This window comes from Paroedura picta, chromosome 9 (genome assembly GCF_049243985.1).
Source record: "Paroedura picta isolate Pp20150507F chromosome 9, Ppicta_v3.0, whole genome shotgun sequence".
NCBI lineage: Eukaryota > Metazoa > Chordata > Lepidosauria > Squamata > Gekkonidae > Paroedura > Paroedura picta.
This window is the reverse complement of record NC_135377.1, coordinates 81,788,316-81,860,404: the sequence shown is the minus strand read 5'-3', so window position 1 is coordinate 81,860,404 and position 72,089 is coordinate 81,788,316. Positions and strand designations below refer to the sequence as shown.

General features: G+C 46.1%; 1 protein-coding gene across 1 annotated transcript; it reads right to left on the bottom strand.

Moving 5' to 3' along the window:
* Positions 1 to 28,038: 28,038 nt before the first annotated feature.
* On the bottom strand, positions 28,039 to 70,214 carry VPS4B (vacuolar protein sorting 4 homolog B). Its single transcript, XM_077353412.1, has 11 exons — positions 69,913 to 70,214; positions 63,046 to 63,157; positions 61,609 to 61,759; positions 60,071 to 60,138; positions 55,504 to 55,623; positions 51,548 to 51,704; positions 46,709 to 46,857; positions 46,430 to 46,511; positions 44,726 to 44,945; positions 36,758 to 36,895; positions 28,039 to 29,666 (listed from the first exon to the last, which is right to left on the bottom strand). The coding sequence occupies exons 1-11, from the start codon at positions 69,934 to 69,936 to the stop codon at positions 29,565 to 29,567; spliced, it is 1,323 nt and encodes a 440-aa protein (XP_077209527.1). The 5' UTR covers positions 69,937 to 70,214; the 3' UTR covers positions 28,039 to 29,564.
* Between the last annotated feature and the right edge of the window lie 1,875 nt (positions 70,215 to 72,089).

The window sequence follows — 72,089 nt, the reverse complement described above, 5'->3', positions numbered from 1 at the left end:
CTTGTGGGTTCATTTACCATTTGATAAATTAAATTGTCAGCCAGGCAGGTCAGAAAGTTGCATGACTGAGGACGCTTTGCAGAGTTTGTTTCCCAGCACACATCTGGGAAATTGAAGTCACCCATGATAACAAGGTCCTGCCGCTTGGATATTTTCTCAAGCTGCTCACAAAGTGCAGCATCCACATCCTCTCGTTGGACAGGCGGTCGGTAGCAGACACCAACCACCACACTGTTTGTTTTCCCCTCGCTTATTTTCACCCAGATGCTTTCCACTGTAGATATACTCTCCTTCACTAGAATCTCCTGACTGGTAAGCCCTTTCCTCACATACAGTGCCACTCCTCCACCTCTTCGATCTATTCTGTTTTTTCTGAACAGTTCATATCCATCCACCATTACATTCCAGTCATGAGAATCATTCCACCAAGTTTCTGTGATGCCTACTAGATCATACCTTTCCATCAGCATGAGAAGTTCCAGCTCTTCCTTTTTATTGCCCATGCTTCGGGCGTTAGTATAAAGACCTCTGAATCCTTTTACTTTTGGTTCCCTGTGAGCTGGCCTTGCTGGTTGGGCTGCCCCCGATCGTTTTCCTTCCGTACACTCCCTATGTTGATCGTCTCCTTCCCCTTGTGGCTTTAGTTTAAAGCTCTCCTGATGAATCTCCCCAGGTTCCTGCCAAACACATTCTTCCCCAGTTTCGATAACTGCAGTCCATCAGGTGCTAGTAGGCCTTCCTCAAGAAAGCCTATCCCATGGTCCCAGAAACCAAATCTCTCCTGCCAGCACCACCTACACAGCCAGTGATTCACCTCCATTATCTTCCTCTCCCGACACATTCCTCTTCTCTTGACAGGCAATATTGAAGAGAATACCACTTGTGCCCCCATTTGCTTGAGCTTCCTCCCCAGATCTTGATAGTCTTTTTTAATAGGAGCGATGGCATTCAGGGACATGTCATTAGTTCCCACATGGACTATCACAAATGGGTACTGATCCGTAGATTTGTCGGGCAAGTACAATTGACTATATTGACTATATTGCTATATCGCCTAGTTTATTGAATTTAGTATCTTATTTTGAGGTCAGTAATTGCCCTTGGAGTGATCATTGTCCTCTGAGAGTATTGTTGTATACTAGTGAAACCAGTACAAGGTTTTGCAGAAGATACCATTCCAGGTTTCAGAAGTGCTAAATGGTCTGAACAACTAAACAACAAATTACTTCAAACCTTTAAAAATTTAGAATGGGAGTCCCTGCTATTAACTCTTTTACATCCTAGTAATGACGCTATTAAATGCTATGAGACTATAGTCAATCGCCTCAAACCACTGTTAATAAACAATAGACCAGTAAAAGCTATACCTTATACAAGCAATGGATGGTTTGATCAAGAATGCAAAGCATTCAAAAAAGCCTTGATCTCTTGCATGAGACAGGTCAGGCGTGGTAACTCTGGTGTTTTAATGTCCAATCTTCTTCAACTCAGATCTCAATATAAACGCCTACTTAAACAAAAGAAAATGGATCTTGCTAGACAGTTATGGAATCAGTTGGAACTGGCAGTCTATGAAAAGAATGATCCTCGGTTCTGGAAACTGGTCTCTAATGGTTTAAGTAGTTCACTGCGTCAATTTGAAGCACAAATCCCAGGGAAAGTTTGGTTTGAGTATTTTAGCAAGGTTTTTGGAGCTAATTCATCTACACTGAACATGTCACAGATGCAAAATACTTTCCTTGACATCTTAGACCTTCCAGTTTGGCCCCCAGTAACAGAGGTAGAAATGAGGGGGTTAATTTTCTCACTGACCTCTGGAAAAGCGCCTGGGGAAGATCTGATTCCCCCAGATTTGTTTAAAGCCTTTTCAGAATGGTGGGCACCTATGCTAGCCGAAGTTTTTACACAAATAAATGAATCGGGTCTAATGCCATCTAGATGGAAGTTGAGTATTATTGTCCCTATTTTTAAGAAAGGTGACAGAACGGATCCACAAAATTACAGACCAATAAGCCTGTTGGATATATCAGCAAAATTGTATAGCAAGTTTTTGCTACATAAACTGGAAGACTGGGTGAATGAAAATCAGGTTATACATCCTCAACAAGCAGGTTTTAGAAAAGGTCTTAGTACAGTTAATCACTGCCAAACCTTATATCATCTAGCCTTTTCTGGAATAAATGGCTCAACAAAATCATTATATGTAGCATTCGTTGACCTGGCGGCAGCTTTTGATTCCATTGATAAAAACCACTTATGTTCAAAGTTAGCAGGAACAAACATTGACAGACGGCTACTCTCTTTATTACATGAGTTACATACAGACACACATGCCCAAATCAGGGTAGGAACATCAGGATCTTTAACTAACAGAATAAAGGAGTCAAACAGGGTTGTGTATTGGCTCCCCTCCTATTCAATCTGTATATAAACAACATAGTTAAGAGGCTTTCCGGTCCCCATTTTTTTCCCACCATCTCTTGGCCAACAAAAAATCTCCATTTTATTGTATGCTGATGACATGGCCCTAATTTCTTTTACTAAAATAGGACTAAGAAGGCTGTTGCAAGAACTAGGTGCATACTGCAAGGAGGAGTCACTCAACATTAATTATGAGAAGACAAAAGTAATTGTATTTGGAAAAAGACCCAAAAAATCACACTGGAGTATACACGGGCACCCTATTGTACAATGTAGCTCTTTCAAATATCTGGGAGTCACATTTAAAGAGACCCTGAATTGGAATGCACACCTAGAAACCATCAAGTCCTCTGCACTGAGGTTAGTTGGGTCTATTCTGAGATTCTACTACACAAAGGGAGGACATCTTATAGACCCAGCCTTGAAACTATTTACTAGCAAGGTCGTCCCTCACCTCTTGTACGCTGCTGAAATCTGGGGTTGGAAGGAAGATATTATTACCAGCTTAGAAACTATTCAAAATCTTTTTTCTCAGGCACATCTTAGTCCTTCCAAAGGAAGAGCAGAAACTGGCCTGCCCTCAATTAGGGCTCGCATACATCTGGCCATTGTAAAAGTATGGAAGAAATGGAAGCATGGAACATCAAGTTCAAATTCACTTAGTGAACAATCTTTTAAGCTTTTGTTGGCCAAAGATCCTTCTCGCTCCAGACTTTTAAATAACATTTTGTCACGTTATTCCATCCCAGATGACCTGTTAAACTCTTCAGGAGATAATAACCAACTCAGAGACTGGGTATTTATCTCAGATGCCTTGATTGATAGATCATTAATCCTGCAATCTAAAAGTTCACCCTGGTAAAAATTATTCAAAACAAACCATTTGAGATCTTCCTATCTAGTCTATCTTTCAACTCATAGTCTCAGAGTAGCTTTTACCTCCATGCGATTTCAAACAATGCCAACAGCTGTACTGAGTCGGCGATACCATAAAACACCAAAAGATCAATGCTTCTGTATTTGTGGAGCTTTAGTCCTGGAGGATCTCCCACATTACATTCTCACTTGCCCATTGTATACAGATCCTAGGGCCAAATTTCTAGCTGGCCTACTAGATGGGCTAAATGATAAATCCGACCAGGAAAAACTTGTGTTTTTGTTAGCAGATACTAATACATTTGTTTCTAACAAAATGTCACTATTTGCCCTTGCAGCAAAGAAAATAAGGGCCAGAGTGGTGCTGCAGAGGAGCTTTAGGATAGGTGGACATATGTAGTCTGGAAATGTTTTTATGATTTTAAGTGATTGTTGTCTGAGATTGCACATTCTTTTTATTACTGATTTGAAATGTTTTAAATCCTTTTATATTTTTGTTTTGTATTGTAATGGCCTATGGCTACATGCAATAAAATCTGACTTGACTTGACTAGAAGGTGGCACTGTCCCCCATTATATGACGCTGACATTATACCCCATTCCTTTTGGATGCTGTGTCACCAGAACAAGTCATAGTTTCAAATGAACAAAACAAGGATGTAAATTTTCATGTGACACAAAAAATATCATGTCTCACCATTATACATAGGCAGAATAAGTTTCTGAAACGTTTGAATCTCCTATAGTCTCAAACATTTTCCTTAAGTAAATTTGTGTTTCCATTCATGGCCTTGTATGGAAGGTAGATATAAGAGTGGTGGGTTGTCAGTAGAAACACTTTCACCATAGTCAGCCAAAACCTGTGTTTTTTTCAATTCCATCATAGAATTTGGGGTGGGTGGGGAGAATATTATGCAAATTAGCAAGAAAAGTTAGCTGGATTCCTGTATGCAATCCTCACAATAATATACTAGGTTATTTTAATAAGGGATAAAACAAAGACATAGACATGCATGTTGGTTTAAATAAAAGGAAATTTGCCTGAAACCATGAAAAGGCTAACATTGAGGGCCATTCCGTACCAGGATCTATGTAGCAAATTGGATGCGAAACGAAAAAAACACCATTTTAAATAGTGGAATTCGTCGTTATACATACCTGCCTTTGTAGTGGAATCCGGTTGCGTTTCTATCGTTTCCCACAGGTTTCCGGTCTCGGCAAAAATCACTAGCCAGGAAGCGATATTGCTGAGCTTTGTCCTGCCCCTGGCTGTCAAGCAGCCAATGGGCGGCCGTTATCATGCTCCCCAAAAGCCCCTTTCCCTTTAAGGAAGGTTTAAAAAAACACACACACACACGTTGCAACGAATCTGCGTTGATTCATTGCAACGGAGAGACCCATCTAGCTAGCAGGTGGTGTTTGAGCTGCCGTTTCATCGCTGCCACGCTCCCCCCGAGTGAAAAAAAATACCCCCCCCGCACGAGCACGATTTTCGGCTGAAAATAGAGTGAAAAATAAAAAATAAAATAAACCAGCAAACGGGGCTGTGTGTTGCTTGGTGCTTGGTGACTTAAAACAGCTCTGGGGAGGGACTGCGACCGGGGAAGCCTCGCTGGGTAAACAAAGGCTTGCCGGTGCGTTGATCTCCGCTCGCTCTGAGAAAAAAAAAATGGCGATCGCTTCGCCGGAAGATCAGAGGAGACAGCTAGGGGGAGGAACTTTGCAGAAACCGCAACAATGGTAAGGCACAGAATTTTCCCACTAGTGTTGTAGATTGGTTGCAAGAGCGTAGCGCTTTCCGGAGGATGAATCCACTTTTTGGGATTTCCCTGAAAGCGCTACAACGAAGCGCTTTTTGCGGATCGGTTTCAGGAGTGTTGCAGGTTGTCAATGACGCTGTGCATAACAGCAAAACAGTAGCGATTTCAATTTGCAACCATTGTGCAATTTTGAACGAGTGTGGAATGGCCCCGAGCTTAATAAATGTGTCCCAGGCATATAAACCATTTTTATACTGTAGTATTTTTAACCTGTGATTTCTTTTTACACCTGTAATTTCTCTTTGGCTTGAAGCAGAATGAATTAAAAAAAATGGCTTCTTTGAAATCCCAAAGCACCGAGAATTACCCTGAATTTAAACTACACATCTAACATCTTCCCACTTACATTTAATCAAAACAAATCTACAAAGTTCTCAATGTATTATTGAAATCCAGTCCCACAATAGTTTGTCTCAGTTTTCATACATGAGATATTTTCAATCTTATATAAGAACTAGGGGCAAAGCCCACTGTATCCAAGAATACAACAGGCACTAGAGCTTGGCAGTGGGAAGAAGAAGGGGAGGAGTTGTCCAGTCTGTAAGGGCATGGGGTTGAATGTGTGTGTTGTGTGGAAGGTTGTAGTGGCGTGGTGGCAAATGAGGGCATGGGTGTGGAGATATGGGTGTCAAGAACCTGTGGTTTGGAATGTTCATTGAGTGTGGGAGAGGAATTCCTTTGGGAATTGTGGCATAGTGGTTACAGATGAGCCTTCCAGAGCCATGTCTTCAGATATGTGAAGGGAAAATCAGACTGGAGACTCTACTTAGGGGAAGATTACATGCCAACCAATTCCCCCCCAGTTCTGCATAATTTCCTTTCTTGTGTGAATTATGCCATAGACACCGAAATGCCCCTCTGCCCTAATACACACGTGGTAGTCACAGTACACAGGTATCCACCCTGTTTCTTCTTTTCCATTTTTTCACTGTTGATAAAATGTTATGTGCCCACATGCTTCTTTCATGGTTGCTCCTTAAAAGAATGGATTTTTGTACCCTGTTGTTTACTACCCAAAGGAGTCTCAAAGCAGTTTACAAATACCTTTTCCGTTCGTCTCCCCACAATAGTCAACCTGTGAGGGATGTGGGACTGTGAGAGGTCTGAGAGAACTGGGAATGGGCCGCGGTGACCCAGCAGACCTCAGGTGTATCAAAGAATTTTCCAATCATCTTCCCTTCCTCTCCCCATAGCAAACACCCCTTGAGGGGGGTGGGGTAGAGAGCCTCACATGGAAGCTAGCAACCCTAAGAGGAAGACTCTCTGTGCACAGCACTCTTGACCTTAGTAAGGTTTTTTATACTGTTTTTTTATTTGCCAGGCCAAGGTTGGAAAAATCAAGTCAGTTCCCACGTGTCTCCAGCCATTTACTTGTTCACTATTTACAGTTTCAGGCTGTAAATATTTATTTAGATCTTCCTGCACTTTCCAGACTCACAGGACTGATGCTGGTCTGCCTGTCTGCACCCCAGAATACAAACAGTTGCTGGTAAGGGCTGACCATAGCCCAGGAGGGACACACCTGCACCACTCCCTCCCAATTGCAGGCAAAAATGGCCCCTTTGAAGACTGGACTCTGGGGCATTGTACGATTTTGAAGTCCCACCTCCAAACTTCCAGGAATATTTCCAATCCAGGAGTAACCAACCTCCAGGTGGGACCTGGAGAGCTCCTGGAATTACAGCTCACCTGCAGAGTATAAAGATCAGTTCCCCAGGCAGAAAGGGCTACTTTGGACAGGGTTGTGGTAGAGAAGAAACATTTAAGGCTTCCCACACAGGTTGTTGTTGAATTGAGAGACTTGAGGTCTACTGCACAGGGTTGTTGTGCAGATGAAACAAGACAAAAGAACCAGTTTTGTGTGCAGAATAATGCTGTGCAGTGGCCTCAAATCTGCAGAGAGTTGCAAAGAAGAAAGACACATGGCTTGGCTGTGTCTAGCCCCTGGCCAGAGCAGTATTTTAAGTGAGAAGGGGCTTTTCTGTGGCCTCCCTGTCAGCCAACTGTTTGGCAGAAGGGGAAAGTTCCCCCCCACTTCAAAAGGAATGCCCTCAGGCTCTCCTTCTTTGCTCTTGGAAACGCCTCCCTCCCCTTAGTCAGGGCCTGTCAGAGGCTCCTTCGCAGCAGGCCTGAAGGGAGGGGGAGGGAGCGCATTCACCAGCCTCCTGCCAGCTCTGTCAGGGTTCTGAGGCCATTTACAGTTGGACATGACAGTTAGGACAGCCTTGGGGCAAAAAGGGCTGGCGCAGTCTCTGTTCTCATCCTCCTTGGCAGCCCTGCTGATCTCCTCTCCCTGCGGTGGTCAGAAGCAGACTGGCAGCCATGTCTACAGATTGCCCCTGGCTGGGCTGACTGGATGGAATTTTGGTCTGTCTTGGTGAGGGGCTAATCGGAAGGCGCTTTGCGCCTTCCGATTGGCCCCTCCGCTTCTCAGTCCAGGGCCAAGGGGCCAATGTTGCCCCCCCCATCCTGGACTGAGCCCACCCCAACACCCCTTACTGTTTTATTATGAGGGACTAGATCTAAAGCCCATTTCACTTTGAAATGAAATGGGCCCTAGATGGCCTGAGAGCAGGCCCACCCCCCAGCCGAGGCTCTCTCGAGCCTTCTCCCGGCCGGCGGAGCGGCCTCGCCGCATCTGCGACGTGGTGAGGCCGCTCCGCCGGCCAGGAGAAGGCGGCAAGGCCCACCCCCCAGCCGAGGCTCTCTCGAGCTTCGCGGCTCCTGATTGGCCCCTCCGAGTTTTTATCCCGGACAGGGCCCACCCTAACCCCTCCCACACTGCCCTTACTGCTTTATTCAGTCCGTGGCACGGAGGCTGTTTAAAGATGATGACATTTTATTAGCACACTGCATATCCATTATTCTACCAAACATAGTTGCTTATGTGGAAATCATTGTAATATATATGTTTAGGAACCCGAGAACAACCTGTGTAGGCATATCTAAGTAATGCATTGATAAACATTTTGTGTCACTCATATTGTAATGCAGCCTTTCTCAACTTTTTTACTGTTGAGAAATTCCTGAAACATTCTTCAGGCTTTGAGAAACCCCAGAAGTGGTGCAATCAGGCAGAATATGGATGGGAAGCATAGCTGTGTGCATGCCCATCCAGGGATCCTTCCCTTCCCACCCTCTCCAGGCCCATCACTGGCCATTTGGGGAGGGGGTCGACATGACCATATATGGTCATATCACCTTATAGTTTAACAAATTAAAAATATATTCGTTTCACAAAACCCTGATTGAAATCTTGCTGTACTGGCTCACTCCCCCCCACCCCAAATTCTGTGAACTGAAGTTGCATGTTCTACTGCAATCCAACAAGTCTGAAGGACAAACAGTATGATAAGATAACATTTTAAAATGTTCTTCAATCAAACCAGCCGCTGTCTCTCCAGTCAGACACGTCCCGATCCAAAGTCCACAGCGAGGTCTCAAGCAACAGGAGTCAGGGTATCAGTGAATGACAGGAATGGACCACAGCAGGGCCCTAGGGGCAAGGCTAAAGAGAAACCAAGAGGGGTGGGGGAGGAGGTAGCACCTTTCCCACAGCTGTCTTCCACCACTTTCCTCCTCTGGCTGTAGTGGTGCAATGAAGAGGCCACACACGTTGAGGCTGCCGCTGGGGCATCCCCTGCAATGGGGCCTACAGGTTACCATTAGGCATGGGACCGCTGCTCAGGCAGCCTTTCCGCCAGCTGTTGTTGCTGAAGCTCAGCAGCAGCAGAAGAAGGAGTTGCCTGAGCTGTCTTTTGAGGCAAGTTTTTGGGATGAGAGTATTTTGGCTCTGGATCTCACCCCATGAACCCAGAGGCTTTTGGAAGAGCCAGAGGCGAAGAACAGGAGGGGAGACTAGAGGTGGTGCAAGAGGAAAGATAGAGATGTACCCCAAGGTGCTGCTATCAACCCCTTTTCCCTCAGGCATCTCTACCTATCCCCTCAAGACATAGTATGTTTGCTTCAAGCTGTTCACAGGAGGTGGCTCCAGGGATGCCTGTAGCTGCTGGTCAGCATGGATGCCCCTACATCTCTGAAGCTTGTTGATGGGGAATCCCTGCTTTGTGAGAAACAGGCATGCCAGTACACTGTCTGATCAGTGATGTGAGAACTCCACCTACATTTTAGTGCTTACTGGAGCAGAAGAGGGCCCTAACTGTTCTGAGACCAGGGTCATTCAAGAAGAGAGCTGGCTCACACTTTGACTGAAGTGAGCACATAACCTGTGCTTGCATCCTCTCTCAGTCTGTGCTGGGAAGCCGGTGTAAAACACTTCCCAAAATTAAAATGAGACTAGAAATAAGTAGCAGGGCCAGTTTGGTGTAGTGGTTAGGAGTGCGGACTTCTAATCTGGCATGCCAGGTTCGATTCTGCCTTCCCCCACATGCAGCCAGCTGGGTGACCTTGGGCTCGCGACGGCACTGATAAAACTGTTCCGACCGAGCAGTGATATCAGGGCTCTCTCAGCCTCACCCACCTCACAGGGTGTCTGTTGTGGGGAGAGGAATGGGAAGGCGAATGTAAGCCGCTTTGAGCCTCCTTCGGGTCGGGAAAAGCGTCATATAAGAACCAACTCTTCTTCTTCTTCTTCTAACCTATTGGATTGGAACAGAAATGTCCCACCAATCTCCCCACTGCCATCCTGAATTTACCTGCACAAAAATGCCTCTAGGAATACAGCACAGGGTGATGTTGAAGGTGTTTTGCTCACAAGCTCACTCACCAAATTCTCATCCACCTCAAACCAAAATTGTACGCTGAACTTAAAAGAGCACCACAAAACCTGTTCTTCATCTTGAGGGAAATGAAAGGGTAGAGTAGGCCTGTGCTGCCTATTTATTTATTTGTTTGTTTGTTTGTTTGTTTATTTATTTATATTTCAATACCACCCATATCTTTGCAGCTCTGGGCGGTTTGCACTGAATATTATATAACTTACATGGAACATTATACAGACTGTAACATCAAAACAACTTTCATAAAGCATCAAAAAGATTACAAAACCACATTTATAATATAAATAACAATTAACAGTAACATTGGGAGGTTAATTCTTTCAGTCATGGGGGGCATCTGGGGGGACCAGCAGGTGTTCTGAGTCGGTCGGCCTCAAGCGAATGGCTGGTGGAAGAGCTCCCTCTTGCAGGCCCTGCGGAACTGTGGAAGTTCAGGCAGGGCTCTGATTTCCTCAGGGAGCTCGTTCCACCAGGTGGGGGCCAGGACCGAGAAGGCTCTGGCCTTTGTTGAGGTCCCACACGGTTCTCTGGGGCCAGGGATCCGGAGCCAATTGGAGGGGGTGGAGCATAAGGCTCTTTTGGGGGTATAGGCAGGGAGGCGGTCTCTCAGATACACTGGGCCCAAACCACGTATGGCCTAAAAGATGATTACCAGAACCTTAAGCTTAATCCGGAATTCAACTGGGAGCCAGCCAAGTTGTTGGAGTGCCGGCCGGATGTGGGATCTCCATGATGTTTTAGTGAGAATCCTGGCCACAGCATTCTGCACCAGTTGTAGTTTCCGGATCAAGGATAAGGGTAGGCCTGCGTAGAGCGAGTTGCAGAAGTCCAGCCTAGAGGTGACCGTCGCATGGATCACTGTGGCTAGGTGCTCTAGGTCCAGGTAGGGTGCTAGTAGCTTGGCTTGGCGGAGGTGGTAGAATGCCAGCCGCGCTACCTTTGTGACCTGGGCTTCCATTGTAAGGGAAGCATCCAGGATCACACCCAGGTTCCTGGCAGAGTGTGTTGGTGAGAGCTGCACACCATCCAGGGTGGGCAGACGTGCTTCCTCCCATGGTTCCTTCCTACCCAACCATAGGACCTCCATCTTTGTAGGGTTGAGTTTCAGGCTACTCTGCTTGATCCATTTTGTCACTGCTTCCAGACATCTGACTAAGGGTTCTAGGGGGATGTCAGGGCGGTCATCCATCAGGAGGAAGAGCTGGGTGTCATCCACATATTGGTGACAGCCCAGCCCAAACATCTGCACCAGCTGAGCCAGAGGGCACATAAAGATGTTAAATAAGATAGGAGAGAGGACTGCTCCTTTGTGGGACTCCACATGTGAGCTGGTGTTGGTTAGATATTCTGTCTCCTATCACTTCCCTCTGTCCACGGCCCCGGAGGAAGAAATGTAGCCATTTGAGGGCCGTTCCCTGTATTCTGGTGTCAGCGAGGTGGTGAGCTAGGAGCTCATGGTGTACTGTGTCAAACACTGCCGATAGGTCTAATAGTATGAGCAGTGCTGACCCGCCCTGGTCTAGCTGGCGTCAGAGGTCATCCATCAGGGCGACTAGTGCTGTCTCCACCCCATGGCCAGGTCAGAAGCCCGACTGACATGGGCCAAGGGCTGAAGTTTCCTCCAGGAATGCTGATCTTTGGTCCGCAGCAGCCCTTTCATATATATATGCCACTGCTAAACAGAAACCAAGAGGAGCATCATAAATAATAAAGCTAATTTGAAATTCATCTTTGCAGGGATCAGAGATGGGAAAAGGAGAGCCTGTGATGAAGAAGGGCAGCTGCGGCACCTAGGTTAGGTTCCTTCCTCCACTGAGGCAGTAATGGTTGGTGTGCTCCTGTCAAGAGAGCAGGATCAGGATGGACACCATCCCCTTCCTCTCATTTTCTGAGGCTTTCCCTGGGGAAATTGTGCATAAGGTTTCTCTGGGTTTGCTCTTGGCTTTGGAAGAAAACAAAACATTGCTGGGTTTCTGTGTATTGGTCTGCCCTTGGTTCAGGTGGGCTAGTAAAAGTGCCTGCCCACCCTGCTCTTTCAAGCATTTAGCTAGATTTCTTTTGCCTTTGCTTCTTAAAAAAAAAAAAACCTTGCTGGGATTCTCTTGGGTGACCTTTTATTAGTTCTGTTGGGTTTGTACTGCTGTCACACTGGCACTAGGTTGTGCTGCTGGGTACTATGGTACTGATTCTGCTGTCTTTGCAACCCTTTAACCCTTTGGACCTGGCATTTGCCACAAGGTTCTGCTGCTGGGTACTAATACGTTGGCACTGGGGGCTTTTCTGCATGCGATAAATATAGTGAAATGCTTACCTCATGTGGGTAAGAAACTTCAAGAACAGACTAGAAAGGGAAATTGCAGAAATGCAAGTTATTACAACACTCAAAACAATGGCATACCCTGGACTCAACAAGGATATAGGTTTTTTATCTCACTATGTATGCTAACCTTGTTAAATTCTTATATCCACATTCCTTACAATCATCTCTTATTTTTAATTTATTTTATTTGGGACAATGTGAATGTAACATGATGTCAGTAATATGGAATGTAATTTTGAATTTAACGCTCTGGTCTCAGGACAAGATAGTTACCAGAACAGCTTGTTCCTCGCAGGGATGTTTCGACACTTGGGTGGAGATGGATGGGGCCAGCAACAACATAGAAAGTGTCAGCTATTAATTACTAATGTTGACAGCTTTATTTCTCCAATGTTTTTGTGAACCACATCTGAACTCAAGGCGACTGATTGGCTGTTTTAGCAAAGAATTATCCTATGGCATCATGTGGCTTAATTTGGATGTTGTGACACAGTTTACTAATTTACCATAATTAGCCTTTGGCTTATATCTCCACTGTTATGATGGTTGTTCATTAGTCTGAGGAAAAGTGCCTGCACTCGAAAGCACATGCCTTGAATAAATATTTGTTGGTCTTAAAGGTGCTATGGGACTCTATTTTTGTTGTGCTACATCAGACCAACATGGCGACCCACTTGCATCTATACAGAAGAGATGAAAGGATGAGAGATTCCTTCTGTAGTGAAATAGTAGCTTAAAATCTTGTTCCTGAAACTTTAGTTCAGGCTTTGGAAGAATCTTTAGTGGTCATCCTGAGAAAGTCTTTGCTCTCATAGTGTAAGAATGTAGTGCCAATTAGTTGCACCTGTGCCCTTGAGAAGCCTCACATTATTCGCACCTACTGATATGACAACTGGCTTCAGTTGTTCCCAATTAACTTATTGTGAGGAATGGGCCTTGAGTGAGATGGGTCGACATTACATCATCTGCTTCAGGATTGGCTCATCTAACTTGACATTAATAACCCTATTGGTTAATTAATGAATTGTTAATTTGGATATGATTGGTTTTTGTGCCCAAGACCCCACGTGGGAATAAGCCATAAAGGTTTTCTATTGTAACATCCCATTGTTCAGATTTTGGGGAAACCCTTGTCTGTGCCTTGTGAACCTGCAACTTTGAAATTCTGTCTTGTCATCCTGCCATTCTTGTGAGTATCATGTATTAACGAGATATATTGAATAACGTTTTTGTTTTCTTACTTCCAGTGTATGAGTTAATTTGGAGTTAATATGTGTGCACCTTAATAAATATCAATTTAGAAGAAGAAGAAGAGTTGGTTCTTATATGCCGCTTTTCCCTACCCGAAGGAGGCTCAAAGCGGCTTACAGTCGCCTTCCTATTCCTCTCCCCACAACAGACACCCTGTGGGGTGGGTGAGGCTGAGAGAGCACTGATATCACTGCTTGGTCAGAACAGTTTTATCAGTGCTGTGGCGAGCCCAAGGTCACCCAGCTGGTTGCATGTGGGCGAGGGCAGAATCGAACCCGGCATGCCAGATTAGAAGTCCGCACTCCTAACCACTACACCAAACTGGCTAAAAAAAAAAAAATCATTTTTTAGAACTTTGTCATGTGATTCTGAGACAAGCTAAGACGAAGCTTAGCCTGCCTAACTTGTGCCATACTACCAACTAAGCCTTTTGATCGTGGGACTTGTCCCTGGGCAGGGTCAAGCTCCCTGGTAAACTCCCTGATAGGCTTCAAGACTGCCTCTGGGTCTTGGACGCCTAGGGACGCATTCAGAGGTGGTGGCAGACTACCAACCAAGGAGGATAGACTATCTTCCTTCTTGAGTTTTTTTAACTGTTTGACTTCTCATGGGCCACCCTGTTCTCTAAAGTCTGCGGACTTGGCTTTGGGAAACTGGGCTGTGACCACACCTTCCAAGAAGACTCTTGAAGAGGAACCTACAATTTTAGAAAATGAAGTGACAGCTGCACAGCAGCGGGGACAAAAAAAATCACATGAGTAGATGGGCTAGCAATAGAACCATTTCAAATCACAGTAATCAAAACCTTACCAAGAAAATGCCAACAAATATGGAAAACGAGAATACAAAAGCATACGAGAATTTCTGAAGAAAAGAAGGCTGGATTGGATTGAGATTAAGGTAGAGTGAACATTGGTGGAAGGAACATTTAACAATTTGATATTACAATATTGCATTACTGGCAGAATATAGGGCAGACTTGAAACCTGAATAAGTTTAAAGTGGAAAGTGCCAAAGCAAGATTAGAGTTGAACGTCAAGATGTAGTGTCTACTGGGGCATTACACAACTTTAGGTTTGACAGTGAAGATATTAAAATTGCTTAATATTTGGTATTCCTTGGATCAGTCATCAATCAAATTGGAGATTTGAGTCAAGAGATCAGGAGGAGATTGAGATTGGGAAGGGCAGCAATAAAGGAGCCATAAAAGTTTCTTATGTGCAAGCATATGTTGCTGGCACCCAAGATGAAGATGATTCATACTATAGTATTCCCCATTACTATGTATGGGTGTGAAAGTTGGACAATGAAGAAAGTTGACAGAAAAATTAAATCAAGTTGGATTCAAGTAATTTGATTTGACAGGGAAGAATGGACTGAGTTGAAGTATGGCATTTGAAGAGAGCTTTACAGATACCATACACTTACAGGACCGCGAACTGAGACTATGGGGAATCAGTGGGTTCTAGATCAAATCAAGCCTGAACCCACCTTTCAAGCTGAAATGACTGGACTGAAGCTGTTTTAAATTGGTCACATTGTAAGAAGACAAGAGTCACTGGTAAACACAATGATGCTAGGAAAAACTGGAGGCAGCAGGAAAATGAGAAGACCCAACAGGAGGAGACTTGACTCAAAGAAGCCTTAGCTCTCACTTTATAAGGAGTGTATTGGGAGAATTGCCACTAGTCACATTGTACCACACAAGCTTGGGGTAGAAGATAATTGTCCTGCTCAGCCATTATGACAGCGTGAAGATTACTGGAAAACTTTAAATTTTTAACTGAAAGACTTGCACTGGCTGCCCATCTGCTTCCAGACACAATTCAAAGGGCTTGTTCTCACATTTAAAGCCCTTTAAAGCTTGGGGTCAGGGTGCTTGAAGGACGGCCTCCTGTTGTATTGTACAACCCATCAGCTTCCTTGCAAAACCAGCTTTCCAAGTCCCACCTTCAGGGGTGATGTGAGCAATGACCAGAGATGGGGCTTCTTCAGTGGAGGCTCTTGAGACTTCTCTGTCTTAAGTAGGCTTCCTTGGGAGGTGGTGGGTTCTCCATCTTTGAAAATTTTTAAACAGAGGCAAGATAGCCATCTGGCGGAGAGGCTGATTCTGTGAAGGCAAAGGGGTGGCAGGTTACAGTAGATGAGCGATTGGGATGTGAGTGTCCCGCATAGTGCAGGAGGGTGGACTAGATGACCCATGAGGTCCCTTCCAACTCTATGATTCTATGATTCTAAGTACTAAAGTTGAAAGTTCCTGTTTATTCAGGCTAACATTTTTGCTATCTGCTTTTAGTCTGAGTATTGTGTGAGACTCTTCTTAAGATGCTGTGTTATCTGTTTTGCCTGAGCTTAATTAGTGGTGTAAGGTGATTTAGGTTATATTTTGAGTCATCTCAGGCAGGTTCTGTGGAGAAGCGTATGCAGATTGTCTAAATGGCTTTGTGTCTGTGTGCGTATCGGCAAGAAGCATGTAAAGAAACTTTGTTCAAAAGTCCACATTTGTTTAATTAAAAGGCCATATGGTTTTGACCAGGAGACAATGGATTTTAGTTAAAGTATTTTGGATAACCTTGGAAGCAAACATTACAGAGTTTAAAACTCTAAATCAGGGGTAGTCAAACTGCGGCCCTCCAGAAGTCCATGGACCACAATTCCCAGAAGCCCCTGCCAGCATTTGCTGGCAGGGGCTTCTGGGAATGGTAGTCCATGGACATCTGGAGGGCCGCAGTTTGACTACCCCTGCTCTAAATCTAGGCCTTAAGTAGGTCTCTTGAGTAATTTTTAGAATAACTGGATCCCAAACTGACTTACCAGAAACTTGCAGTTTTTGCTCCCTACAGTAGCGGTCCCCAACCTTTCTCAGGTCAGGGACCGCCTCCGGAGTGAGGGAAGAGCCGACGGCCCGGGTGCTGCGAAAACGCGCACGCACAATTGCCGTACATGTGTGTTTTCGCCACCAGGCGGCGCTAACGCACATGCGCAGCAACTGTGCGTGTGCGTTTTCGCCACTAGGGGCGCTAACACGCATGCGCGGCAACAGTGCGCATACGCGTTTGCTTCACCGCCATGCCGGCGGCTGCGCCTGCTTCTTCCCTTCCTTCTTGCTGCCGGCGGGGGAAGGCAGGTGTGGCTGGCGGCGGCCCGGTACTGTGGACTTTGCGGCCTGCCACCAGGCCGCGGACCGGGGGTTGATAATCCCTGCCCTACAGATTCCAAAAGTAAAGGCTATTATTAGTCGAAATGTGAAAAGCCAAGTTCCTTCTAAATTAGATACCCAATAGAGGTATTATTATTATTATTACATTTATTACCCGCCACTCTCGGCAAGCCGGCTCGTGGCTGATTACAAGATGAAAAAAACCCCAGAACAATAAAACCCCATTAAAACAATAACCAATAGAAAAAGCCCAACATGGCAGAAAAACTATCCTTTCCCATAACGGGAACACTTGCCTCCAGGCAGCAGAGGACTATGTCAACAACATCCTCAAGATGGTGGAAGGATTATGTGCTTCCTGCGGGGAAGAGCAATCAGATCTTCCTGCAGCACAGGCCTCAACCATATACCTGGCAGAAGATCTCCGTCTTGCAGGCCCTGCAGAAAGCTGTCAACTCCCGCAGGGTCCACAGCTCTCCTGGGAGCTCATTCCATCAGGTAGGGGCCAGGACCGAAAAGGCTCTGGCCCTGGTCAGGTGTACTTCCCTGGGGCCAGGAACGACCAACAATTTGGTACCTGCAGAGCGCAAAGCCCTGCGGGAGGCATAGGGCAACACAGTCCAAAAGATATGTGTGTCCCAGATCACTAAGGGCCTTAAAGGTCAAAATCAAAACCTTGAACTGGATCTGGGCTTAAACTGGCAGCCAATGCAGCTGCCTCAGCAAAGGCTAGATATGGGCCCTCCAAGGTGTTCCTGTGTGGACCCTAGCAACTGCATTCCGCACCAGCTGCAATTTCTAGGTCACAGATAAGGGGAGGCCTGCACAGAGCAAGTTACAGAAGTCTATTCTCAAGGTTAGTGCTCCCTAACCACTGGGCCCTGGCACCGGGCCGCGGCTCCCTCTCCCCGCCCCCCCCCCGCAGTAAAAAACTTCCCAGGCCTCAAGCTTGTGGCCCGAAAAGCTTCTTACTGTGGGAGGGGGGGGAGAGGGAAGCAGGGCCGCACACGCACATTGCGCATGCGCGGCATGCGTGGCCGGGCAATCTCCCTCCCTGCTGCTGCTGGTCCCCAGCCTCAAAAGGGTTGGGGACCACTGCTCAAGGTGACTGTCACGTGGATCACCATGGTCAGCTGCTTGGAGGACAGATAGGGGCTAGTAGCCCCACCTGGCGAAGGTTGAAAAATGCCTGGTTGGCTACCTTCTTGACCATAGCTACCATGGTAAGTAAGGCATCCAGAGTCCCTCCCAGATTCCTGGCCTGGGGCATGGTGATCAGTTGCGTCTTAGCCAGTACTTCCTGTATCACCCCTTTCCTACCTAGCCATAGGACCTCTGTCTTGGAAGGGTTGAGTTTCAGATGACTCTGCTCAAGCCATCCAGTCACACATCAGGCAAATGGTTCAGGGACAGGCTGGTTGGCTCTCCATGAGGAGATAGGGCTGGGTGTCATCAGCATAATGATGACAGCCTAGCCCAAAACTCCGGACTAGCTGGGCCAGAGAGCGCATAAAGATGTTGAAAAGAGTGGGGGAGAGTACCGACCCCTGAGGAACAAGGGAGACTGCAGGAGCATGACCAATCAAGGTCCGTGCCCCATAACCCTGGCACAGCAAAGCAGTGAACCAATAACCCGTGGTCGACCACATCAAATGTGGCTGACAGATCTAATATAACGAGTATAGCCGCCCCGCCCAGATCCAGCTGGCGCCATCTCCACCCCATGGTCAGGATGGAAGCCAGAGTGGTATGGATCAAGAGCCAAAGTTTCTTCCAAGAATGCCAGGAGCTAGCAAGCTTACCACCCGATGAGATTGTCTCTTGTATACTTCTTCAAAATTTGCTTGATAAGGCAAACACATTGAATCAGTGTAATAGCAGCACATTTGATACGGCAATTTGATTTTTGTGAATGAAAACAGAAATCCTTACCCATAAACATAAGGGCTAAGGATTTTCCAGATATACAGAAAATATGACATGGCAATTACTCCCCCTCAGAAAAAGAATCAAAATGGTCTTACAAGGATAGTATACATTTCTCAGGGTTGACAGTGCAGCTGATAATCAGTTAAGAGAGATAATAGGAGGCAGACAAGAAAAGTAGCTCATACACCCAGAATCCTGGTTTTCTAAAGTTCATCTCCATCCCCTCCCTGTTTCCTTGCAGGCCCTCTCCTTGCATAATGAAGGATAAAAGGACGTCGATAAAATTGAAAGGGTACAGAGGAGAGCGACGAAGATGGTCTGGGGCCAAGGGACCAAGCCCTATGAAGATAGGTTGAGGGACTTGGGAATGTTCAGCCTGGAGAAGGACGTTGATAAAATTGGACGTCGAAGGACGTCGATAAAATTGAAAGGGTACAGAGGAGAGCGATGAAGATGATCTGGGGCCAAGGGACCAAGCCCTATGAAGATAGGTTGAGGGACTTGGGAATGTTCAGCCTGGAGAAAAGGAGGTTGAGAGGGGACATGATAGCCCTCTTTAAGTATTTGAAAGGTTGTCACTTGGAGGAGGGCAGGATGCTGTTTCTGCTGGCTGCAGAGGAGAGGACACGCAGTAATGGGTTTAAACTTCAAGTACAACGATATAGGCTAGATATCAGGAAAAAGTTTAGTTCAGCAGTGGAATAGGCTGCCTAAGGAGGTGGTGAGCTCCCCCTCACTGGAAGTCTTCAAGCAAAGGTTGGATACACACTTTTCTTGGATGCTTTAGGATGCTTAGGGCTAATCCTGCGTTAGCAGGGGGTTGGACTAGATGGCCTGTATGGCCCCTTCCAACTCTATGATTCTATGATACAGTAGGCATAAAAACCTGGAGTAGGTACTTTTCCTTCCTGAACTTTATAGAATCATAGGATCATAGAGTTGGAAGGGGCCATACAGGCCATCTAGTCCAACGCCCTGCTCAACACAGGATCAGCCTAAAGCATCCAAGAAAACTGTGTATCCAACCTTTGCTTGAAGACTGCCAGTGAGGGGGAGCTCACCACCTCCTTAGGCAGCCTATTCCATTGCTGAACTACTCTGACTATGAAATTTTTTTCCTGATATCTAGCCTATATCATTGTACTTGTAGTTTAAACCCATTACTGTGTGTCCTTTCCTCTGCAGCCAGCAGAAACAGCATCCTGCCCTCCTTCAAGTGACAACCTTTCAAATACTTAAAGAGGGCTATCATGTTCCCTCTCAACCTCCTTTTCTCCAGGCTGAACATTCCCAAGTTCCTCAACCTATCTTCATAGGGCTTGGTCCCTTGGCCCCAGATCATCCTTGTCGCTCTCCTCTGTACCCTTTCAATTTTATCCACATTCTTCTTGAAGTGAGGCCTCCAGAACTGCACACAGTACTCCAGGTATGGTCTGACCAGTGCCGTATACAATGGGACTATGACATCTTGTGATTTTGATGTGATGCCCCAGTTGATAAAGCCCAAAATGGCATTCACCTTTTTTACCTCTTCATCACACTGCCTGCTCATGTTTAGCTTACAATCCACAAGTACCCCAAGGTCTCGTTCACACACAGTGTTACCTAGAAGCGTATCCCCCATCCAGTAGTCATGCTTTTAATTTTTCTGACCCAGATGCAGAACTTTATACTTATCTTTATTAAATTGCATCTTGTTCTCATTTGCCCATTTTTCCATTGTGTTCCATCTTGTTGAACTCTGTCTCTTTCTTCTCTGTCTCTGTCTTCTGTCTCTATCTTCTGTCTCTATCTATCTTTACATCCATACCTGCCAAATGCTTGACTGAGGAGACTGGTTACCACCAGGCATATAAACCTTTAAGGTGATTGAGACACAGTGTTCCAGTTGGAGGCAGACAAATCACTAACAACTCACATTCACAGAGACTTGATGTTCTCTCTTGAAATCTAGCAGGGTGGATGGAAAAACAACTGATACAGATCTAAGTCTCTACAGAACTTTAAAATTATAGCCTTACCCACTTGGACTCTCTGCTTTATTTCCATTCAAAAGAAGTCCAAGTGCCTACCAAAGAAGGAAGGAGGTGATCAACACTTGGTCCCTTCCTACCCAGCCATAGGGCCTCAGTCTTTGAAGGATTGAGCTTCAGATGACTCTGTTTGAGGCACCTTGTGACTGCTTCTGGGCACTTGGCTAAGGATTCTGGGGGAGAATCAGGGTGGTCATCCATCAGGAGGAAGAGCTTAGTGTCATCTGTGTATTGGTGGCAACCCAGCCCAAACCTCTCCACCAGCTCAGTTAGGAGAGAGGACTGCTCACTGTGGGATTCCACATGTGAGCCGATAACGGCTAAATACTCTCTCTCCTATTGCTATCCTCTGTCTGCGACCCTGGAGGAAAAAACTGCATGCATACAGCCAGGAAAAACATCTACCCTGGGAATGTGTATTCATGAGTAAGTCATAGCTCTTGTCCTGGGAATGTTTATTCATGAGTAAATAATGGCCTTTAGTCAGGACAGTTTAGCTCCAATCTGAAGTGTCCTCAGCCCTGGTAGTTGATCCCCAATCAGGAGGGAGCTCTCAGCCAGGAAAGGCTAATAAGGCATCAGCTCTCCAATTCCAACTTCTTATCAATATCAGAAGTTTGTAGGGTGGAAGAGGAGCTGGCCATGCTGCCAGTAAGTTGCCCTGTCCTCTTTCAATTTGGAGAACATTGGGGTGGGGGGAGCAAGCCATATCTTGCTGTAATCTCCGCATACCTTCTGGAGGGAGGGCTGTGGAAAGCCCAGAAATAGCCCCCTGCGAGACCTCTGGGACACAGGGCAGCTAGGAAAAGCCTGGGAATGTATACTCATGAGTAAAAGCCAATAAGTTCAAATTGCATTCTGCCAATCGGGTCAAATTGCATGCAGACAGCCAGGAAAAGCCTATACTCTGAGAATGTTTACTCATGAGTAAGTCATAGCCCCTGCCCTGGGAAAGTTTACTCATGAGGAAGTCATGGGCCTCAGACAGGAAAACCTAATAAGGGGTTCTGCCTCCAACTTCCTGCCAGTGTCAGAGGTTTGCTGGGTGAAAAAGGAGCTGATGCCAGTAAGTTGCCCTGGCCTCCTGGCCAATTTCAACTTGGGGGAAATAGTGGGGAGAGAGCCACCTCCTGATGCAGCCTCTGTGTGCCATCAGGAGGGAGAGCTGTAGGAAGCCAAGAACTACCTCCCTACCAGCCCTCTGCCACCCAAGACAACCAGGAAAAGCCTCTGCCCTGGGAATATTTACTCATGAGTAAGCCACATGAGGTTTGCAGCTTGCTATCAGAAAAGGGAGGAATGCTTTGAGGGTAGCCATCACAGGCAATTGCAGCAGGGACAGTAATGCTGATGTGGGTGGGACTGGGAAGATGTAGACATTCCCTTTCCATGTGGATACCACCTTGGTCTTGCTCCAATCTTCCCAAGACCATCACAACACAGCAAATTTGAGACCAATGGCATGGAAGATAGGGAACTTGTAGAGGGGGCATAAAAACACCATGGGGCCATGGGGATATGTGGGGGTGGGGAGACACTGTTTCCCAGTAGCACCTTCCCAGTAGAAGAAGAGTTGGTTTTTATACCCTGCTTTTCACTGCCCAAAGGAGTCTCACCCCACAACAGACACCCTGTGACATAGGTGAGGATGAGAGAGCTCTGAGAGAAACTGCTCTGTGAGAAGTTTCTAACAAGACTGTGACTAGACTGAGGTCACTGAGCATGTGGAGGAGCAGGGAATCAAATCCAGCTCACACATTAGAAGCTGCTGCTCTTAACCACTACACCAAGCTGTACAAATTACCATTGCCTGAAAGAAATGTAGCTAGAGCCGGGCAGAATAAACTGTTGCAAGACATTGGTGTAAGTCTTTTTTGCCTTGCTCATTGACTGTTATGGGATTCTGGCCAATGGCTTCTCAGAGCAATACAAGGAGGGAGACTGTCAGGTATTTCCTACATGGAGAGGTGAATGTGTGGTTAATAAGGTTTGCAATTTCTGTGTGTTCTCTCTCTCTCTGTGTGTGTGTGTGTGTGTGTGTAGAGGGGAGTGTGACACAGCCCCATCCCCAGCGGTGCTTTCTTCCAGGAGAACTAATCTCAGCAATCTGGAGAGGGGCTTTCATTCTGGGAGTTCTTCAGGTTCTACCTGGGGGCTGGCATTCTTGAACAGTGTCAGGGATGCCAACCTCCAACTGGGACCTGGAGATCCCACTTCTGGGTTTTCTTGAAGTCTGAATGTTTTAGGGGTTTCTCAATAGTAAAACAATTGAGAAAAGCTGACATAGGCAATAATTGAGAAACTCACGGTAGGTTCTTTGCCAACCAATGTTTTCATGTTTGATTGTAACATACAACTGTTTTTGATTTACTCTGATATTGAACTGAAGAATGTACTGACTGAAAGGTGTTCAGTTCTTTAAGCAAATTTTGCTATCAATTAAATATTTTGATTAAAGGAAGAACCCATGACAAGATTATGAATTATTTGATGTTTATTACAATTACTTTCACCCAGCATTTCTTTTTGTTTCCCACCTGGAGCCTGGTATCCCTGCACGTCCGTGGGATCCAAAGCCATGGCTTTTCTCCAGGGGGAATGACCTGCAATTCCAGAAAATCCCCAGGTCCCAACCTCTCCCATCCTGCAACCTCTCTGCCACAGAGTTCCCCCCTCCCAAGTAGCCCTTTCATCTCCAGGAGCCTGGAGATGAGTTGTCCTTGTAGAGTCCCCCCTCCCAAACAGCCATTTCCCCCTTTGGAGCTGATTTCTATAGTCCAATTCCAGAAGATTCCCAGGCCTTAGCTGGAGGTAATAGAATCATAGAATCGTAGAGTTGGAAGGGGCCGTACAGGCCATCTAGTCCAACCCCCTGCTCAACGCAGGATCAGCCCTAAGCATCCTAAAGCATCCAAGAAAAGTGTGTATCCAACCTTTGCTTGAAGACTGCCAGTGAGGGGGAGTTCACCACCTCCTTAGGCAGCCTATTCCACTGCTGAATTACTCTCACTGTGAAAAATTTTTTCCTGATATCTAGCCTATATCGTTGTACTTGGTGACCCCTGGGCCAGGAATGTTCCTTGAGGTTTGGAGGCAGGGCCTCAAGTCCAAGCAAGGGCAGGAGCTTTTGCCATATAAACAAGCCCCAGGAGGGCCCCTAGGGCAGGTGATCATCCTAGCACCCGTTGTATTTCTGGGAACAACGGGCTTTACTTCTAGTTGGTTTTATAAGTTTAACTTAATTAGATACTAATAAGAGGTCAGTAAGTTCAAGCATGGGAAGCCACAGCTTTTATGTCATACTACTAGTAAAGCATTCTGTAATACAACAGGCGCTGGCTCATGGTTTGGTGTGGGTTTAGTGACTCGGTTGGAAGCTGGCAACCCTAAGAAGAGGTCTCTATGTGCACAGCAGTCTTGACCCAAGTCAGGTTTATGCACACCTCCTAGGTAATGTGGAATTCCAGAACATGAACCTACACCGGTCTGGCAACCTTACCTCCTCTCTGCAATGTTTTCTTGGCCTGAAATAGGTCAGGGAGTGCTATGTGGCTGGTTAGGTGGCTGCGGAGGCATTACACACTTCCAAAACTCAAGGAATATATTCAGACTAGAGACAGCCAACCTCCAGGTGGGGCCTGGAGATCTCCTGGAATTGCTGCTCATCTCCAGACTATAAAGGTCAGCTCCCCAGGCAAAAATGGCTGAATTGGAGGGGTGACTCTGTAGCATCGTATCCCACTGAGGTTTAGGGATGCCAGCCTCCTGAGAATCCCCTGGAAGTACAACTCATCTATAGGCAGTTAGGCTGAAGGGAAAGCCCTCTTCCCTCACATGCACCCCTTCAAAAGGAATGCACATGGCCCCAGACACGTGTTGGCTAGCAAAGTCTGTTGCTTGGCTGGTGATTTTGCCCTTCTGAAGCCTGAGGCCTACTGCTGGCAACTGCAGTCCTGTAGTTGTCTGCAAGACCAAGTCATTTTCTAATAAAAGTGGATCCCCTAGTTCCCTTCAAAGTCTCACTGTCTACTTTCCTGTAAAGCTAACTCCACATGAAATTCTGGGCCACTTACGCCTTTGATTTCATAGGACCTTTCTGGCAAATACTGATTTTTATTTACCAGGTCAGGCTTGAGAAAAGTCACTGTGTCTCTCCAGCCATTTACTTGTTCACCATTGATAGTTTCAGGCAGTAAATATTCTTTATTTAGATATTCCTGCACTTTCCAGTCTCGCAGGACCCATGTTGGTCTGTCTGCCTCCTGAAATACAAACAGTTGCTGGCAAGGGCTGGCCAAAGCCCATAGCCCAGGAGGGACACACCTGCACCACTCCACGCTAACCTCAGTGTAAAAGACTCTATAATCATCTCTAGATTATTATTATTAGATTATTAGATAATTATTAGATAAATATAATCAGCTCTGCAGGCAAAAATGGCTACTTTGGAGGGTAGACTCTGAGGCATTGTACCATTTTAAGTTCCTCCTCCAACCTCCAGGAATATTTCCAACCCAGGGGTAGCCAACCTCCAGGTGCAGCCTGGAAAGCTCCTGGAATTACAGCTCACCTGCAGAGTATAAAGATCAGTTCCCCAGGCAGAAAGGGCTACTTTGGACAGGGTTGTGGTAGAGAAGAAACATTTAAGGCCTCCCACAAAGGTTGTTGTTGAATTGAGAGACTTGAGGTCTACTGCACAGGGTTGTTGTGCAGATGAAACAAGACAAAAGAACCAGTTTTGTGTGCAGAATAATGCTGTGCATTGGCCTCAAATCTGCAGAGAGTTGCAAAGAAGAAAGACACATGGCTTGGCTGTGTCTAGCCCCTGGCCAGAGCAGTATTTTAAGTGAGAAGGGGCTTTTCTGTGGCCTCCCTGTCAGCCAACTGTTTGGCAGAAGGGGAAAGTTCCCCCCCCCACTTCAAAAGGAATGCCCTCAGGCTCTTCTTCTTTGCTCTTGGAAACGCCTCCCTCCCCTTAGTCAGGGCCTGTCAGAGGCTCCTTCGCAGTAGGCCTGAAGGGAGGGGGAGGGAGCGCATTCACCAGCTTCCTGCCAGCTCTGTCAGGGTTCTGAGGCCATTTACATGTTGGCCAGGGTTGTTGTGCAGAAGAAAAATTTAAGGCCTCCCATACAGATTGTTGTGGAGTTGAAACACTTGAGGCTTACTGCGCAGGGTTGTTGTGCAGATGAAAAGGAGACAAAATAACCTCTGCAACAACATCCAGTTTCATCTGCACAACAACCCTATGTGGCAGGCCTCAAATCTACAGAGGGTCATGGAGAAGAAATATACATAGCTTGGCTGCAACTTTCTTCCAGCAGTTAGGTCAGCCACATCAGTATGAGAAGGGCCTTTTCTGTGGCTTCCCTGTCAGCCAAGCTTTCCCCCTCTCAAAAGGGATGCCCATGCATGCCCTCAGACTCCCCTGCATTGTTCTCAGAAACGCTTCCCTTGCCTCAGTCACGGGCTGTTAGAGGCTTCATTCACAGCAGGCCTGAAGGGAGGGGGGGAGTTAGCTGCCAGGGGTGGCTAACTCACCAGGCCATGGACTACAATGAACTGAAAGAACTGTGAGGAGATGGTCAAGGGTGGGACACATGCTGATTGGGCAGCTGCCACTAGGTTGTTTGGGGGTGGGTGCGAGTGGGGCCCGCATTGGATGGACAGGCTCCGCCCAGGAGGCCTCTGCTCAAACATTTTAAACAGAAGAAAAGTGTTAAAGATGTCTCCCCTTTGTGGATGACTGACCAGGCATTAACTTGTATATCCAGCTTGTGCTGTGGCAGCTGCATTGGTTGCCAGTGGTGTTCCAGATCAAGTTTAAGGTTTGGGTTTTGACTTTTAGTGCCCTCTGCGGTCTGGGTCCAGCATAACTGAGGGTATCCTAATGTTCCTAGGACATTACGCTCTGCAAATCAAAACAGGCTAGGTTCACCTGGCCTCAACCAGAGTCAGGGCCTGGTGGAATGAGCTCTCGGTAGAGCTGAGGCCCCTGACAGAGCTCTTCCACCAGGCATTTGGCTCAGGCTGGGTGGTGGAACATTGATTGGTCTCCCCCCTCAAACCAACCCACTTCTTTAGTGGGAGGTGGCGTTCCCAGCCGTTGTGTAGCAGGGATGAAATTGGTGAGGTTGGTTTTTAAAACTGTATTTTTATTTGTTGTGAACTGCTCTGAGCTGGCTAGCTAGGAGGGGCACTTTATAAGCCTAATAATAAAGAAATAAAAATAAATAGAGGCCAGGTGGAAAACTATCTATATCCAGAGATTGTAAACATTGGGAGAAATACACTATGCAGCACAACAGATGTTATAACCTTGATTTGTTAGTTTTCTCATTAGATGTTTACTTAGCATTTTTCTCTGTACCCTGTTAAAATGACAGTATTGAATCTGAAAATCCTGCATTGTTTTGGAAGTGCTACGAAAGAACAGTCAAACTACCTTGAAATACTGATGACTCTGAACATGTTGTTAGCATTAATTTGGGTGAGATCACTTTTGTTAGAATGATGGGGGAAAGTTTAGGATATAGCTCCCACTATACACCCTTGGGTTACCATGCTGAACGTACTGGTAATTTATTACAAAATTTTCACAAGTAGTTATTAAAGCAAATGGAATTATAAATTTATTTTAATTTGGAATCTAAGCAGTTACAGAAGAGCTCTGATTGTGATCTACAGCCTACATGATCCAAGTGCCAAATGCCAGTGATAGTACAAGATGAAACTCAACTTGTATTGCAACCAAGTATTAATCCTTAGCTCTTTCAAGTGTGTACATTTTGAAAACAGGTACAAAACAGCAGGCACCAGAAACAACTGTATGGAATTAGGTGGGCGGAGCGCTGTGCTAGGCACACACAAAGACAGAAGACTGTTCTGAAGTGTTTTAATGGTTTAAATCAGGGGTAGTCAAACTGCGGCCCTCCAGATGTCCATGGACTACAATTCCCAGGAGCCCCTGCCAGTGAATGCTGGCAGGGGCTCATGGGAACTGTAGTCCATGGACATCTGGAGGGCCGCAGTATGACTACCCCTGGTTTAAATACTGAAATACTATGAAAATGGCAGTGCAGTGGAGAACTGAGTAAAGTGCACTTCAAGGAGAGGTTCAAAATTCTTTCACCAAATCTTAGAATTATTATTGGTTGCATCCGTCCTAGAACACCTGCACAGTGAGGAGGCAATCTCTGCCAATGCATTCTTCCTGTAGGAGCTCAAAATCCACTTCCCCATGGTGCTCCTTGGGGGACACCCAGGAATAGGTAGAAGAATCAGAGAAGCCATGGGATGGGGAATCAGCAGGATCCCTCCTTCCCTGGCACTCATGAAAATTCTAGGTAGGATTCAAGCCCATAACAACGTGTCACTTTGTGCAGAATATTCTACGTGCCTCAAATGACAACAAGAAACAATAGATTTTGACAATCTGATTGACAATGTAGAAAATGCAATACCTAAAGGAAAATGACGCTAGGAACAAAAGTTTGTGTTGTATTGTAACTTTTTACTTCATTCCAAAACAAATTTTCATCTGTCCTATTTTAGAAAGTACACAAAATATGTACAAAAAAAGGGAAACCAAAGCCCATGAGAAAGTGGCCATAGAGTTCTTCTTAAACATGAACATTTGTAATGCGCATAAGCATCTGCAGGATACAGCTCTAAGCAATAATGCCGTGTGTTGCATTATTGATGCTACAGTGGCTTATCTACAAGCAGGGCAGGTTTGCAAGGCACAACCCCAGTGCCAACACTGTAGCATTGTAAGTTACATTCAGACACTTTCCTAAGATGCGAAACTCTTTTGCAAAGGCCTCTTGAAAACAGTCTGCACTACTATTACATTGTGTTTAGAAAAATGCCAACCCACCTCCAAAACAGCAAGGTCAAATATTTATAAAGCCATCTTGAGTAAGAGCAACTTCCCTTGGTCAATCAGTGAAACCGACGAGGCTCTTTTGCAGGGGTAGTCAAACTGCGGCCCTCTAGATGTCCATGGACTACAATTCCCAGGAGCCCCTGCCAGCGAATGCTGGCAGGGGCTCCTGGGAATTGTAGTCCATGGACATCTGGAGGGCTGCAGTTTGACTACCCCTGCTCTTCTGTATTTGATCCCAAAGTTCCTTTGCAAGTAAATGTAGGATTACGTTCCTTTCTACCAATGCCAGGCTACAACGTCGCCATATGTTTGTATGTTTGGTTTAAACTCCTACAGAGAGGAAAGCTAGGTGAAAACCAGAGTGAAAGAGGAAGAACTTTAATCTGTAATATTTCCATGTCAAGTATCTTCACGGGTAGACTGCACAGTGACAGGTGTCTCTTTGTGAGTTATTAAAAACGATGTTTGCAGCTGCTTAAGGCAATCTCCAACCACAACACAGCAGAGGTGGGGGGTGGGGGGACTGCAGCTCCGGATCAATGTTCCGATGCAAGAACTGGCCATTATTAAGTTTCTTTCTTTCCTGACCCCCGTCTCACTTTTTCTTAACTTTATTGTAAATTATTTGCTTTAGCTACAAATGTACACTATCATCAAATTCTGCTGCATGATTAAAAATCAATTATTTTCCAGGCAAACAGATGTAAACTGAAAACGTTTGGCAATCAAACAGATCTTATATCACCTTTCCAAGTTGTGTTCTTTTACACCTGAAGAAGTTATAATATTTATTATATTATATAATATAATATTTATTATATTATAACTAGGGAAAGTACATTACCTAAAACCTGACATAATAAAAACTCAAATTAAACCTGGAAGGGCTGCCAATTTTTTAAAAATATATTTATAACATGTGTTACCTTCTTTGCCATAAGATCCTAGTATCATGCTTTCAGGAGACAATATTTAAGAGAGATTTCTGGAAAGTGATATACAAAAAGCTCAAGGGTCCTTGCAAACAGCTCTTCGTTTCCATGTAGAAAGAAAAGAAGTGATTCGTTTATTGGCAATAGAGAGGCAAGACACCCAAAGAAAGAAATTTTAGGGTCAAATGGGTCTTTGGATTAGCCTTCCTGGCCAAAGTCTTCTGTGAACTTCTTTAGCTTTTGGAGGTCTTGTTCATTCACAGTGGGCTTGGTGTTGGCTGTTGATCTCAACATATCAGCCTGTTATGTAGAGAAGGAAAAATAGACAGCTCTTTACAATTCTTTAAGAACACAGACATAAACCTAGATTCAGATGAGTAGTTGTGTTGAACTGAAGCAACAGAACCAAGTTTGAGCCCAGTGGCACTTTTTAGGACCAATGAAGTTTAATTATGGGTTTAAAGCTTTCATGTGCTTGAACACTTCATCAGCTACAAACTTCCTCAACCACTACACATAAATGGAGAGGGGCTGGTTGCCAAGAAGGCCTAATCAGAATCTCTCTCTCTCTCTCTTAAATTCTTTAGGCCACAGGAAGCAGAAAACAAAACACACATTAATATCTCCTCACGTGTTCTAGAAGACTGAGAAGAAACACCAAATGGAAACAAAACCGTATTCAGTGTTAAAAGAGTTTCACATCACACTATTATTTATTTACTGAGAACATTTTTAGGCCACCTCTCTAAGAACCTGCCCAAGATGGCTTACAAAAGAAAACCACAAACATTTAAGAGACTAGGGGCAAAAAGCCCGTTGTATCCAAGAATACGATGAGTGCTAGAGCCTGGCAGTGGGAAGAGGAAGGGGAGGAGTTGTCCAGTCTGTAAGATCATGGGGCTGAATGTGTGTGTGTGTGTTGTGTGGGAGGTTGTGGTGGCATGGTGGCAAATGATAGCATGGGTGTGAAGATATGGGTATCAATAACCTGTGGTTTGTTAAGTGTGGGAGATGAATGTTCGTTGAGTGTGGGAGAGGACTGACCTTTGGAATTGTGGCATAGTGGTTACAGATGAGCTTTCCAGAGCCATGTCTTCAGATATGTGAAGGGAAAATCAGACTGGAGACTCTTCTTAGGGGAAGATTACATGGCAACCAATTTCCCCCAGTTCTGCATAATTTCCCTTCTTGTGTGAATTAGACACCGAAATGCCCCTCTGCCCTAATACACATGGGGTAGTCACAGTACACAGGTGTCCACCCTGTTCCTTCTTTTCCATTTTTTCATTGTTGATAAAATGTTATGTGCCCACATGCTTCTTTCATGGTTGCTCCTTAGAAGAAGAATGGATTTTTGTACCCTGTTGTTTACTACCCAAAGGAGTCTCAAAGCAGTTTACAAACACCTTTTCCATTCGTCTCCCAATAATAGTCAACCTGTGAGGGATGTGGGGCTGTGAGAGGTCTGAGGGAACTGGGAATGGGCCGCGGTGGCCCAGCAGGCCTCAGGTGTCTCAAAGCATTTTGAAGTCCCACCTCCAAACCTCCAGGACTATTTCCAACCCAGGAGTAGCCAACCTCCAGGTGGGGCCTGGAGAGCTCCTGGTATTACAGCTCACCTGCAGAGTATAAAGATCAGCTCCCCAGGCAGAAAGGGCTACTTTGGAGAGGTTTGTGGTAGAGAAGAAACATTTAAGGCCTCTCACACAGGTTGTTGTTGAATTGAAAGACTTGAGGCCTACTGCACAGGGTTGTTGTGCAGATGAAACAGAAGACAAAAGAACCAGTTTCGTATGCAGAATAATGCTGTGCTGTGGCCTCAGATCTGCATAGAGTTGCAAGGAAGAAAGACACATGGCTTGGCTGTGTCTAACCCCTGGCCAGAGCAGTATTTTAAGTGAAAAGGGGCTTTTCTGTGGCCTCCATGTCAGGCAACTTGGCAGAAGGGGAAAGTCTCCCCCTCAAAAGGAAGGCCCTTTGTCTTCCCTGCGTTGCTCTTGGAAAGGCCTCCCTTCCCTCAGTCAGGGGCTGTCAGAGGCTCCTTCGCAGCAGGCCTGAAGGGAGGAGGGGGGAGCACTCACCAGCCTCCTACCAGCTCTGTCAGGGTTCTGAAGCCATTTGCAGTTGGACATGACAGTTAGGACAGCCTTGGGGCAAAAAGGGCTGGCGCAGCCTGTCCAAGCCTCTGTTCTCATCCCCCTTTGTAGCCCTACTGATCTCCTCTCCATGCGGTGGTCAAGGGCAGACTGGCAGCCATGTCTACAGATTGCCCCTGGCTGGGCTGACTGGATGGAATTTTGGTCTGTCCTGGTGGGGGGCCAATCGGAAGGTGCTTTGCGCCTTCTCATTGGCTCCTCCGCTTGTCAGTCCGGGGCCAAGGGGCCAATTGTTGCCCCCCCCATCCCGGACTGAGCCCACCCCAACACCCCTTACTGTTTTATTAAGAGGGACAGAGACTAAAACAAAGCATTAAAAAAGCCTCAGCCCAGCATCAAAACACAGAGAGTTTAAAATCAGAGTTTAAAGCAACAGTTTCTAGGCTAAAATAGTGGGTTTAAAAAAAAACCAAAACATTCAAATCAACCTGTAATCTTCTAATTAAAGGTTGATCTGAATGTTTGGGTGGACAGAAACGTTTTGCGCTGGAATGTAGGAGGAAACAACATGGGAGCCAACCGAGCCTCCAGTGGAGCAGCATGCCACAAGCCAAGCACCACTCCTGGAAAAAAGCCTTGTTCCTGGTTGCGTCCCCCCCCCCCCACCTTTGACGGCAGCAACAGGATGAGAAAGAGAGATCTTCTTAATGGGGCAAAAAGGGAGGTTGGCCTTTCACCTATCCCAGCCTTTAAAGGCAAGAACCATCATGGTTCTCTCTGCTGAAAACGATCTGCAGATGGCACCTGGCTCAGGTCTTAACACGGAATTGAGCAAATGCTGGTTCTGGAGGGAAAATGAGGCAGGCTTCTTTTGTGTGTGGTGGGCAGGTGTGCTACTGGGAAGCAAACTGTGAAACTCTTATTAGCTGCTCTGAGAAAACAGGTACCTGTGAGCTGGAGACACTATGGCTAAGTTACCTGCCTGATATCCCTAGTGACCTATCAGCAGCGGCCGATCACATGCCAAGGCAAGGGAAACAAACACCCCCGGCCCCCAATGACAGGACTGGTGGCTGAAAATAAAGATCAACCTTTTGTCTGTGGAGCAACCCCTGAAATATTCTTCATGCTTCAAGTAATCCTGGAAGAGATGCCACCTGGCCATGCCTCCAGAGAGCATGGTAAGTTTTTTTAAAACGCATATTTTTTAGAAATGAAATCCCCTCAACTGGAGTAACTTTGGTTGAGAATGATTGGTCTAATATATGGCCAGTTCTATTCCCTGTATAGCCCTTGACCATAATATACTTGGCATAGTTGGATGAAGCTTCAGTGCTTGATCACAGGGGGTGGAGATGGTGCTGGGAGCCTTGGGGGATGTTCTCCGGGGCCCACTGCATGGAGGCAGTTTGGCCATACTCATGTTGTTAGTTTTGTTGGCCATGTTTGACGTGGCTGACCACGAGTTACTGGCCCACCACCTTGTCGGGGCCGGGATTCAGGGTACAGCCCTTCAGTGGCTGTATTCCTTCCTACGGAACCAGACACAGAGGGTGGCAGTGGGGGAGACTTTATCGCACCCTTACCAACTCCCCTGCGGGATTCCACAGGGGGCGGTATTCTCCCCTACGCTATGTGCCCTCTGGGACAGCTGGTTTGGAGTTATGGCTGGGCTGTCATCAAGGTGCAGGTCGCAGTGATAGCACACAAGGCATTTTACCATCTGCGCCAGGCGAGGCTACTAGTACCCTACCTGCCTCTGGACTGCCTGGTCACAGTGATCCATGCAACAGTCACCTCTAGACTGGACTTCTGTAACTCACTCTATGCTGGCCTACCATTGTCCTTGACCTGGAAACTGCAGCAGGTGCAAAATGCAGCTGCTAGGGTCCTTACTGGTACTCCTTGGAGGACCCATTTCCAGTCATGGCCCAGATCAGGTTCAAGGTTTTGACCTTTAAGGCAATCCATGGCTTGGGCCCTGCCTGAGGGACCGCTTGTCTCCTTATGCTCCCCACCGGGCTCTTGGCTCAACCAGTACTAATCTGTTAGAAATCCCTGACCCCAGAGAAATATGCCTGGCCTCAACCTGGGCCAGGGCCTTTTCGGTCCTGACCCCGACCTGGTGGAATGAGCTCCAAGGAGAGCTAAGGGCCCTGACAGGGCTATCACAGTTCAGCAGTGCCTGTAAAATGAAGCTCTATTGCAAGGTCTTTGGTTGAGGCAGGGTAAAGATCAATGGGCCCCCCTCAGGCTCTTCTATACAATCAGGCAAACTCCTTGATGGATGCTGTGGGAGGTAGGTGGTTTTTTTGCCATCTTGATATGTTGGGGATGCTGTTGTTGTTAGTTGCGAAGTTGTGTCCGACCCATCGCACCCCCATGGACAATGATCCTCCAGGCCTTCCTGTCCTCTACCATTCCCCAGAGTCCATTTAAGTTTGCACCGACTGCTTCAGTGATTCCATCCAGGCACCTCATTCTCTGTCGTCGCCTTCTTCTTTTGCCCTCAATTGCTCCCAGCATTAGGCTCTTCTCCAGGGAGTCCTTCCTTATCATGAGGTGGCCAAAGTATTTTGAGTTTCATCTTCAGGATCTGGCCTTCTAACGAGCAGTCAGTGCTGATCTCCTCTAGGACTGACCGGTTTGTTCACCTTGCAGTCCAAGGGACTCGCAAGAGTCTTCTCCAGCACCAGAGTTGGATAGAGTTGGGGATAGAGTTGGTTTTAGGGGATTGGGGTTTTTATGGGGATGATTTTATGTGAGTCCTTGGAGGAAGGCAGCTTATGCATCTAATCTAATTAATAATAATGTCTAATCTGAGTTTAAGAGCCTCTTGTGGCGTAGGGTGGTAAGGCAGCTGACATGCTGTCTGAAGCTCTGACCATGAGGCTGGGAGTTCAATCCCACAAGCCGGCTCAAGGTTGATTCAGCCTTCCATGCATCTGAGGATGGTAAAATGAGTACCCAGCTTGCTGGGGGGTAAACGGTAATGACTGGGGAAGGGAATGGCAAACCACCCCGTATTGAGTCTGCCATGAAAACGCTAGAGGGCGTCAACCCAAGGGTCAGACATGACTCGGTGCTTGCACATGGGATACCTTTACCTTTTAATCTGAGCTTGTTTCTACTTTTCTTGTGAAATCAAAAGCATACCAGAAATGTAGAAACATGCTCCTTTTGTCATTTGCTTATAAAGATTTATTTTAAAAATGAAGCCAAAGCCTAAATTGTGCCTGGAAACAAATGGTCAGCCAAGGAAGATTTTCCAGAACTGGGATGACATGATCCCTGCATCACCCCCTAGCAACAGCACAGAAATTGCTTTTGACAGCCCCATGTAAAGCGCATCACAGTAATCTAACCTAGCTGAAATCAGAGCACGGATCACTGCAGCCCGGAGAGACCTTCGAGAAATGACCAGAGCCAAAGCTGATAAAAGGTAATGAACATGCTACACAGGAGATCTTGGCCTCCAAGTAAAGGTCAGGATCAAGCAGTACCCTCCCACATAGCTAAAAGCCAGCTCTTTCATGGGGACAACAACTCCTCCAGGACAGGCTGATGCCTCAGTCCTTGAGCAGCCTTGTCAATGAGAGGCAACAACTCACTTGTCTGGTGTGAGCTTCAGTGTATCCCTCTGCCCCATTCAATTTATCTTCATCCATCTTGCTACCACCCCAAGCTTCTACTTGGGACTTCCACAGATGCATCCGCCCCCACCCCAACTCTGCTGTTAAAGAGAAGCACAGCTAAGTGTCATGTATATATTCGTGGCACCATAATCCAAATTCCGTGGCGGTCTCTTTCAGGAGTTGTATGTAGATGTGAAAGGACATGGAGGATAAGGGGGAGCTATACAGCAGAGGTAGTCAACCTGTGGCAAATGCTGGCAGGGGCTCAAGGGAATTGTAGTCCATGGACTTCTGGAGGACCACAGGTTGACTACCCCTGCTATACAGGATCCTATTGCAAGACTACCACTATAAAGAGATCCTGGTTCCAGCTTGTCAAGCTCTACATTAACTCTCCTCCTTGGTAGAATCATTCTCAATTATCATGCTATGCTACATACATTGGCATAGATGAATTACACTATATGTGTTTGCTTGTTCCCAACTTCCCACTACTAGGAAACGTATACTAACATTCAAGGCAGGCAAACTATTTTGAATACCCTCGTGATTTGGGGTTATAATCTGCCCCATCAAGGAGTAACAAAAGCAAAACCAAACTTATATATACTTTGTTTGGAATAAGTACAAACAAGCACAGCTTTCTAAACCGTAATAGGGATTTCTTTTCCAGTTACAAATACTACATTCCAACCATGTAATTAAAAAAAACAGTGCTTTCAAATAGCCATTCTTTAGGCTCATTATAACTCTAAATATAGAACCAGACAGAATTGTAAGACTGCTCCCTTGCAGATTTGTATGCAAAAGCCGCCTCTACCGTGCCCTTTCCAATTCAGCAAGGCAAGCACGAAGGTTTCAGAAATTATTGTAAGTGGGAGTAGAAGCCTGTAACTAGTTTCAAGATACTCACCTGCGCGATTTAAGCAATGAAACTATTTAACTTCCATAGAACTAGCCTGACCAGTGGAGCAAGTATCAAGAGCAATTAAAAAAAAAATCCCTGGGCACCATCACTTTCCATCGGTAATCCCTCTGGTTTCTATGGTTTTATCTCAGAGCTAAAAGCACCTTGCTATCTGCAAGTTGTTTGGAAATACAGAAGATCACCTTAAGTCTTACTAAGCAGGAAAGCAGAAACCCAAACCGTCGCAGTGCTGGTAGGCATTTAGGTATTCCGCCGCTGTTGTCATGAGGCAACGGCCGTATTTGCAAGCCTGGTTAATATGAAAACTGGGTGGCTTTGATTTAAAACTCACTACTTAGGAAGAACTGACTGACTCTGGCGATTTCTAGAAGTCTAAAAGGGGGGAAATGGTGTGTGTGTAAGTAAGTCAAGTAAGTAATAATTTTGCATGTCCATAAAATTACTAAGAATTTTGGTTTGGAGGCTACAAACTGGGCCAAGTTCATGCCAAATGTTGAGTCATTAACTAGTTCGTGTCCATCCCGAGCTAATAACAACAGGGAGGAGTGCCATTTAAGTGTGGAAAATTGGTGTTGTACAACAGAAGTAATCCAAATGTCCTGAATAACCTGGCAAGGCAGCACGTGATTCAGCCACGTTTCCTGGGTGCTGAAGATGGAAATTAAAGGTGCCATTTAATTAGCAACTTAAATACCTTTGCTGACAGTTCAACCAAGCAAAACAAAGACTGACCATGGAAACAACAGGCTCCAATAGTTTATCCCCTGGTACGTCCATCCATGTCATCTCAATGGCATTGGAATCTCCTGGAGAGCACGGCGTGAACAGATCTACTAACACATTTGGATCAGACAATGATGGGCCTTTCACCTTCAAAAAGAAACACAATTTGAATCACAAGACTGAAAATATTTAAACAAAAGTTCCTGCTTCTCTGAATTTCTATCTCAACATTAAAGAGGAAACAAACAAGTCAGCATTGTGTGCATGGGGCTAGATGTGGATTGCTATTGCACCAGGAAAGGGGAAGCCTTCTGTTCGTGGAAGAAGACGTGGTTCTGCTGGACAGAGGAAGGCATTCTCAGATTCAGATCACTTTATTGGCACAACATTTGATATGCATAAAACAAAATTTAAACCAGAAACAAATTCCAGGCATAGACATATGGGCAACAGTAATAAAGCCTTATGTTGTACAGCCGATCTGCAGCAGAGATAGATTGGTTCTTGAGATAATTGAATTTGCTTATTCCTTCCCTGAGACTTATCCATAGATGCGGTTTCATCTGCGTGTGCTTTTATGTTTTTATTGCTACTGTACATGCAATTTTACTGAAGTATAGTGAAAACTCATCTTAGAAATGTTCTTATCTTACCCAAATTCAAGGAAGGCATTCTTATTGCTTGGTTCTAGACCCCAGGAAACCTGCTGGGCTGCAGGCAGTACACGGCACAGTCAAAAGCCAGTACAGTATAGTGGATGGAGTGTTGAACTAGCACAGCCTTTCTCAACTTCCTTTTCCCCTTGATAACCCCCTGGAACATTCTTTAGGCTTCAAGGAACTCCAGAAGTGGAACAATCATGCAGAATAAGGTTGGGAAGCAGAGCTGTGTACATGTCCACCCAAGTCTCTCCTCTTCCCACCCCCTCCAGGCCCATCATTGGCCATTTAGTGAGGGGGGGGGGAGGCAGTTGACATGACCATATATGGTTTAACAAATTGTAAAAACATATACAAATTATGTAACTCCCACCCATCCAGGAAACCCTTCCAGGGCTATCAAGAAACCCCAGGGTTTCACAAAACCTTGTATGAGAAAGCCTGATCTAGCATCCTGGAGACCCAGGTTTGAATCCTTATCTGCCATGGAAGCATCTTGGGTGACCTTGGGCCAGAAACACACTCTCAACTTAAGTTGTCTCTCAGGATTGATAAACCGGAGAAGAGGAGCCACTTTTGGTCTCAACTGGAGAGAAAAGAGGAGCGTAAATTACATTTCGTGGTAAAATTGATGCTAAGGCAGCCCATGGACCTTCTTATGCCATAGTCAAACTTACACAGCTGCCTGGTCCAAAGCTCAGGATGCTCCAGGCAGAGCCACAAAGTAAAAAGTGAATGCCACTTGTCATTATTTGATTTGATTCATTTCTACCCTGCCTTTCTCCACTATCAGGTCCTAAAACACATCGTTCTTCTCTCTTTCTTCTGACCCTCACAAGTAGGGTTGTGTGCTTTGGCCGCCGAAGTGGCCATTCCAGCCTGAAGCAGCCAGTGCCGCGGCGCAGAGGGGGGGAGGGCCAGCACCAGCTGCTTCAGGCTGGAACAGCCACTTCGGCTGCCGAAGCACACAACCCTACTCACAACCATCCTGTAAGATAGATTACTCTAAGGGACCCCACTGAGCTTCCATGGCAGTTTTACCTTGGGCCCCCAGATCTGAATCTTAAACCCATGTGTAAGGATTTCCCGAATCCACTGAACATTTCACTGCGGTAAAGAGCCCAACCAAGCTACTGCCATTATAAGGAAATGGAATCAGCACATAGTGTGTTAGTATTCTGTACCAGAAGATTTATTCTGTGCCTGGATTTAGGTGGGTGGCTGTGCTGGTCTGAAGCAGCACAGCAAAGTTTGAGTCCAGGCACACTTTTAAGGCCAAGAAAGTTTAATTCTGGGCATAAGCTTGAATATTGAAACTTTGTTGGTCTTAAACATAACCATTGACTCATATTTTGCTCTGGAATCAGGTGAGACTCAGTAAAACTCATTTTGCCTAAAATATTCCAAGGTGCAACTCCTTCTTTTGTTTTCTATTTGCCTAGAGATGACACTGGGAGCAGGGCAAACAAGACTGTGGCCACAGAGGGGTAGATGGGGAAAAGCATTTCCCCTAACCAAATAACAACTTGTACTTAGGAAAGAAATCTCTATGCTCGCTTTTGTTGCAGAAGCAGAAGGGAAATGTGCACACTGAGCCAGTTAAGCTCTTAATGATCACATTCATTCTAATTTGGTCTGCCCCACAATTCCACCTCCCACCCCTCTGGGACTTCTGTTTCTTCTCTTTCTCTCCTCTAACATCCACAGTGTTAAGTGAGAATTCTGGACAGAAAACTGGCATGAAATTATTATTTACCAATATTAAATTACTATACTGTGTTTTGGACAAAAGTTGCATCCAGGGGCACTTTTAAGGCCAGCAACAAGTAACCAAATTTAAATATTTAGGTGTATATATTCAAGCCTCTGGAGCAAAGAGCATCCATTATTCATATACATCAGAACTAGGGCAAAGATCAGCAAACAACATATTGAAATTCTATCAAAGAAAGGGCAGATTCTTTATATCAGCAGCCCTGAAACTATACTCTGCTAAATCTCTAGCACAACTCACTTATGGTGCATTTTTGGGTGCTGTGATATCAGATACTATCAAGCTTGAAAGGGTCCAGTCTAAATTCCTTCGGGCACTCCTCCAACTTCCATGCTGTGTAACCAACTCCATGGTGCGTCTGAAAACAGGAATGTTAATGGTCCAAGACAAAATCTGCCTGTCAGCAATAGGAATGTGGCTGAAATAAATACACAACCCCCAGGGTATAGTTTCTTTAACCCTGAATGACAACTTCCAGTCATCTTGGACTAAGGCTGATCACAGAGGAATCCAAAGTCTGGGCTTCTCCATACACTTATTATCCAAATTAGCTCATGATCAAGCTGCATCATCAGTTAAGCAGCGGATACGAGACAATCGATGTTAACTGGACCTGAGTAAATCTCCAACATTTTTGGCCCCAGTTAAAACAAGATATATTCTGGCCCCTGCCACTTATCTGTCTCAGCTGGTAATAAGTAACCAAAGAAGAGCATTTACCCTTGCAAGATGCTCCGTCTTGCCTTCAGCTCTTGTAGAGCAGTGGCCCCCAACCTTTCTCAGGCTGCGGACCACTCTGCCGGGGGGGGGGGGGGGGGATGGAAGGCCGATTGCTCCTGGGTCCCAAACTCCTCTGGCGCCTGTTTTCCACCTGCACCTCACTGGCGAAGCTGTGCAGCTGTGCTTTCAACACCCTCCATCCCCCTGCCCCGGAGCCAGCCACAGTGAAGTCTTCCTGGCCAAGAGACCTCCGCTAGCAAACTTCGCTTGGTGTGCAAGGAGTCCGCTATGAGGAAAGCGCGCACGTGCTTAGGAGGCGCTGCCAGGGTTCTCAATCCTCGCACTTCTCAGCGGAGCAGAGCAAAAGTTTAACGCGGAACGGGAGGGGTCATGCAAAATGCTACCGGCTGGGAAGTCGGCCCAAGGCCAATGGCACGTGGGAGGAAGGCGAACCCATCTCCTCTCCCCTTCCTCCCTGGTGCACGTTGATTTTCCCTATAAGCCGCTCTCGGCCAGCAGGTCTGCCCAGCTGTGGCCAAAAGTGAAGGCCTGGCATTCCGATCCCGGGATGAGGGGAGAGCTGTGTTGGGCCGAAGGAGCAAGACGACGCTCGAACCCAGGGGCACTGGCAAAGTTTCGTCCTGTGTCTGAGTTCTCTCGGGCGGGCACCTCTCCGGACCAGTCAGCCTGGAATCTAGCGGAACTCCGGCCCCATGCGGGAAGTGGAGCAGAGGAGGCCCTGGCTCATCTTGGGATGGGAGACCCCCCCACAGGAAGCCCAGGGAAGGGGCGCAGACGCAGGCAATGGGGAAGCACCCCTGAGCGTCCGTGTCCCTGAAAACCCAGCTGCAATTGATCCTCCACATACCCCGTCCGTCCCAGGACCCGCGATGCTCCGGGGTTGTCGCCCCCCCACTGATGTTCACTGGCTGGCGTGTGGTCAAGCAACCCGCGCCTGTGGCTAGCCCAGCTACCATGGCAGACCTGCAGGAGCCTCAGAGCAGGTGCCGCACGTGCTGGCTCCTCCGGTTTGCAAGAAGCTACCGGCATCATCACTCTGGCAGCTCCAGGCGGCCGGGGGGATATGGACGCACCCAACAGAGTGGCCCAGATTGGGGGGGGGGGGTTCGCCCCTTCGTCTTCTTGGTGCAGAGTATTTAGTGCACCTATTCCGGATATGGAAACTCCCAGCTCAATTAATATTGCAACATCTATGCTTCGGCAAGTGGTGTGCATGTGCGCAGGGCAAAATGTGCCTTTGTGCGCATACGCATGCATCCATGCCTGCCTGTCCCTGACATCTCACTTTGCAAGTGATCCTGTCCAACAACCCCTTCTTGCTATTATGATCTGGGGATGGAGGGGAGGGTGGAGGAGGCACCCCCCACCTTTTGAACGTCACTCTAAAAACCCATCTTTGCACACAGTCCAGCCCCAAGCATATGGCCCTTGTTTGTATGCAGCTCAAAGGCGAAGGTTTGTGGTGGAAAGCTGCAGCTTTTGAAAGCCGGGCGGGGGGTGGGTAGGGGGAAAGGGAAAACAAGCTTGCGAGAGGGGGGAGGGGGGAAATGTGGCCCTTGCAAGAGACGATCGGCTGGGGGAGGGGGAAAACCCCCAATGCTTTTATTTATTTATTTATTTTGCAAAAAGCCCACCCTATTTTCTCGAAGGCCCCCACCCCACTTTCCCAGGCAAGCTGAATCCTGCTCGCCATCTTGACATCCTGGCTCTCGAAAGGCTCCGGATGCCTCAGCAGCCGCGGCAGCAGGCAAGGCGAGCCAGGCGTGGGCAGCGAAGCCATCGAGAGGACAGTGGAGGCAGTGTGGGGAGCCAAGTGAGGTGGCTGCCTTAAACTTTCCGCTGAAGTCTGCTGGCTGCGAAAGGCGCGGGGAGGGACATGCTGCCGCTAGAACATCTGGAAGCATTCAGGGTGTCTGTCTGTCTAAGGGAGGGGAGGGCAATGAGGGGCTAGGGCTAGTGCACATCTTCCCTCGCTTGCTCACACTCTGCAGAAACAGCTCCCTGCCAGCACGACACGTGGAATTGCCTTGCAAGAGGATAAGCGCCGACAGCTTGGAAGCCGCTCACCTGGGTCGTTTTCTCTCCCCCAGCCCGCCCACCGGCGTGCCGGAAGCCCACGCCTCCCTCCCCATGGCCCGGCACCGAGGGACTCACGGCCTACTAGCGGGCCGTGGCCCACTGGTTGGGGAGGGCTGTTGTAGACGGTTGCTATAAGGACATTCCCCTTAGACTGAGACAATGTTTTTGTGGGAGTGGCAAAATTGATACAAGAGAGCATATTCTTTTGGTCTTTTATGTATTAACTTCATATAACTTGGTCTGAACGACTGTAATAAAGTTTGGATCTGCTTTCATGTGTATGCACACTTCATCAGATGCCTGATATATGATGAAACGGGCATGCACAAAGAAGCTTATGCCCAGAATTAAACTTGGTTGGTCTTAAAGGTGCCCCTGGACTTGGTTCTATTGCTTCAGAACAACATGGCGACCCACTTGAATCTATACTGTTTAGGATTTGCCAGTTAACCCACCAGGAGGCAGAAAAATAAATGTTTAATTCCACTCTGCCTGGAGTCTCTTTGTAATCAGCTACAAGCCACTTGGCTGTAGCCTGTTGGAGTCAAGGAGTGTTTGTGTGTCTGAGCACGTACAGGAGGCTAATGAATAATCACGGTCATCACTCTGCCCTTATCTCTCCCAAAATGTGGAATCAGAGTGAAAACACTGAAGAATGCCCAGGATAGACTCAAACTCCACAAGGGCTTCTTTATTGTGCAAGGGTTGAAGGAGTGTAGCATTCAGGCGGTCTCACCCCCCGCCTCTCACTACAGAACTACCTCATCCCCCGCCTCTCACTATAGAACTACAAGGGTCAGTAAAAGGTAAAGGTATCCCCTGTGCAAGCACCGAGTCATGTCTGACCCTTGGGGTGACGCCCTCCAGCGTTTTCATGGCAGACTCAATACGGGGTGGTTTGCCAGTGCCTTCCCCAGTCATTACAGTTTACCCCCCAGCAAGCTGGGTACTCATTTTACCGACCTCGGAAGGATGGAAGGCTGAGTCAACCTTGAGCCGGCTGCTGGGATTGAACTCCCAGCCTCATGGGCAGAGCTCTCAGACTGCATGTCTGCTGCCACTCTGCGCCACAAGAGGCTCAACATACAAATAAACAACAATTCAATCTAAACATTAGATCTAAACATTAAAATCATCCTCATTCAAGGTGGGTGAAACACACATCTTCTAAGCCAGTGGCTCTCAACCTTCTTAATGCTGCAATCCCCTTTCGGTTGCCGAGCCTGCTGCCGTGGTGGCAGCCTTGGCAACCCCTGGGAAAAGGGTCGATTGACCCCTAAAGGGGTTGTGACCTCCAGGTTGAGAACTGCTCTTCTAAGCCGTCTTCTCACTTTCTAATGAGAGGGGTGATATACCCATAAGAGGGGTGAAAAGAGGGATGATGGTTTAAACCAGGGTTCTGAGTGGAGTGATATTTCGGGCAGGGAGGCCACATTTCCACTATTGTGTCCCACCTCAAACATAGGCCTGGAGGAACAGCCCTGCCTTGCACAATGCGCAGAACTGTCGTAGGTCCCACAGAGCTCTGATCTCACCAGGGAGAGCATTCTACCTGGCCCTGTTTGACATCTTTGGGGCCTGGGACCTGGAGCAAATTTTGCTCACTAGATCTTATCTTGCTTTGTGGGACTTAATGTCCATTAAGCCTCTACTGAAAGGACAGGGCATTTTTCTCCAGGCCGAACTGGCCAATTCTAACTGTGTTTCAGAAAAGCAGGCAAGGATCGGTAGGTCAGCGGTTCACACCTTGAAACAGCCACTGTGAAGAGGCCCTGGAGGATGGCTAAGCTGTGGAGCTCAAACAGTTCTGTAGGCTTTTGGATAAGACCAATGATGAGGACTCTCACAACAGACCCAATTGTCAGGAAACTGTAACACTGACGCCTAATACATCTCACCCATCTGTTATGCTATTTCTTGTTATTTCTTTATACTGTATATTAGTTATCGGACTGTTATATTTTTTGTTTCAAATGGTTGCAAATGTTTAATGTATTTTGTTGTTTGTCTGTTCTACATACACCGCACCTAGATGTCACAGTGAGTGAATGAATGAATGAATGAATGAATGAATGAATGAATGAATGAACGAACGAACGAACGAATGAGACTTCTGGCTGCAGCCCTGATGGTCGGGCTGCTTTCAGACCTTTCTCAGCAGAGGCAGCTGAAGTCCAGTTAGCATGAGACTGGTCCTTGATCATAAATCTGAGCATTTACAATTAAACAGTTGGCAGTCATTAACCCCTTACTGCCAATTGTGCCATTTAAAATGGAAGGATGTATTTACTTATTTATTTATTGGACTTGCATACTGCCGCTCCCAGCAAGCTGGCTCGTGGTGGTTCACAAAAAAGAAACAATGTAAAACAAGTCACATCTAAATCATAACCTAAAACAATCCCCAATAATCTTAAGAGCAATCCTCAACATCATAAAAAGGCGGTAGATTCTATATACTAATAAAATCTCTGCTCATATATTGGATCATTAGGCGGGTGCTAATGGTAATATTGACTGGCAATACATAACAGATGACATAGGATCCCTAATGCCACTTGATACCGCGCACAGGGACCGAAGGGGGTGGGGAGGGGGACCAGATCGTACACCTCAGGATTACCACCCAGGATGTTGTAAGTGATATTATGGATTCCAAGAAGCAGAACAAAAATTATCAAAGGAATGACTGTAAATGGGGAAAAAAGAGATTAATTTACTCACTTTTTTAAAGTGCGTGGCTGACTGAACTTTCCTAACGGGCTGCATCAGGGCATCTCGTACAATTATGCTTACATCGGCACCCGAATAGCCGTCTGTCCGTTTTCCGAGCTCTCGATAATCTGATTCGTTCAAACTATTGGGTGTGGACCCCAGGTGAAGCTTAAACATGGCTGCTCTGGCATGGTCTTCAGGCAAGGGGATGTAAATCCGCTTTTCAAACCTTATTGGGGAAGAGAGGATAAAGCATCAAATCCTGGTAACAGTGCTATGCCACTGATTTAACTTCAGATTGGCCTGTGCAGCAGACTTAGGTAGAAAAGGGGAGTCTTCTGCTACTTAAACAGAAATCTTTAAGAAGAAAAATATGAAATGTTAACACTTGAAATGTTAACATTTCCAATTTAGCAGACAATCAGCAAAGCGTGATAAGGTTTTCTGGAAGCACTGCCACCATGTTTCAAGCATAAAGTTATTTTGGCTTGCTGAGAACAAATATATTCTACACAACAACTAACACTATAATTAGGCTGTCCTAGCTTTCCCACCAACACATGCAAACTATGTTATCAACATGTAAATGACAGGACATGGACAGGACACCAGCTTGTTCAATCAAGTGTGCATCTTAGAAGCATTTCCTCTTGGCTTGACTTTTTTCTCTTCAGTACATGGTATTTATACCCTGTTTTTCTCTATCCAAAGGAGTCTCAACATGGATTACAATCACCTTTCCTCCCCCTCTCCAGAACAGGCACCTTGTGAGGTCAGTGGGGCAGAGAGTTTTAGAGAAACCGAGACTGGCCCAAGGTCACCCAGCAGGCTTCATGTGGAAGGGTGGCAAATCATACCTCTATGCAATGCTGGCTCTCGATAAAAATTGTGCAATAGAGTACTCTCATACCGTGCCATAAATTCTATTGGGATCACACTTCACTTACAAAATACTGCATTTGGAAGCCTACTGCTATAAAGCAGGCTTTCTCAACCAGGACCTTGTGAAACCCTGGGGTTTCTTGATGGCCCCGGAGGAGTTTCTGGAATGGGTGAGATTTAATTAATGTTTCAATATAGTTAAAAAAATTATTAAACATTTATTGGGTGATATGACCATATATAGTCATGACCTGCCCCCCCTCCCAAAATGGCCAATGATGGGCCTGGAGGGGGTGGGAAGGGGAGGGGCCTCATGTGGGTGTGTCCACAACTATGCTTCCCAACCACATTTTGAATGATCAGGCTGAAAATGGTTTTGATTTTATGTGCTAGATATAACTTTTTAATAATGTATTTTATTAACAATATAATTTTGTATCAAATATGTGTTTTCTTATCTCATATCTTCTGTATCTTTTCAGAGTGACTGGCATTATGCCTTATTGAACTAATGAACAAACTAACTAACTAACACAAACAGGCTACTTCTGGGGTTTCACGAAGCCTGAAGAATGTCTCAGGGGTTTCTCAATGGTAAAAAAGTTGAGCTAGGCTGCTCTAAAGGCAGCAAAACAGGGAACTTGTGCCATTAGAAATCAAGACCAGCATTTTATGCCTGCAAAGTGGAACAAAATGCCCAAATCCTAGTTCTAAAAAAGAACACAGCGTCTCCCACTATCTTTTCATACCAATGTGCCTGTCCTGAGAGCAATAAAAGCAAAGTGCCAATATGTGGAATTGAATTGTACGATAAATATTGTGACATGTTACCTTCTTCTGATAGCAGAATCTAGAACCCAAGGTATATTTGTTGCTCCCAGAACTAAAATTCCTTCATTGTCTACTCCAACTCCTAAATTGAAATGAGTAAATTTAAAATCAATGGCCACAATTTTATGACTTTTTAATAAGGCACAGCATGGAACTCCATACAAGATTATTGGTGTTAAAATTATTTCAATCTGCAGGTAATCTCAGTTTATCTAGCATCTGCTATGTCTTGCAGGCAAGCCAGTTCTTGCAGCCATGCCTGGAGAGCCATAATCTTACCTTGCATCTGAACCAGGAACTCTGTTTTAATCCGCCTAGCAGCCTCACTTTCATTTTCACTTCTGGAACCACACAAAGAATCAATTTCATCAATGAAGATAATGGAAGGCTTGTTATCTCGGGCAAGTTGAAACAGATTCTTTACCAACCTGAAAAAGAATTACAGTTCTTACACGAGGAGAAAATTTACAGCAACGCAACACATAAGGCCTGCCTCATTATGGGTTACCAGCTAGGGTTTTTCCACTAGTGTGGTGGGACATCTCAGTTGAGGAGAGGTGGCAGAAAAATGGCATCCAAACACACTGACATCACTTCCTGTACGACCAGAAGCGACAGTGTGTCACCAGTTACCCTCTAACGTTTGGGCAACACCATAAGGTTAAATCCTAGAGTTTGTCCAAAAGCTAGTATTGTTGGTGAACTGTTGACATCATTTAAAGTCAGGCAGGAAGTGACATCAGTGGATTTCAGCCTCATGGCTTTTGCTCCATTCCACATAAGAAATGCTCTTTGGCCAACCATTTCATTAAGTCAGAACTTATATAATATGTTTCTTTGTCAAGCTTTTAGTTCATCACCCACATCACAGTTGTTAACTAGAAATTGCAGGAAACACTGCCATTCAAAAATGTAAATGAACAACAAAATGCTTTGCAGTTGCATTACAAAGGAATTTATATGCATGAGTGGCATTATTATGAAGTGGGCGGGGTGCAGAATTCCCCAAGTCCAACTGCTGCTTGTTGCCATTACTCTCAGCTCAGCCAGCCCCTTTCAACCACTCACTTTCTTCTCCTTCCATTCCCACTACAGTCCTTGTAATCCTACTCTCCCACCCAGATTTCACACATGGGGGCCACACAATTCCTGAGCAGACCTGGTCTTAAGAAACAACTGTGCCCATTAATCAAAATCAGAATCCCACAAAGCTGGAGATGCTACCAAGGACCATCCAGTCCAGCCCCACCCCAGTCTTCTTGGGGATTTAAAAATCACACATTCTTGGCAGGTGCATCCAACCTCCTCCTAAAAACTTCCAATGAATGAGGTTCCACCACCCTCCAAGCAGCATATTTCAAAAATGAACAGCGCTCACCATCAGAAATTTATATAAGGTAGCCATAAAAGAATAATTAGAGAGACGGCAAAACAATTGCAGCCCAAGTGATGTTGTCCCTCCCAAACCATCACAGTTTCTGAGGGGGGAGCACCCCCTACTCTCAGTTTTCCTGAAATGCTGTGAGCCCTTAACAGAGAACTAGTATGTAGAAAGAAAGAACTCATGGTGAGCAGTCTGATCACTATTTCATCTGGACAGTGTTTCTGGAGAACCACCTGGTGATGCCTCTTTTGCACTCACACAGAGTGCCTACAAGTCTCTATGACTCTCTCAGGTTCAGGGTACATAAAGGTCTCAATGGCATATTCGCCACCTTTTCTCCACTAGGGAAAGAGGACATCATCTGGGTGATTTCCACCAATCCGTCAGGGAGGCAGAACTTAAAAGTTCCTCTTCCTGTCGTTCCAAAGTTCAGTTTGTTTCCTGCCTCAGTGGGGAGAGAGTGTGCAGGCAGCGGAGCAGGCCTTTACTTATTCTATGATATTCCTAGACTCATTCTATTCTTACCGAGTCTCCTTTCTTACCTATATAATTTCTGGTGCTATTCTGCCTTTAGCAGACATCAGCAAAAAGCATAGGGACCATGTCCATTCAAAGATCATCCTCGGTAAGCAGCGGTTATTTTGTGGACAGCTTTACAGCATCCAGCACAGAGTAAAATGGAGCTTGAAGACATATTCCTTTCTGAAGGGGAGCTGGAGGCTCCTATTGTCTGAAGGGGAGCTGGAGGCTCCTATTGTCGGAGGAGAAATTAGTGCATCTATGTTGGTGGGCGTGCTCAATCAGGTCGTCTGTGATCAGACCGACAAAGAGGGTTCTCTGAAAAAATGCCAAAGGCTAGAAGAGTGGGAAGCCTCAGATACGCATGTGGGTGCACGGGATGGCCATTTTGAAGATTGGGGAGAAAAGCTAACTGGAGCCATGACATGAGAGCTGCTTGCACATGAGGAGGCCCACGACAGATCAGAAATTACAGTAAGAGCCCATGGGCACGCTCATTTGTTTCCTGAAATGTTGGGTTGTATTAAAGAAGTAGTTTCCTAAAAATAGTAGAAGGTGGGAGGGGGAGCCAAGCCAAAGGCATAATTGATCATCTCCCCCACCACCAGATACAGACATGATTTGGGAGAGGGGCATAGTTCTCAATGGTTGACTAAAGCAGCTCAAAAAAAGAAATTATCGCAGTCCCACAAGATCCTCAGTGCACCCAGATAATGAGTTACCCAAAGCAGAAGAATTTCTTTCAGATGAAGAGATTATTGATGAAATGGAACTACCAGAATGATCAAAGCATTGTTTTAATCCTGATGACTATCAATACCTTTTAAGTAGATGCTTAGCAATCTCAGACCTTAAGCAAACAGCAGGGGATGGGAATGCAGAAAAGCAAGATCCATCTAGACCTCAAGGGAACAGAGAATTTTCTCCCAATGGAAGATTAAATTCCAAAGTTGTTTCCTTTGCCACCCTACTTTGAAAGGAAATATAAGGCTGAATCAACAAAGCCAATGGCAAATAGGCAATTTCCAGCATCTGCAAGGAAATTGTACACAATGCTGAAACGTGCAGAGGATTTTTTTCAGGTTCCAATCCCTGATGGGCCCCGTGGTAGGACTTCAAGCCTATGGTCTTTTGCCTGAGGACAGGGAAGGAGTGGTAAAGGACCATTTTGACAGAAAAGCAGAATATGCTTTACGCAAGATATTTGAAGCAATGACAATGGCAGCAATGGCCATCACTTCAATTGCTGCCAAGGCTTTAATCATCTACATGCGTAAGATGGCGCAATTGATTCCAGAAAACGATAAGAGGTTAGCAGAAGGTGTTTCAAGAGTGTTGTGTTAGCGTTCATGGCAGATGCTGCACTAGATGTGAGAGCAATGGCAACTAGTACAGCGGCTAGAAGAACCTTATGGCTTTGAGCCTCGCAAGCAGATATGAGAGCGAAGTCAATTGTAATTGTGTGCCAATTTTTAGTGCAAAAATTCTGGTAGAAACGAAAGACAAGAAAAAAGTGTTACCTAGATCTTTACAAAGACTGGGTAGAGGCAATTACTATGGTACTAATGCTTCTTATTGTACGCAGCATATATTGCCTCATTTCCATCAAGGTGGCAGAAGACAGTCCTGGACACAGCAAAGGCAATCCTTTTGAGGAGGATATGGTGGCAGAGGCCAATGACTGAACAGTGGTAACAACAGGTCTGACAAACAGGATGAGGACAAACAATCCAAAGCATGACTGGCAGTCAGCACCTGTGGGAGGCCGTCGATCTTTGTTCAAAGAGAGTTGGGAAGGCCCACAAGTAGATCACTGGGTCAAGGAAATAGTTCAGCAAGGTTACTCAATAGAATTGGAAAGGCTCCCACCAGAAAAATTCCGAATGTTCCCAAAAGCAAAATCCAAAGAAAAGAGAAAGGCCAATCAACTGGCCATTCAACATCCGCTACAGATAAATGCAATTGAAAATGTACCAAATATAGAAAAGAAATGAGTTTATTAAATTCTTTTTCTGGTTCCAAACCAAATGGTGACTGGAGAGTGGTGCTGAACTTAAAATACCTAAACCACTTCATAAGGATAAAATATTTTCGGATGGAGACACTGAAGTCAATTATGGAAGCTTTGCAGTTAGGGGATTACTTAACTTCAAAGAAGCATCTTTACACCGCTCAAGCAGAGTGGTATAAATAAAAGCCTAAGGGCTAAGTGGGAGGAGAGTGGACGGGCGCTGTCCGTGATAAAAACTCGGAGAAGCGGCTCCTGATTCGCTCCTCCAAGTGGCACTCCAGGGCCAAGTAGCCAATGGGGAGGCGTGCTTCGCTACTTGGCCCGTCCTCGCCGCCGACTCGCCAGTCCTCCCAGGCAACATTATGGTGTTCACAGACACATTGAGCATAAAGAATGCATGTTGGTCCTTCTCATCTTTGTCCCACAGATGGAACACTTTTTTTCAAAATGGTCTTTTGAGATGTGGAGGTATGGTTTGGAAGGCAATTCTTTGTAGGATTTTGAAGAAGAAAATCTCCACAGGGCAATTCAGACAAGCTGTAGAGGTGCACTGACCTTTGTAACAGAGTGGCAAACAGTGAATGGAGGAAGGTGCTCTCAGAGCATGTGAAGAGGAGGGGTACCCTGGAGTATCCTAGAGCTAGAAAAATCTTCCATTGGTTGGCCTGTGCAGTCCCCAGTGTGGGATTACTCAGAAGATGGAAGATGCACAGTCTGGTGCTTTTTGCTCTGTGCTGGTCATTAGTCCCATATAAATCACCCGCCATCTCTGATCATATTTAGAAGCCCTGTTTTGGGTGCCTTCACTAGCTGAGGCTAGAGAGGCAGCAACCCAAGAAATAGCCTTCTTGGTTGTGGCACCAAATCTTGGGAACTCCCTCCACAAGGAGATTTGTCTGTCTTCCTCTATTGTTGTCTTCTGTCAGAGGTTCTTTGCCTCTAACTAACACTTTATTAGACCTGCTCCTTGATTGTGTGTTGATGTTACCTAATTGTTTTAAGTGTTTATATATGCATTTGTATTCTAAATGAGGCTTTTAGTGTTTAAAATGTTTTAATGGCCACTGCCTTGGGGACTCTGAGTCACGTCAAAAGGCAACACAGAAATGTTCTAACTAAACAAATAAGATAAATTAAGGTATACATATAGGTTCAGTGTCTAAAACCTCTAACATCTGAAAAATGAACAAAGTGAAATACTTACTTTTCACTCTCCCCCAACCATTTTGAGACGAGGTCAGAAGATGACACGGAGAAAAAAGTAGAATTGTTAGCTTCTGTTGCAACAGCTTTTGCCAAGTATGACTTCCCTGTTCCTGGAGGTCCAAACAAAAGAATCCCTCTCCAAGGGGTTCTCTTCCCTGAAATAGGAATACAAGAAAAAATGAGTTGCTTGTGGAATTGCCTGACTCACTTGGGAACAGAACAGGTTACAACATTTACGGAATTTATGAGAACTTTTTCTAAATCTTTTAATCAAGTTTCATCTCTGTCCGTTAATTTCATTCATTCATTCATTCATTCATTCATTCATTCATTCATTCATTCATTCATTCATTCATTCATTCATTCATTGGATTTATATACCGCCGTTCCCAACTGGGCTCACGGTGGTTTACAAGCAATAAAAGAGTAAAAATACAATAAAACCCCATAATTTCCCTTAATTATACTAATGCATAAAATACTATTAATACCAAGGCGGCAGGCGGGGAAAAAAAACCACCATCTATTCCCCTCGTCCAGCCGGGGGACAACCATCCTGCTGTTCTGCTGGTGGGAGTGAGGCATCAGATCAATCAGATAGACACAGGGAGTCCCAGATAGAATGTCAGGGCCCCACCCTGGCCTCAACCATACGCCTGGCGGAAGAGCTCCATCTTGCAGGCCCTGCGGAAAGTTGACAACTCCGGCAGAGGCCTTAGCTCTTCCGGGAACTCATCCCACCAGGTTGGGGCCAGGGCCAAAAAGGCCCTGGCCCGGGTCAAGGCCAGGCAAATGTCCTGAGGGCCCAGAACTACCAGATTCATACCTACAGAGTGAAGAGTCCTACGGGGGGTATAAGCAACCATGTGGTTCCACAGGTAGGCAGGACCCAGGCCGCGTATAGCCTGGGTATAGTCAGTACCAAAACCTTGAACTTGACCCAGAAACAGATTGGTAACCAGTGCAGATGTCAAAGCACTGGATATGGGCCCTCCATGGTGTCCTAGTGAGGACCCATGCAGCCGCATTCTGTTCCAGTTGTAACTTTTGGATCAAAGACAAGGGCAGGCCCACGTAAAGCGAGTTACAGTAGTCTAGTCTGGAAGTGTCCGTTGCATGGATCACTGTGGCCAAGTGGTCCAAGGACAGGTAAGGCGTTAGTAGCATGGCTTGGTGAAAATGGAAAAATGCCACCCGGGCTACTTTTGTTACCTGAGCCTCCATAGAAAGGCAGGTATCAAAGGTCATGCCCAAATTCCTGGCTGATGGTGCTGCTATTAATTGCACCCTATTCAGACAGGGGAGACGCGCTTCCTGTTCCTAGAATCATAGAATAATAAGAGTTGGAAGGGACCTCATGGGTCATCTAGTCCAACCCCCTGCACTATGCAGGACACTCACATCCCAATCGCTCATCTACTATAACCTGCCACCCCTTTGCCTTCACAGAATCAGCCTCTCTGTCAGACGGCTATCTAGCCTCTGTTTAAAAATTTCCAAAGATGGAGAAGCCACCACCTCCCGAGGAAGCCTTTTCCACTGAGAAACCGCTCTGTCAGGAACTTCTTCCAGATGTTTAGATGGAATTTCTTTTGAATTAATTTCATTCCATTTGTTCTGGTCTGTCCCTCCAGGGCAAGAGAGAACAACTCCACTCCATACTCTATATGGTACCCTTTTAAACACTAAGATGGTTATCAGATTTGCACAGGCTTTCTCAACCAGGGTTTCATGAGGGCCCTGGAAGGGTCCCTGAACTTAATATTTTTAAAATTTGTCCAACATTCATCGATGATATGACTACATATGGTCATGCCAACCCACTCATCCCTCCCAGAATGGCCAATGATTGGCCTAGAGTGGGTGGGAAGGAGAGGGCCCCCGGGTGGGCATGTACAGAGCTCTGCTTCCCAACCATATTTTGTACGATTGCGCCATTTCTGGGGTTTCTTGAACCCCGGAGAATGTTTCAGGGGTTTCTCAATGGTAAAAAAATTGAGCAAGGTTGTACGGTACAGGTAACAGGCTAGGTACAACCAGCCTTTCTACTGGTGAGAAAGTGAGGACCATCAAGAAGACTATGGTGGAGCCAGCGTATACAAAAGCCATATGTAAACAAAGTTGCAGGACAGGAGTGACTCAGATGAGACAGAGAGCAAAAGCTGTCTGGATCCAATCCAATCTTTGGTCAGCTATGTTCAGAAGGGACTGTGGAGAGAACAACTTTCCCATGTTCCTGGCATGGGCCTTGAGTATCCTAAGAACATTCAGGAGCCTGGTTTGGTAACACATAAAAATCACATGTGAATTTGCAGGAAACAACAAGCTGGAGAATGAAAGGAGCAAATATTCTTTGAGTGGTTACGATAGTTGGGAAGCATCACATGTACATCTCTCCCACAGTTTGTGCCACAGAGCACACCTTCTTCCCGAATCATCCTAATTCAGCCTACATGTAGCAGCCACCTGTAGCCATTTTTATGCTCAATGTACCCTACTTTCTAAACCAGTTGCTTCGTTTCATCATCTTCTATATGGGGTAGTCAAACTGCGGCCCTCCAGATGTCCATGGACTACAATTCCCAGGAGCCCCCTGCCAGCGAATGCTGGCAGGGGGCTTCTGGGAATTGTGGTCCATGGACATCTGGAGGGCCGCAGTTTGACTACCCCTGGTTTACGAGAACAGTGACGTGATAATTTCTCTTAGGATCTTGATACGACTGCCAGCTTGTGTTAAAATTTAACTGCAACCGCCCGTTTGGCGGACAGCTTTCACAACCTCGTATGCCCATTGTCAGGAACACCAGAAACTTTGGGTGGTCCTCTGTGACCGAACAATTATAACCACAATCCTTGAACATCGCTATCATGAATAGGTGGCCAAAGTGCCACAGATCCACATGGATACTCTTACACATTGCAGCAGGAACTAACCCCAAAGCGCTTGTACGTAGGTGTCTTTGAATATCAAAAACGAGGCAGTATCTGCTGTAACCGCAACCGTTGTTTATGCAGAATGACCGTAATTAAGAGCAATCACCTCTGGCATGAAAGCAAACAGGCACACGTGAGGGAGCGAGCCACTGCCAAAACTACTGAATCACTACTCCTTTGCTTTATTTGTGCCAGCCTCCCACTCAAATTGGCTGCAAAACTCGCTGCCCCACATTCTGCATGAAGAGCAGTTTCATGAAATCCTAATGCAGAATTCTCCAATCAGATAGCTTGGGGGTTGGTCACTCTGGGTTTTCCGGGTAGCGTCGCCGTGGTCTGGTAGGTTTAGCCCCTGGTTAACTGTGACTGACATCTTCAGAGGCAGCATACGGCAAGATGGGAATCCCTCTGTGCCAAAGTGCGTCACACAGGATGGCATCTCTCCATGCCAAAGTGTGGCATGCAAGAGGAGAATCCCTCTGTGCCAAAATGTGCCACACAAGACTACCATCTTGCTGTGTCCTCCCTCTGAAGATGGCAGCTACAGTAACCATCAGGGACTAAAATTACCAGACCACAACCACACAGCCGGGAAAACCCACACCAACCACAAAAGCCTTCTACAATTCATACTAGGGTTGAGTGCTTTAGCTTGGCCACATTGGCATCAGCGAAGCCTGAGGCAGCACGTAGGTGGCCAGCACCACGGTGTGGAGAGCAGTGGCCGCGTGCCAGCCGCACGTAGGCACAGAGCTCTGTGCTTACGTGCGGCTGCCAGCCGGTGCACCGCCACGGCCCCTCCTCTCCGTGCTGTGCTGCTGGCCTCCTATGCGCTTCCTCTGTCTTTGGTGATTGCTGAGGCGGCCGAGCCGAAGCACACATCCCTAACATACCTTGGGGATAATTCAGATGCCCTCAAAGCCACCTTTTCCACCCAGCCATTGAGGATTTCACTCAAAAGGCATCATACAACAATAAGACGATTAACTAAGAAGCCAAATATTCCTTGGCTGGTTTTACCTGTGAAAAGGTGTGGAAATTTAATAGGTAATATGACTGCCTCTTTAAGTGCTTCCTTTGCTCCCTCTAAGCCGGCGACATCACTCCACTTGACATTTGGCCGCTCCATGACGATGGCGCCTGTGAAACAAGACACAAAGGTTGAGAAAGATCCATCCTTCCTTAGGAGTTAAAACAGGCTTCCTCCACCAGAGTTTCTGGAAGGGCCCGGAAAGGTTTCCCGAATGACTGTATATGCCAGGGGTAGTCAAACTGCGGCCCTCCAGATGTCCATGGACTACAATTCCCAGGAGCCCCCTGCCAGCGTTCGCTGGCAGGGGGCTCCTGGGAATTGTAGTCCATGGACATCTGGAGGGCCGCAGTTTGACTACCCCTGGTATATGCCCTAAACTGGGCAATGATGGACCTGGAAAGGGGAGGGGCCCTGGGTGGGCGTGTCCACAGCTCTGCTTCTCAACCATATTCTGCACAATCGCACCATTTCTGGGGTTTCTTGAGGCCTGAAGCATGTTTCAGAGGTTTCTCAATGGTAGAAAAGTTGAGAAAGGTTGGGTTAAAATGAGATTACGTTGTTTTGGGGTGTCTGTTCACTGCCATTACAAACATTGGCTCTTTAAGACAAAGCTGCCTAGCTGGGATTGGAGAAATCCCACTCAAATGCTCCTGGGTAAACTAGCCTTGGGCCTATGTGGAATGACCTTGATTCACTGCTTGACTAGTAGGATAATTAAGAAGCTGATCTTTTAGTCCAAAAGTTAATTCATTTTAAGCTGTTCGGTGCTCTATGTTTTTATGGTGTCACTAGGTTATACATCCGGGGGGTTTGAATTAGCAACTTTTAAATGCTTTATGTGTTGGTTGGTTTGTTTTCAAACTGCCTCATGCAGGCTCCCTGCAGAAAATTCTTGAAAGAACAAGAAATGAACAAATGAGAAGAGAGATCTCTACTGATTTACTGACGTTAAGTCCCATTGGTCCTACAATCCGAACAGTTAACCATTTCTGTTTGCATGTACTTGGGTTTTGTGGGTTCTGAACATGACTGAGAGACATACTAATATGAACCAAATGCAGACTTCATCAAACTATACATCTGTGCTCTCCCAGCTGCACTGGCTTGAGATTTTGACTTTGATGTTCAAAGCCCTAAACGGCCTGGGACGCCTGTATCTCCAGGACTGCCTTCTTCCTTATACCGCCCCCCCACCCCCTGAGTATTAAAATCAGGCAGCCTAAATCTGCTCAGGGTCCCTGGCTACATGGAGAAAAACTGGATTCGAACAGGGCCAGTGTTTTCATGGCCTTGGCTCTGGCCTAATGGAATGCCCTGCCTGATCTCACACCATTCTGAGGGGCCTACAAAATTGAGCTGTTCCGCTAGGCCTATGGTTGAGGCCGGGCATTAACACCAAGGAATACCGGACTCCCCACATGAAACATCCACCAACGGAGACCCCTCCAAGCTCTGATGGTATAGGAAAACCGATTCTAGGAGGTGGAGTTTCAATTATATGATGGTATGATTTTATTATGATGATTTTATACTGTTGCTAACCCCTGCCCGCAATCTGATAGGATGGGGCGGTATAGCAATACAGTATGTATGTATGTATGTATGTATGTATGTATGTATGTATGTATGTATGTATGTATGTATGTATGTATGTATGTATGTATGTATGTATGTATGTATGTATGTATGTATGTATTATTTAATTAATGCCCTAATTTCTTTGGATTAGGATTTTTTAAAAAATCAAGTATGATTTGATTACAGGTGAGCTGAAACAGGGGAGGCTGGCTGTGCAAGGTCCTTCTGAGCCCAACAAAAAGGCAATTTTTCATGACTGTGCATGAAGAGAAGGGAATGCATATCTATGCTGACGAGCCAGTTACGTCCACTCCAAAGGGCCTGTAAGACAGAGCTCTTCTTGCCAGGAGTTCGGCTGGAGCCTATCAACAGCAAGACAACTACGATTAAACATTGCTTGGGCATCCTCTATATGAACCCTCACCCGCTGAAAACTGAGGTGCTCTTAGAGGAAATAACCTGGCTATAAAGCTGGCATGACTATTTTCAGATTGTTTCCTAGAAACATGCATATGCATGTAATAATAAGTAATAATCTTCAAATGCAATTCATACTTCTGACAACATACTGAAGGTTCCAAAGACTCCTACTGGTGGAATCTCCCCCCTCAGGGCCAATTGCTGCTCTTGCTCAGGATACTGCACCCCCCTCTTCCCATTAGGCCTGATGTGAAGGGAGCCTCTAACAGCCCCTGACTGAGGGAGGGATGCATTTCCTTCTGAGAACAACGCAGGGGAGTCTGTTAGGCTCTTCTGCCTAACAATTGGCTGACAGGGAGGTCACAGAAGCCCCTTTTCACTTAAAATACTACTGTGGCTGTCCTCCTTGCTTAAGAACAGTTGCATGTCTTTTCTCTGCAACTCTCTGAATGTTTGAGGCCTACTGCGCAAGGCTGTTGTGCGGATGAACCTGGATGCTCTTGCACAGTGGTCCCCAACCTTTCTGAGGTTGGGGACCGGCAGGGCATCGGGGCGCGGCCCGCGCGGGCCACGCCCACGCACCGGCCGCGCCCACGCACCGCCCACGCCCGCGGGCCATGCCTGCGCTTCCCTCTCCCCGCCCTCCCGCAGTAAGAAGCTTCCCGGGCCGCAAGCTTGCAGCCTGGGAAGTTTTTTTACTGCGGGGGGGGGCGGGGAGAGGGAGCCGCAGCCCGGCACCATGGCCTTCGCGGCCCGGCAGTGGGCCGCGGCCCGCAGGTTGGGGACCACTGCTCTTGCAGACGTCCTTTTGTCTCGTTTCACCTGCACAACAATCTTGTGCAGTAGGCCTCAAATGTTTCATCTCTACAAGTACCTGCATGAGAGGCCTTAAATATTTCTTCAGCACAACAACCTGTACGGCACAACAACATCCTCCAAAGCAGCCATTTTTGCCCATGGAGCTGGTCTTTATAGTCTGGAGATGAGCAGCAATTCCATGAAATCTCCAGGCTCCACCTGGAGGTTGGCTGTCCTTGTTCTGGAAATATTCCTTGAGGTTTGGAAGTGGAGCCTCAAAAGTGTGTAATGCCTCTGCAGCCACCTAACTTGCCACATAGCACCCCCCGGACCTATTTCAGGTCAAGAAAACATGGCAGAGAGGAGACAAGGTTGCCAGATTGGTGTAGGTTCATGTTCTGGAATTCGACACTTCAAGACTGCTGTGCACAGAAAGGCCTCCTCTTAGAGTTGACAGCTTCTAACTGAGTCACTAAACCCACACCAAACCATGGCCAGCGCCTGTTTTATTACAAAAAATGTATTCAACTTCCTACCAAAAGAAAAGCCTTAATCAGGTATTTAACAACAAATAAAACAATTTGAATTATATTACTTTTTAATACTATGGTGTTCCATGTTGTTTTGAATATAACTGGGTTTTATTAATATTCCTTGCAGCTGTTTGCTCCCCACAAAAGCTATTTGCGAAACAGGCTGAGCTCCTGGGTCCTGTTGGGAGTTTCCTTGACTATTCACGGAGTGGGAGTTACTGTTGTTGATCATTTGTACTGCACATTATCTTTTGAGTCTTTGTAAAGAATATTGATTGTTAATTGTATACCTTTTGTATACCTTTTCCAATTGTATAATTATTCGTACAACTTTTCCAATTATATAAGTATTTTGGCATTTGACATTTCTTTGTGGTGAGTTTATTTATCTCTTGTTGAATTTTCCACAAGGTTCCCTGTTTCTTTTGTACTACAGAATGCAGTGGCTTTACTACTAGTTCACATTTATTATTAAAAGTTTGAAACTGTTGGAAGCTGCCCTGATCTGTCACGCAGGGAAGGGCGGGGTCTGAATTGAAAAATAAAATAAACAGAAGATCCTCTCTGCCTTTCTGCACAGACAGCTCCACTGATCCTAACAGCCAGGCGGGGATTGCTAAGGCAATTGCTGCATTGCTGATGCAACTGGGCCATGCACTTCCAAACTCCTTTTCATACCAAGAAGCAATAAAGATGTCCTTATAGCTGGCTGCTTTATTGCCTTTGCTGAGGGGCGTATGCCTCCACACACACTGTACAGCTTCCTTCATGCTGTGCAACATACCCAGACAAATCTGATCAGCTACACAGTACTGCACAAGCATCTTGCTGACTGACTGGGATCACGTGATTACACTGGGTTTTTTGGGCGGGGGGGAAGAGCACAAAAGCAGCAGGAGGAGTAAAACAAAGTGACCCCCAATTATTTTGTTTTGGGCAAGCTCAGTACACATTCTGAACACAACCTCTTCATTTCAACTGTTTTACTAAATTCGGCCCAAGCATCGTCTTGCGAATGTGCTCTGTTCATAGGGTGTGGCAGAACAGGTATTCTTTTTTAAGGTCCAGCGTTTGCTAGAAGGGGCTCATGGGAATTATAGTCCATGAACATCTGGAGGATCACAGGTTGACTACCCCCTGTTCTAGACCCCTGGATGTGATCTTCAGCCTGATCATTGGAGAGAATGACTTTGGTAAAGACACAAAGAACTTGATGGGAAACTACCTTGTAGTTGGTTCTGCAGCTTCTTTTTCTCGGGGTCATCTGACTCTCCTTCACCATCACTGTCATTCCTAATTTGGAATGCAAATGTACAAAATATAAAGAACAACAACAAATAGCCTCAACAGCATACATTTCCACCCAATGCACACAGTAAAACTTAAGTCCTTAGAACCCTACCTTTAACAGGCTGAATAAGGCAACTCTTATTGACAATACTCATTTATGAGCAAGTATTCTGATGCTTACAACTAAGAAAGCTGTTGCTGCAGGAAGAACATCTTAATTTTGGATGTTTCATGCCATGGGCACTTCCTGCCTAGACTAATGTAGTACACTGTATTTAGTGCTGCCCTTGAAGGTACTCTGGAAATTACAAGCAGTCCAGAATGCAATGGCAGGTTCTCCCTGGAGAGAACACATCTATTCAGTCTCGAACAGCTGCACTGGCTGCTGATCAAATTCAAAGTGCCCGTGACTACCTTTGAAGTCCTAAATGGCCTGGGATCTTCATAGCTGGGTGACCCTCCTCTTCCAACACCCTCTATTGTGTTTTTCAATCTTCAACCTCCTTGTGGTGTTTGATCCCTGGGATGTCCACCTGGCATCTACCAGGACAAGGGCCTTCTTTGTGATGGCCATATCCTGGTGGAATCAGTGGTCAGAAGATATGTGGGCCCTGAATGACTTATCGAAGTTCTGCAGGGCCTGCAAGGCAGAGCTCTTTCCATTTAACTTTTCATTAGTAAGGTCTATTTATGTGGGCTGCATTTAAGTGTCATTATGTTTTTAATCAATGTCTATTAATATTTTAGCTGTATGGCCCAGCAGTCTCTTGATTTTGAGACTCCTTGGAATCAAGAGATGGCATATGCATTTATTTAATAATAGTAACAATAATGTGAAACCTTGGGGATACATGGGAAGGAGGAATCTTGAACTAAAAATTTTCCCTTGTTCTCATCCTAAGTAACAGAACAGGCTGTACCAATTTTAAAATACATTCTCCCTGAAATGGAATCAGAATGAATGACAGATATCATCATCTTCAAATAAATGTGGTAAAGCCAGTCAATTTAGTATTTTTTCTCCACGATGGGCTTACAAGTATCAAGGTTAATACTTATGCCCCAGGTTATTCCTGGGACATAATGCCTGAACACACTGCCTGAGCAAAGTAAAGAAAAGTGGTGATGAAACATCAATGTATGTAGAAATGTCAGGAAAAACCATAATCACCATCAGTGTTGAGAACACAATACAAAAAGTACATTAAAGCCAGAACACCCCCTCCCCTCCCAAAAATTGTGCCAAACTGTGCCTTATCCCAGGGATGGCCAAAGATGCCTATGGACTACAATTACCATGAGCCCCACCAGGAAGTCACTGTAATTGTAGTCCATGGACAACTGGAGAGCTACAGACTGACCATCCCTGCCTTATCCTAAGATGAATCTTTCAAGCAATGTCCTATTTCCAGTAGAGGTTCTGAAATAGGCAAGCAAATTGGGAAACAGGTGGAATGAGTGAAATTAACATACCCCTTTTCATCAGCTGGACCAGATTCTTTCACTGGCTTTGAAGGCGCCTTTTCTTTCTTTTTCAAATACTCCTTCAGCTTTTCTGCTCTGTCCAGATACTCGGTACACTTTGCTCTGATACTTTGTTTTGCTTTGTCACCCTGTGCCTCGTCTGGGAAGGAGAAATTCATGAGTTGCATCTTTTCTTCCTTTAAAACCCCCCTCAAAAATTGTACTTATTGTCCAATTGTCATTATCTAGTGCAGGGGTAGTCAACCTGCGGTCCTCCAGATGTCTATGGACTACAATTCCCATGAGCCCCTGCCAGCATTTGCTGGCAAGGGCTCATGGGAATTGTAGCCCATAGACATCTGGAGGACCACAGGCTGACTACCCCTGATGTAGTGCATCAATGGGTGGACAATTCAAAAACAATTGGACATTCAAGTCCTGAACCTTGGTTTAAATCATACCTAGAAACCATGCAGGGATATGACCAACCAAGCATTCAAGCGGGAGGGGTGGGGGGGAAAGGATTTTTGGATTGCATGTGTGAGGGAAATAAACAATTGCATATGAAGAAAACGAGAAGGTCTGACCCATCTTGACAGTTTGGAGCAAAGATGAGGAACCTACAGAACTTTCTGTCAAATGTAGTGCCAGGCAATTCAATACAGTTGTAATATAAGGTCTTCTTCTAAGCACAATTTTGATTCTATCTAATTTTGACCCTACCCTACCCCTAGGAAGCTCAGGGCCCTTTTCTACTTTTCGGCCTTCACAGCTACTCTGTGGTGAGACTGAGAACAACTGGCCCCAAACCACCCAGCCAGTGAGCTGCACCCTTGAGTGGGGAGCTAAACCTGGTTCTTCAACACTCTAGCCATGATACCAGTTCTTAAAATTCTACAGGTTTGCTTCCAGCTAAACATTCTAAGAATTTCAATCATCTGAAAGTCAGAATGGTAGAAGTTTCCTGCTCCCAGCAGAAATTTACTTATTGGGTTAGTTATAATTTGGCTTTTTTTTTTACTGCACCTCCCTACAGGTGGGCTCAGTGCCATTCACATGATAAGCAAACCTTTCATCATAACAAGACATTAGTTTACACTTGGATTTCCCCCCTACAAACCTACAAATATCATGGCAATTCATTCAAGCCCTGAATATATCAATGCTACTACAAAAGTGTCTTGTTTCAGGTCCAGGAGAGGGTTCGTACATACAGGACGTAGTACTGAACAGCTAAGAGACTGGCTACTGCCTAACTGGGGGACCTTTTGGGAATTCTACACAGGTCACCTCAAGTTCCATGAACGACCAAGATTTTATTCATTTATTAGAAACATTTCCACATTGCCTTGTCACCTAGAACTTGAGGTGGAGGTAAAGACCAGGAACATTAAGATTAATTACCAGCCAATTAAAGCTTATTGTATTTAATATCATGATGCTTACATTTGACAACATGGAGGAAATACTGCACAGCATGCTGATACAGGTGGAGGGCTTCCTCAAAATTGCCTGCTTTGTCTTCTTGTGCTGCTTTGCTAGCAATGTCTATGGCTTTCTGTAAAAAACACACACACACAAAGCAAAAACTGGGATTAGGTTAAACGTACACTAGATAAAACTTTAGTATATCTCAATTCCATAAAAAGCACCATTCTGTGGTAACTAAATTCAAGTAGATCCAACAAGAGTTGAAAACAGATCCAAAACTCCCAGATATGGATACTTTAATCTGATCTATGCCGACCTCTTCCCTGACTAGCTCATTTAGCCAATCAATGTAAAGTCCCATCTCTGTTGCCAAAGTCTAGGGCCATTAACGACCAGTAAAGTTTCACCCGCAGAGCATAAAGCCCTGCGGGAGGCATAAGGCCTCCCTCAGGTATGTGGGGCCCAACCCACATAAGGCCTTGAAGGTTAAAACCAAAACCTTGAACCGGATCCAGACAATGATTGACAACCAATACAGCTGCCTCAGTACAAGCTGGATATGAGCCCTCCAAATGACCTGAATAATCGTTCCTGCTACTAATTAACTATTAATGACAATCAACTACCCTGACAAATAGTTGATATGAAGCCACCTTGGGAACCTGCGAGGTTGGGAGTGATCCAGCCTTTGTTAAGCTTGTGGCTCAATGTTTTGTGTGGATGACAGAAAGCTCAATAGTATCACAAAACCAGATTCTTATCCCATGACCACTTTGTTGGACATGCATGGATCTGCCAGGGTAAAAGCCACCGTGGACTTTATAAGGGTTACTGGCAGGTGGAATTTGAAGCAGATGTTGCCTTTAATACTCCAGATGGACTGTATGCGCTTATGGTGCTGCCCTTTGGGCTTAGAAATATACTTGTGTTCTTTCAAAGGCTGGTAAATAACTTGTTGAATTGTATGTCAGAGTTTTCAGTGGCTTACATTGATTACACTGCAGTTGTCAGCAAGGACTTACATTCGAATGTGGAGCATCTAGCAAGGGTGCTGGGTGCTATCCAGGGGACAGGTCCAATGTCATCTTGGAATGCCTCAAGTGGTTTACTTGGGACGTAGAGTGGTGAGTGGGAATATCACACCAATGTGGAACAAGGCAGAGGCAATCCAAAATTGGGAGGCTCTGAATACCAAAAGGCAGGACAGGGCTTTCCTGAGCTTGGCTAACTGCCAAGAGTCTGGGATTTTTTAGTTCAGAAAAGAGATGATTAAGGACGGGACATGATAGAGGTTTATGAAATTATGCATGGGTGGAGAGAATTGGCAAAGAGAACCTTTTCCCTTTCTCCCAAAATATTAGAACTTGAGGGCATCCAATGAAACTGCTAGGCAATAGGTTCAGGACAGACTAAAGAAATACTTCTTTACACAGTGAGTAATTAAAATTTGGAATTCACTGCCACAGGATGCACTGATGGCTACAGGAATAAAGAGTCTTGAAAATGGATTATGTAGATAGATTAAAGGAGGATAAGTCTTTCCGTGGCTACTAGTCATAATGACTAAAGGGAACCTCCATGTTCAGAGGCAAAACTTCTGAATCTGAGTGCCAGGTAAGGAGGGGAAATCACGTGAATCTATGCTGCTGTCCAGAGGAATTGAGCAGCCACTGTGTCAGACAGGATGTTGGACTGGACGGACCACCAGTCTGCTCTTATGTTTTAATGATCATCATTTTGGTTTCATCAAGCCAGCTACAAAACTTCCATGACTTACAAAACCATAATCCAGCAAATCATAAGTATTTGCAAGAATTTTTGCTCACTCTCCCTGCTCAGATTGCTTGGCTTCAATTTGAAGGCATGTGTTTCTGGCTGCCATTTCAGCACAATTTATGCCACCAGGCCTTCATTTTTGATTGATATTTCTCCCAGATCCCAACCTGATATGTAACCACACCCTTCGTTCCCTTTGCCCTCCTATAGTTGAAAAGTGAAAGGAAGGTGAAGAGTGCAGGTGGCAATGTGACTCACAGTGACGTGGCACTTCCAGAGGGTGTGGCCAGGAAGTGTAGCCAGCTGACATCACTTCCAGGGGCCCTCAAAGCTTGAAAATTTATTTCAGGGGCTCCTCCATAGTCAAAAGTTGAAAAAGGCTGCTGGAAGCTGAATTACCTGCACAAGATTCATTCCAACTGAAACTATTCAAGGGCCAAAGCTGAGAGTTAGCTAAGATTGGCCAGGGAAGCCCATTGTAACAAGAAAAGATTTTTCAGTTATGTGAGGAGCAAACGTAAAGTAAAGGAGGCAATAGGCCCACTGTTGGGTGCGGATGGACAAACTCTAACGGAAGATGCAGAGAAAGCAGAAAGGCTTAGTGCCTATTTTACATCTGTTTTTCCCCACAGGTCAAAGGGTTTAGGCACATCTAGAGATGGCAGTAGCCAAAGGATAGTGTCTGGATGGCAGGTTAACATGGATAGAGAGGTTGTTGAGAGGCATTTAGCTGCACTGGATGAGTTCAAATCCCCTGGGCGGGATGAAATGCACCCAAGAGTGCTCAAAGAACGTTCCGGAGAAGATAATTGCCCTTGTCCATTATCTTCGGGACCTCTTTAAGGACCGGAGATGTCCCGGAGGACTGGAAGAGAGCAAACGTTATTCTGATCTTCAAAAAAGGGAGAAAGGATGACCCGGGAAACTACAGACCAGTGAGTCTGACCTGTGTTGTGGGGAAGATAATAGAGCAGATATTAAAGGGAGCGATCTGCAAACATCTGGAGGACAATTTGGTGATCCAAGGAAGTCAGCATGGATTTGTCTCCAACAGGTCCTGTCAGACCAACCTGGTTTCCTTTTTTGACCAAGTAACAGGTTTGCTGGATCGGGGAAATTCAATTGATGTCATTTACTTGGATTTTAGTAAATCTTTTGACAAGGTTCCCCGGGATGTTCTGATGGATAAGTTGAAGGACTGCAATCTGGATTTTCAGATAGTTAAGTGGATAGGGAATTGGTTAGAGAACCGCACTCAAAGAGTTGTTGTCAATGGTGTTTCATCAGACTGGAGAGAGGTGAGTAGCGGGGTACCTCAGGGCTCAGTGCTCGGCCCGGTACTTTTTAACATATTTATTAATGATTTAGATGAGGGGGTGGAGGGACTACTCATCAAGTTTGCAGATGACACCAAATTGGGAGGACTGGCAAATACTCTGGAAGATAGAGACAGAGTTCAACGAGATCTGAACACAATGGAAAAATGGGCAAATGAGAACAAGATGCAATTTAATAAAGATAAGTGTAAAGTTCTGCATCTGGGTCAGAAAAATGAAAAGCATGCCTACTGGATGGGGGAGACGCTTCTAGGTAGCACTGTGTGTGAACGCGACCTTGGGGTACTTGTGGATTGTAAACTAAACATGAGCAGGCAGTGTGATGCAGCGGTAAAAAAGGCAAATGCCATTTGGGGCTGTATCAACAGGGGCATCACATCAAAATCACAAGATGTCATAGTCCCATTGTATACGGCACTGGTCAGACCATACCTGGAGTACTGTGTGCAATTCTGGAGGCCTCACTTCAAGAAGGATGTGGATAAAATTGAAAGGGTACAGAGGAGAGCGACAAGGATGATCTGGGGCCAAGGGACCAAGCCCTATGAAGATAGGTTGAGGGACTTGGGAATGTTCAGCCTGGAGAAAAGGAGGTTGAGAGGGGACATGATACCCCTCTTTAAGTATTTGAAAGGTTGTCACTTGGAGGAGGGCAGGAAGCTGTTTCTGTTGGCTGCAGAGGAGAGGACACGCAGTAATGGGTTTAAACTTCAAGTACAACGATATAGGCTAGATATCAGGAAAAATATTTTCACAGTAAGAGTAGTTCAGCAGTGCTATAGGCTGCCTAAGGATGTGGTGAGCTCCCCCTCACTGGCAGTCTTCAAGCAAAGGTTGGATGCACACTTTTCTTGGATGCTTTAGGATGCTTAGGGCTGATCCTGCGTTGAGCAGGGGGTTGGACTAGATGGCCTGTGTGGCCCCTTCCAACTCTATGATTCTATGATTCAGGACTGCTACGAAAATGAAACTTGCCCAGGACATAGTGCTTCCTTGAGGAAAACAACAACCACAACTATTAATTTCTACAGTCACCAAGCCGTTGAATGTTAATTACACAAAATTAGTAGGGGGAAGGGAGAGAAAGCTCCCATGTACCAGAATGCTCCAGAAACCACTAACAGAAAACACTACTGTAAATGTAAAAGTGACCCTTGCTCTTGTACAGACAAAAACCTAAATACCCATACCAAGCTGCACCCTTCCAATGACATTATTCCTCAATTTTAAAATGACAGGACTCAAGCCTGCTTTGTAATTCCATCCATGAATAGTGGAAGTAGTTATTGGTAATTTAAATATTGGACACAATGATGGCCTTCTTTTGCCTACAGCAGTGGTCCCCAACCTTTTTATCACCGGGGACCGGTCAACGCTTGACAATTTTACTGAGGCCCGGGAGGGATAGTCTTTTGCCGAGGGACATCGCCGCCACCAGCTGAGCGCCTGCTTCACTTGCTTTCCTGCTGGTGCCCCTGACTTCTCGCCGCCCACTGGAGGGCGCTGCCAGCAGCAGCTGCGCCAAGGGGGAGCCTCAGCCATGGCGGCCGCTGGAAAGCACCAAAGGTGAATCAGTGGCAGGGCAGCCTCTGAGGCAGCAGCCAGGGAGGAGGATGAGAAGGAGCCACGGCCCGGTACCAACTGATCCACGGACCGGGACCGGTCCCCGGACTGGGGGTTGGGGACCACTGGCCTACAGTGCATTGTCAGAACTCTTTAGAAGGCATTTACTGATTTACTGGATCAGACCACATGTCCACCTAGTTCAACACTACACACATGAAGCTACCTGATGTTGAATCAGAATCATAGGCCTATCAAGGTCAGTACTGTCTCCAGATTGGCAACAGTTCTCCAGGGTTGCAGGCAGAGCTCTCTTGGATCACCTACAACCTAACTTGTTTGACTGATTCTATGATTCTATGATTTGGGAGGGGGGGCTCTGCAGCCAACAGAAACAGCATCCTGCCCTCCTCCAAGTGACAACCTTTCAAATACTTAAAGAGGGCTATCATGTCCCCTCTCAACCTCCTTTTCTCCAGGCTAAACATTCCCAAGTCCCTCAACCATATGATTCTATGATTCTTCTGAGGCACCAGGGACTGGAACTGGGATGTTCTGCAGAGAAATCAGGATCTCTATCACTGAGGCATGGCGTCTCCTCTGTAACAGTGATCACCCAAGATGCTTCTAAGAATCTCACCAAGAGAGTGAAGTATTACTTCATCCATAGGTATTTAGAGAACAAATGTTTTCCCATTATGTCATAAACAGTTCCTCCCCACCGTTCATCTAGTCCAGAGATTCTCTGGGGGCCCCGGGGAGTTGCAGTTTATCTCCTCCGACCTTATTGGACTTGGCCACAAACTAAGGAACTTTTCTGCCTCCACCTGGAGGACTCAGTGGTTAGGCCATGGGAGTAAAAATAAAGAGGGGGGGGGGGTCAGTTGGTTCATGGCATGGGGGAGTTCAGGTTGTCTTCTCAGTTCCTCCCATTCTTTCAAGCCAATCTTAGGGAGAGCTGCCATAGCAGGAGTAAAGGCAGGGGGATGGAACAAAAGGTGCAGGTGCTGATGTCACTTCTGGTGTGTGTGGCAGGGAGGCATGGCCTGCTGACATCACTTCCAGGGTCCTTGATGCCTGACTTTATTTTCAGGGACTCCTCCACAGTCACAAGGTTGAAAAAGACTGATCTACCAGGAGAACTAAAAAAGGCTGTGTTCACTATTTTGAATATTACACAACTGTTTGGTGCAGTTGCTAGAGTGTAGGATGGGACTGGCTGAGGTTGGAGCAGTCTCTCCGCCTCTTCTGCTTAGCCGACCTATAAATTTACCTGAGCACCATGGAATGAGGACAGGATAGTCAGATATATGCTGCCCTGAGCTCCTTTTAGAAGCAGCAGAATGAAAATTTAGGTTACTTTTCAGGAGCCAGAGTGATGTAGTGGTTCAAGTGTTAGACTATGATCTGTGGGATCCTGATTTAAATCCCCACTTGTGCCATGGATGCCAACCTCCCTGCAGGACCTGGAATGACAGCTGCTCTCTAGATTACCAATCGCTCTCCTTGGGGAAACTGGATACCTTGGAGGGCTTCTGGAGCAAGGAACAAAGATACCAGTGGTACAACAGCAGGGGTTACCCCCCCCAAAAAAAAATGGCAGCTGGGGAGAGCCCTGCCTTCCTGTGCTTACCATTTCTTATTTTGAGCAAAAAAAAAAAGGAGGTTAATTTCCCCCCCCCCCCCCCGTCAACCCTTATTAGAGCAGGTTAAACCTTCCCTTCCCAAGTGGCCACTGATGGGCGGGAAGGGGAGGGCCCAACCATTTCAACATTTTCCAGCTAAGACTCCTCTCTTCTGGGAGGTGTGGCCGGCTGACATCACTTCCTGGTACTTTCGAAGCCTGAAAAACCTCCACCATCAGGAGCCTGCCTTGGAGCTTGGGCTCTCTGGCATCGTCTCCCAAATCTCCAGGAGCTCCCTAACACGGAGCCGGCACCCCTCCTCCCTCCAGGGCGGGAGGTGAGCTACTCACACCCACTCAGCCTGCCTCACGGGGTTGTTGTGAGGAAACAACGGACGAGGGGCCAGCGCTGGACGCTGCTCTGTACCCCCCCCCCCTCCGGGAGTCCGGAAAGGCTCCGTTCCTCGGGGGCCTGGGCATGGACCGGCCTGACCCCTCGGGGCAGAGGAGTCCAGAAAGCTCGTGCGGGGCCGGAGCCGCCCGTCCGCCAGTCCGCCTTGGCCCCCCGGCCGAGCCGCCTACCTGCAGGTTGGACGTGGCCGCCATGATGGGCGGGGCCGAGGTGGGACGCCGCCGCGGACGAGGAAGCCGGCGAGGGGGGCTCCTGAGGCGGCCGCCCGCGCCCCGAAAGCAGCAATTAAAAAAAAACAACAACCGCCGCCGCCAACGGCCCTAGAGCGGGGGGAGGGGGAGACGAGCAGCCCCGCAGCGCTTCCGCGAAGGACGCTCAGCCGCCGGTGGGAACGAAACCGAACATTCCTTCCGCTTCCGCCAGGCCCGTGTGGCGTCATGCGCGGCGCAGCGAAGCGCTGAGCGGGGGAAGCAAACAGGAAGAAGGAAGCGGATGTGACGCGAAGAAGGGCACGGGGCGAGCGAGTTGATCGCCCTTTCTGTGCGCATGCGTGGGTACCGCACTTTGCTCTATCCCGTGCATTCCGCCTCTAGTTTATTCCGTCAGCTAGTGCGCATGTGCCGTATGATGGTCGCCCCCCCCTTGGTAGTTCCAACGTCGCTTACCCAGGGTTGCCAACTTTGGGTTGCAAGTTCCTGGAGATTTGGGGCAGGGAGGGGTTTCAATGTCGTACAATGCTATGGAGTCCGCCTCCAAAGCACCTATATTCTCCAGGGAAACCGATCACTGTTGCCTGGAGATGAGTTGCAATTCCAGGAGATCCCCAGGTCCCACCTGGAGGCTGGCACCTCTATTCTTATTTAATGTACTATTTCAATGGGTTGCTGGTTTAAGTCCATATTAATGTTTCACCTCTAACAGTGGAAGGAATCATGATAGCAAGTAATAATGATAGCAAATAATAATGCACTGGCCGCCTTGGGCTTTGGTGATCACTGAAGCAGCTGAACCGGCTGAACCGCACCGGAGCGTGCAACCCGACGAGAGATTATTGCCGCTTCCAGAATGAACGTGCTCCAATAAGTTAGAGTAGCCTGGTAGTGCCACTAACAGAACCACATGCTAACCAAACACAGGCAAGACTCCAGCGTGGGGTAATGAAGCCATTTGTCTTAGGAGTTTTGGAAGGCCCAGCCGCAGCTATGTAAATATGACAGATACCAGCCTTATTTGTGAGGACATATACTTATGAACAATCGTTATTAAAACGATAATTTAGCTAAAGGGCTTGTTAAATTATTAAAGCAATGTTCTTAATTACAAGCCAGCAACACTGAACTATGTGATATTTACACTAATTGTACTTTTTGAATTTAGGACCCAGCCACTGATGAAAAGCAATTGAAAATGGCATTTATCTAGGAACCGTTATGGTGGGTTGTTTATTTGTGATTAAATATTGAAAAACAGATTGTCAAACTGTTAATTTACTTGGAAAACTGTATAAATGACAAGTTACAGTAATATAATCTTGGGATGGGTTCCCTCCTCTGTTGGAATCCTATTGTGAACTGTCCCCCTTCTTTTTGTGTCGTAACAAATGAGCCTCAGGGAAGGGTGGTATATAAATATGATAGATAGATAGATAGATGGATAGATGGATAGATGGATAGATGGATAGATAGATGGTTGCACGTGAACAGCACCCTCACATTGGGCCAATAGAACCAATTATGTACCTGGGCCAATAGAACCAATTATGTGTGGGGCAATTTCCCAATAAACTGTCCAAGAGGGATCCCTGCTGCTTATCATCTCCCCCCCCCCCATCTTTTTGCAAACCCCATTGAAGGGACTGTTGGTTTGCCAGGGAATTTCCATTTGTTTAATTTTTATGGTCCATGCTCATCCCTAACCAAGAATACATAGCACTGCACTTTACCTACGATGTTTACAGCAAGCTCCACCAGCCTACCCACTAGGTTGTGATGCCACATACCCATTAAAAAACAAACAAACACACAGCTCCACTAAGAATGCAGTTTTGGAAGAAATGGAGGGATTTTCCAAATCAAACTCGAAACCAAAAGGGCGGTGCTTGTTAAATCCCCAAGTTTGGAGGAACACAGACACTGGAAGCGATTTAAGCTCTTTATTGGGACCACAAGAGAGCAGAACTGAACTAGAAACCCCAACTTGTATACATTGCAACGCAGAGGATCTTCCCTCCATCAGTTTCACCTCAAACCGACTGGATCCAGCAGTCGGGATCTAGCTATGCATTGGTTGGTTGTGAGCAGGGTTAAGATTCTGCCTCGACGCTCAGTCCTCAGCAGAGATACGGACA

Bases quoted from the DNA above. Each gene is read 5' to 3' on its own strand.
- VPS4B (XM_077353412.1), bottom strand. From the start codon at position 69,936: ATGGCGGCCACGTCCAACCTGCAG. The intron at 60,139-61,608 runs GTATGTTAATTT...ATTCCAAATTAG, and splicing joins GGTCCAGCTGATGAAAAGGG to GAATGACAGTGATGGTGAAG. The intron at 29,667-36,757 runs GTCAGTCTTTGT...TCTACATAACAG, and splicing joins TGGAGCCTGTTGTTTCCATG to GCTGATATGTTGAGATCAAC.